This window comes from Centroberyx affinis, unplaced genomic scaffold (genome assembly GCF_046629955.1).
Source record: "Centroberyx affinis isolate AG114_WGS23_722 - 3 ecotype Tasmania unplaced genomic scaffold, CSIRO-AGI_Caff_v1 ptg000079l_1, whole genome shotgun sequence".
NCBI lineage: Eukaryota > Metazoa > Chordata > Actinopteri > Beryciformes > Berycidae > Centroberyx > Centroberyx affinis.
Window position 1 is genome coordinate 260,960 of NW_027278788.1, and position 72,089 is coordinate 333,048.

Below are 72,089 nucleotides of genomic sequence, written 5' to 3' on the forward strand. Positions count from 1 at the left end.
TTTGCATCAATTATTTTGAAACACCCTCCAGGGGATCAGTCTTGGAATTAATTAATTGTCGTCTGAGTTGCCTAAGGCACAAAGAAAAAGAGTAAAAAGCATGTTATGATTAGTCACCCTGCACCCCTCCTTTCTCTTTTTGATCTTTGGCAGAAAAGGCCAAGTGCTGTTGTGGAGTTTTGTTTCACCATGGCCTGTTTTAGAGGCATTTAGCTCCACCAATCACAATTAACTGTGTCAGCAGCATGCTCGCCGGTTGCCATGCAGAACGCGTCTGCGCTATAGTGTAGCCTATACTTGGAACGATAGCGATATCTTAAGCACTATATTTTCTTATATGAACATTTCAGTTGGAATTGCTAGGGAGATTATCTTGCAATGTGGGAAAATCTGTTTTGCCTTGTAAGAAAGAAAATCCCCTCTCTGTGTGCAGGAGATGAAATGATTTCATCAGACTGGTTAAGCCTTGAGATTGACACAGACTTTTGTGGTTGCGAGATGTGCAGAATTCTCATTCACAAAAGAGTCATTTTCAATGCATTACTTGGCAGTAGAAACAGGGTTTGGAACTGGGCCGCCAGTAGTGCATCTCAACCCAGGGCTTGTGCTAAATTGTCCACACACACCATAATTTGAATGGGACCTAAAGGAGATGGTATGGAGATAGCCAAATAAATAATACAAGGCTACAACACAAAATCATTTAAAAAACAACCTCTATTTAAGTCATCGCAGGGTGAAGATGAAGTAGTTGGTTCAACTGGATCAATGTGCCACATTTTGATTTAATAGCTCTTAACAGGAGACCTTGCCAAATGTCTCAGTGTCACATTCATTCTGAAGCAGAAGTTTTATAAAGCAGCTCTCTGCATTCCCAAAGGCTCCCGAGGCAGACGACTAAGTAGACGTGAGTGGCACCACAATGTGTCTCCCTGAGCTGAGGAACCAGGAGGGTGAACAACGGCTGGTAATAAAAACACGGCAACAGACAATCCATTATTAACAGGTTATCGTTTTGAACACAGCGCCACAGAGAGGCTCGTTTGTAGAGCCTGCCTTTATGGGTGCAGCAGCATGTGGTATAGGTAGGCAAATTCCAGATGTGCGTTGTAAATCTTAACACATGGTTCCGAGGTCAGCAGTCTTGATGCTTGTGCTGGGTAAAATAAGTATGATTCTTACACCTAAAATCTTTTCCTTGTACACATTATGAATTCATTTAGGAATAATCCTCCATACCACAATCAGATATTTTGAGGACGGGAGAGATGTGGCTGTTTATGAGTCTGGACTTGCAGCAGCCAGGCAGAGGCAGATGGGGTTAACATGAGGTTAAATGTGGCATGCAATGTAAGACTAAGCTGTGTTGACATGAAGACAATCTGCTCAACAGCTGACCCACAGCGGTAAAGGAGGATCATGCTGACTGATCCAGAGACGGTCTGATCAAAGGAGTGTGCAGGATTTTCATCAAATCACTCAAATCAGTTCTACTGTAGGTAACCGAACAGCTTGTTTGGGCTTGATTCATCTTAGTTTCTAAGATCCCTTGCAGATGTGCCACGTTTTGTAAACTCATTGTCATTGTGTGTATCAATTAATTAATTGTGAGCTTCTTATTATAAGGTTCTATCTGGGTGGAGTACAGTTCTGGGATATTGAACATAAAAGATTTGACACACCAGCTGGCAAAACTGTTATGCACTTTCTATGTTTTTATTTAACCCCAAAAGGTTATTTAGCTCACAAAATATCCTATCGCATATTACAATGAGACTCCCCTATCCCCTTGTCTTCTGAGAATCCTTTTGTATCTACGTTTTTACATCTCTGTATTATGATACCTCCATTCTCCAACTGCTAAAACACCCCCACCATTGCTCAGACCTTATTTATGTCTGCTGTATCAGGAGGAGTGTGAGCTGTGATCAGTAATGAGATATTTGTTCCCATACTGTGCATTTAAAGAGAGTTTAGTTCAAATAAACAGTTGAGATAGCTGTAACCTACAGTATGTTCAAATAACTCAAACAGCAGGCTCACCCCTTGGTTTATGTGTTTATACTGTGTAAGTTGGCCTTGTCAGCATTTTCCATTGACTTAAGCCATGATTTATTGTGCTCATTTATGTTTATGTAATTGCTCCAGATCAACTAATAGGCTTGAAGGTGGTTGCATAAAGGTTACCTTGGGCGTCATTTTTCAACATCCTCCATGAACCATCTATGAATCACTTCAATAACCATGGTATTCTACAGGGAAATGGCCAATTTGCGTTTGAGTCTAAGGCATGTGTACATTAGACTGAACCCTAAGAAAGAATAAGTGCATTGGATAAGCAGTTTAGAACATAAAAGAATAGTCCTGTCAAGGTCAAGATATTGTTTGAGATGATGAGGTTTGCCATATAACAGTAAATAAGTTCTGGTCACACACGTGAATATACAGCCTTCGAATTGGAGAGACTTATGCCTGGATTCCACCGGGGGCGGCTGTGCCACGTTCCGGCTGCGACGCAGTATTGTTCCGTCCTCTGCACGGCTTCATATCACACCGGGAGCGTTTCAGGAGCGGAGCGTTTTGTCTGGCCAACTTGCTGATTTGGTCATTTTTCCTTGATTTTTGTGCTTCTACCAGTAGGCTACGTAGTTAAATGGTTTCTTTTTTTGTCTGTTTTAATTGTGTTTATTGTTGTTATTTCCTACGTTGTTGTGCTGTAGCCTACAGACAAAGTTAATACAGTTAAGTCCAGTTATGAACGACATGGATCAAAGATTTGTGGCTGTGTTTTAGTTGTTAAAAATACATTCATCCTCATAATTATTTTGTATCTATATTTCACATACAGTGCCTGTTAGCATGAGGAGAACACTTGCATTTCTTCTCCTTTTCTCCTCGGTTATAACGTCAATGATGTGATATACGATCAGTAGTCTGCACAGGGTGTTTTATTTTGAAACTTCACCGGATGCTCTACCGTTCCTGTGTCTGACTTCCTGTCCAGCTCGATCTGCTCTGTGCAGCTTGACGCGGCTCGACGCGGCTTCCGTCAAAAATAGACTAGGCGTGTATTTTATAGCGGAGCAGAGCGGAGAGCCGCTTCTGGGATGCTTCTGAAACGCGCTGCGGTGGAATCACAAGCATTGTCTAGAGTGGCCGCGATCAGCTCCGGCGGCCGCGTCGCAGCCGGAACGCGACGCGGCCGCCTCCGGTGGAATCCGGGCGTTAGGGCATGTTCACGCCAAGCATGTTAGGACACTGGAGCGTTTACTCCTTTAGTTTGGTTTGTTCAGCCAGATGGGAACAATGCCATTTGAACTCAGGTGGCACCAAATAATGGCACGACGCCTGAAAATGCAAGTCAACAAGAGAACTGTGGTGCGGTTCATAGGAGTGAGAACATAATCTGAACAAACTACAAGAAACGACCCCAAAATGCTGTTTTATGGGTAAAAGGAGACAGACGATGACATCTGATTGCCAGCAGCTACTCACGCTTGGAAAGCCTAGCATAACAAAATGAAGCGATGGCAAACCTCAGTCTGGACTGATGCTTGTATTCAGCTGTTTCTTCATGTGTTCTTAACTAGTATGAACAACAGAGAAGGTCAATTACAGCAAAGGCAAGTCCATCATGCTTCGCTCAAGTTACTGGGACTGGAATCAGGTTTGTTTTGGTCCTCACATCAAGGTTCAGCCTGGTTATACCTTCTGGCACTTTACCGCCCATCAACCAAGAAAGACCACCCAGGGACCCACTCTTCCTCGGTGGAGGAGTACTTTCTTTCCATTTTACTACTGCCGGCATCCATGCTTTCACTGCAGTATGTCCTAATGTGGCGGCAGAGGCCAGGGTTGAGAAGCTCAGAGGTAGAGAGAGCAATTTACCATCTGGTTTCATGGCTCATAATGCGGTCAGGAGCAATATGTACTTCTGCTGCTGCCTCAAGGCTGTTTTGGTAACCACATTGTTTCAAACTGTGATCTTCTACCTTCGCTGTACATTCAAAATGAATGAATGCTATTCATTTCAGAAACTCTCCCTCTCTGCTTGATCAGAGAGGGAGAGTTTCTGAAATGAATAGCAGGAAGATATGAGGATGGTGTTATGATAGCCAGGTCCATAGCCAAGTAATACGGTATTTTCACTGTTGATGGTTCAGGAGCACAAGAAAATGCCCAGGATTAGCCTTAACCCTGGGCTAACCAAACTAAACAGACCAAGCCCAGGGGCCTCATGGGTAATCTGCAACATAGAAATGAAGCACACAGAAAAGACACAAAAGGGACAGAGAAACAGGGCTGGGGAAAGACAATTCAAACAGGTATGTCTCACTGTCACTTGAGGCTGCCAAAGTGAAAAGTTGCCTAGTGCAGCTTTAAAATACTTTTCCCCATGTCTATGCCTCCATGTCAGCCTACTACTACTTACCATATAGAATAACATTTCTCTCTTGTTTAAGCACCGCACAGCACTCTTTTGAATATGCTGCATGGTATGTAATCAACAAAACGCTTTATGCTGACTCATAAACCTTATGAACCCTCATGTATCAAAAAGATTCCTAGGAGACCAGTCACATTCAGCTCTACTAAGCGCCAGTCACTCTTTGAACCTGCCAGGCATTCAGCTTCAGTGATTTCAAAGAGCTTTTGATCTCTGGGGTAGAGACAGTGTGCAGTCAAGGAGCCAGGCCTTGTCCATGCCAGCATACATCAAGACCTCCTCACAGTGACCAGGGCCTCCTCAGTTAAAGCAGCAAGCCAGGTCAGGATCTAACGACGCTTCTATGAGTCTGTGACTGGCCATAGTTAAATTGGTAATCCACAAGATCCTGTTTTTAAAATTTTGTCTTTGGTGCTAAGAACTCATTGCTGTGGTGTTTCTGCACTGCACTTCCCAGAGATCACCTGTCAATCAAACATTTTTTGCATGGATTTTCTGTTGATGCAGTTCGAGTTTCTGCTCAACCTAGTGACTGATTCAAGTTTTTTACTACTAGGACTATAAATAATAATGAAATGTTATTGCTTTGTTGCATTCAGCATTTTATATGTTTAATGGAATATGCTGCAGTATTAGACTACCATACAGTGCATTGTACAGTATTGTGGCCCAAATATTGTGATGATGTCATATTGGACTTCCCTGTTTTATACAGTATATCTGTCTCTCAACTACATTATAAGTTGCTGTCTTTCTAGCAAATCTGGGTGCTTTGTTCCTTCTTTCTTTCTTTCTTTCTTTCTTACTTTTGCTGTTGATGCTCTAAGCGCCGCCTCCCCTTTTCCCTGTTTGCAAACCCCCTATTTTGTAAAGCACTTTGGTACAAACTGTTTTTATGTTTTAAAGTGCTATACAGTTAAAGCTGACATGACTTGATGTGTCTTGGCGATGAGTCGGAGGGATCTTCAAATACTTGGGAACCCCCTCTGGTCCTTGTTTACACACTCTCTCCATTCCCTGTCATTGAAGTACCGGACCGCCTGCTGGACGATGCGAAGTGCCGTGTCTGTGGTGCTGGTGATGGAATGGGGTCCTACCTGCTATGAAGGGAATCCCCACACAGTGACAGACTGCAGTCCCAGTGTACAGTTACCAAAGCCAGCTGCACTGTAATCATGCCAGATTCACAGCTCCCTGTCCATTTCCCTCTACACTGTACTTATATCTAGTTGTGATGGACTGTGTGCACATTTTTTTCTCTCCTCCCCAGTACGACCCGGTTCCACTTGGAGAGAGCTCCTGTCTTTCTGATGTGTAGTGAGTCCAATGGGAGTGTGGGGGGCCTCTCTCTCTCTCTCTGCCTCTCTCTCTCTCTCTCTCTCAGTGATCAAAGAGCTCTTGCGCTCACTCCTCCAGGAAGCTGGTAGCTCCCCAGCCAAGCCACATTGTGAGTCTTTGAGGCACGGAAATGAAAAGGAGTGACAGAGTATATGGCATAAATCCAGGCATCACAAAGAGTACGACAAATTGGCTTTCCTATGTTTTGGAGAGAGAGAAGCTCAAAGAGGAAAGTGGGCATTCAAAGACATAAGCCTAGGTGTGAGAATTAACGATAATATGCATAGCACGCATTTGAGTCCATTGGGTCAGCAGGTCAACAATCAGTAGGTCGGCAGGTTTAAGTAGGTCCTTAGAATTTCTATTGAGTCCAGTTATCCTGTTAGCATGATAGGATGAGCACAGCAGGAATCTCCATCGGGACGAAGCTCCATTGAAGGTTTGTAGAATGTGGAGAATTTAGTTCATGAGCTCGAGCCGCACTACATTTTATCGGGGCGTAGCCGGCTGGCCAATCGGATGAGCCACAGCGCTGCGGAGTCACAGAAGCACCTATCCAGTCCCCTTTCGACACCGCCGCTTGTTGCCAGGGTTGTTTGTGCCCGGCGGGGGAGAGGTGCAACTAGAGCAGAAAATGTAATGGAGAATACATGGGCTCTAGTTCCGCCACCTGAGTATTGCCAGCATCACACAGATACTTTGTTTTTGTTTTTTAGGGAATGATGGAAGACTAAATGGCAAAAGAAATCCATTCAAGAGCTGGCATGATGATAAAAAATGGGGGAATCCAAAATTGATGCAAAAAAGGACTGACAGTTATTTATGTAGAAGGCACAAAAATGACAAGTAAAGCTAAAAAGTGCACAACAGAAAGCATTTCAGAAAATGTTTTGGTCAGAACTGATGATAGTCTACTGGCCAAAACATTTTCTGTTGTGTACTTTTTGCACTTTTTTTTTGTCATTTTTGCACTTTATGTAAATAAGTGTCAGTCTGTGTTTGCATCAGTTGGCCTCTTTTGGAGTTCTTCCCTTTTTTTTTTATATCAGTGTGTATGCTCTTATTGGATTCTTTTTGTCTGATTTTTGAATCCACAAACCATGGAGTGCAGACACCCGTCACTTGAGTTATTTTCCCCTTTATTACTGTAAATTCAACAACAAACTAGTTCCAATGTTCAATTTCCAATTCACCGTTAAAAACGTATTTTACTCAGTTTCTCCAATCTTATTCCTCATTTCCCATTGTTTTGATTGCCCCTCTCTCTCTTTCTCCGTGTCTCTGAGTGAGTGTTCAGAAGAGAGAGATGCCAACCGTGTTGTTTTGCTTTGTCTGAGGAGCAAACACCCAGGAGTAACAACCGCTAACTTTCACTCTCTATGACCTACATTTCATAACTGCTGTACAAGACAAGAACGTGAGTGAATCATTTTGTGTGAGAATGAAGTGAAGCTGGATAGTGTACATGAGATAAACAGATATGCTAGCAAAAGTGAATAAAAAAAGCAAATTGCCTCCCATGGGGGCTATTAAAATCTATTTGTATAAACAATGTCTACAGATTTAATGTGTATGTGGTTTGTGGTTTGTATGCAGAATAAATGGTTACCAAACATGCCATAACTTTCACAGTGACTCTGTTTATTTATCTCAGAATAAAGCAGCGCTAATGAATAGTTAAGATAAAAATGTTAAATTGACAAAAATGATGAGCTGTGGGTTTAGAGAGCCTCTGCTTCTAATAACCAATCTCTGATTACTTCAGTTATTTTGGAGACGGTTGACATGGAGCTGCTAGCTAACTTGCTTTGTATTATTGTGTATTATATTTATGGGTTATCATTCCAGGAAATCTGTCAGACATTAAAACTTAGAAAACCTCCCTCCACCTCAACATTTCCTGTCAAAACCGTGTTCATACACAGTCATGGCAGAAAAGATCTCTGGCTACTCATTAAGTTTTTTTTTTTAAAAAGTAGATGTTCCACAGTAACACAAGTCATTCACAATCTCTAAATTGGTGTATCCTTTGTTTTTATAGGATTGTGGGTAATTCTCCACTGGAATCCACACAGTACACAGAGTACATTATCAAAGCTTACCAGCAAGCATTTGACAGACGGTAACATGGAGGCCAAATCCAACCGCTTTGGTTTACATGACTTGCAGGTTCAATGCCAATCCAAACAAGAACGACATTTTCACAATATATTATGACACGGTAAAAACTGATATTAAAACAGCTTTGGAAACAGTTCTGAACTCATATCAGAAAGATAGGTCCTGATTTCACAAAATGATGCAGGTAGCAGCTATGGACGACTACAGTCATCTCAACTTTGATATTGGCGCTATATTTATACGGGTTCTCAGCATTGGTTCAGGCCATCACATCAATCTATTCAATGTTAAAATGTTTGCTGGCTTAAGACATTTTTTAAATACTTATATACTGGAACTTCCATGTGACACATCTCCCCGTGACAGAGATGCTTTCCTCTCCTTGGTAGCACATGCCAAATTAAGAATGATAACCTGCTGTTACAAGTTTAGCTTAAGGCGTTCACAAAGTTGAGGAAGTTTAAGTGCATGACTAAGTTTTTTGACCCGGGTTCAGTCAGGAGATGGCATGTACAGAGGTGTCTTGAAGTTCCTCCAGCCCAGCAGGTGGTGGTTTATAATTGGCGGGTCCCGCTGGTTTTGATGGGCAGGCTACCATTCAGTATAGAACCTACTTACTGGTTGACAGCTTTTTGTCTGGTGGCATTGAAGCTCAGTGCTTAAAGTCTGCCATACTATTGTACATACATAGACTACAGCAAGAAAGTAGTCTGGTCTTGACTCTTAATTTGCCTGGTGTCCAGCCCCCATGAATCGCAGTCTTTAGCAATTTTTGAATTTGCATGAGGCTTCATAGGGGTCGATGGTCGATGTCTGAGGTCCGATGCCAGATTACGTCAATCTGCTTTGCTACTGTGATTGGTCAAAGATTTTGATAACTGACTAACACCAACCAGTCGGGTGGGCCAATAAATATGTCAGTGAATCAATCATAGCTAGGCTTGCGTCCAGACTGCTATGAATCGCCATGCAAATTCAAAAAATACTAAAGACTGCGATTCATTGGGGCTGGACACCAGGAAATCTCTCAAACATAACATGATGTTGATGATGTCCGGTTTTATTTTTCATACAATTTGACTGTATTCTCTGTACACTTCATCAGCACATCTGGTCTTTGCTAAGAGTGGTACAAACATATGACTGTCATCAATCTTTTTAGAGTGAACCTTACTCCTTACCTTACACACCAGCATTACAGCTGTCAAGTACAACCAGACGGCCATACCTCCTAAGGACAGGTTCAAGGCGTTTGAAGCCCAACATAAGTCCACTTCAGATACTTGTGTTCTTGACGTCTTGGCCTCCAAACTCATTGATCAGTTTGTTTGACAGCCTCCTCTCTTACACAATCTAACAAGCTGCAACCTGACGACTAGCCTCTCACATTAGTTATGTGCTTGACAGTTGGGTTATATAAACTGTGTTTTTGTTTCATCTGAGCCATGTCTGAATACTTGTGTGGATCTTTTCTTTACAGTCAATGAACCATGCCCTTATACATTCAACCTTAACAGTTTCAATCTGGGTTAGGGTTAGGGTTGGTAGCATGTAAGATTTCATTGGCTTGTGTTCAGGACTAGGTGGGGTCACAGTGGCTAATGTTTCAACACTGACTGTGTCTTCATCAGAGTCAGTTACTCTGATGGAGAAAGTGATATTTGTAAGGCCTGTTTGCGTATCCTGTTATCCACTTATTTCAGGCTTTTTATGCCGTAGCTCTCAGTGGCCAAACCAAAATTATAATCTTTTTTTCCCCTCACACCGTCCTCTAGCTTTGAACTGCTTCAGAGGCGGTGATTAGCTTTAGTTCCACTTCCATTACCTGTCACTTCCCATTGAGGTCCTGTGACTTTGAGGAGGGAGCTGTTTTTTGTTCCTCTCTCTCTTTTTGTAGGTGGGAGGGTTAAGGACTGGGCAAAATCCTTACAAATTAATGAAGATCAGATGATGGTAGATTCCTCAGGAATAGCTTACCTTTAATGGCAACAAATTAGGAACAGAGGAGCTGTCAGGTGAGTCGTTTAGAGGTAATGGCTTTTGAGGGCGGGCATGCTGCCATTTTGACCAAATATTTCCAACCTACGAACAGTGGAATGGAACAGTCTGTGGTGGCATTCTAGAAACAAATCCAATATTTAAAGTGGTAATCTGTGTGATCCTCTTTTTCTTTTTTTTCTTTTTTTAACTTTGTCTCCATCTTTGGTGCTCAGCGCTCATTGCTGTGGTGTTTCTGCACTCCACTTCCCAGAGATCACCTGTCAATCAAACAGTGTGGGGGGAGCTTGGATTTTTCTGTTGATGAAGTTGGAGTTTCTGTAGGTGGCGCTCTTTTCTTTGTCTGTTCAGCCATGGTGGATATCGCTGCTTATGTATTTATTAAGCTATTTATTCCAAACAAACAGGAAACATAAAACGTATTACTTTCTATGTGTCAGCTGATTTTTTCCAGGAAAGAGCTACTAGACACTGGGTGTTTACAACAGCAAATGGAAAAGATTTCATGAACTGGCTGTGGGATGAAACACTATTGTGTCATAGCAATCAGCAGTAGAGAGTAGCAACATTTATTTATATGAAAAGTTCATAGATTGCTACTTTAAATCTGTCTTATACAATCAGACAGGCACTGTCCTGTGTAGTCAAACTCTTCATGGGTCTTTGATAATGACAATAAAACAACAACAAAGCTTATATAGTTTATATATAGATTATAAAGTATTTCATTTCAAAATGGACTCCCTTTCTTTGCTGAGGAAGACAAGGTCAGAGACAGCTGTGCCATTCCCTCAGAGGGATGTCAGCTCTCATTTGAGGGTGAGGTGATGGAGGGAGTGTGTGTGTGTGTGTGTGTGTGTGTGTGTGTGTGTGTGTGTGTGTGCGCACCCCTCCCCCTGGAGACTCCCCCCGGCATGAATAAAACACACTGATTCTCAGCCAGGCCGTCAGACTGGCACAGCGTCCCCGCTCCCTCGACTCTTCCTAAGCTCTTCGCCTTCTCTTCCCCAATGAAATAGGAATGCTAAGTTTACACTGTTCACGGGTCACAACATGTTTGGCCTTGTAGTTGTTACCGGAAGAGAGGGGTGGTGAAGGGAGGCTGATGACTAAGGTTATCTGGTGGGACGTGTGGGGGAGGGCATGACTGTGTTTTTATTAATTATTGTAACTTCCTGTTTGTCAGCCTTACAGCCTTAAGGAGTAATACTATCCCAAGTGTTCACAATCATGCAAGGGATGGTGGTATTTGACCCAGTTTATTGACTGTACAAAAATACACTCCATTTAGTCACTGAAACGGGTCCAATCAGATACAGCACCTTCGGCCCAGATGTAACTCTTCTTCATCTACTGTACTGTATGTTGTTGAGTGATAACATGTGCCTTTGGTTAGCTGGATTTACTTTAAAGCCCTTGAAATATTTTGACTGTTATCGAATGAGGATGAGAAAACCATTTTACAGCATTGTTCAGAAAACATTCTGGACCTCTGCAGATATTGGGGAAAAACATCAAAGGAAATGCTAAATCATTCTATGGTCTACATACTTTTTGCTGTGGTCTACATCAGCCTGGGACATGCAATTACTCTTATATCTCAGAAACCTGAGACTGAAAGTACCATGGTTAAAATTAAATAGTAGCCAATTACTTTGATTCTGCCTCCTTTGACATTTTAACCACATCACAGCTATGGAACCCTGCAACTTGAAGAGTTTCAGCCAACGTCCTGTACCTCCATACCAACTGTGGTTACCCATCTTTTGCTATCTCAAATGTATAGTTTATGCAATTGTTCAAGGCAGATATCACTGTTGGGTTAAGCTCCTAAATAAGCAAGTGTGACTGTGTGTATGGAGTCACTGTGACATATACCTTGAAGGCATGTATGACAAATGGCTGTGTAATTCTGTGGTGACTGATAAAGAGCAGTGTTGGTTCCAGAGGCCAAGGGCATCACATGGTGTTGACATACAGCACGCATGGCGTCTGTTTGGTTTTAAATCAGACTGGCTATGTTTCAACATGTTCAGTAGTTAAGGGTGGAATGAGTTTTGTACAGCCTTTAAAATAAAAGAAAAGAAAAAGAAAAGAAACTGTCCTGTGTGCCTGTCTTCCCAAAATCCTACCACACTGCCAAGTCGAGCAGATTGAAGAGCAGACAGGAAATCCTCTTCTCTTGGGTCATGTTGATATTTCTAAGCTTTGAATAATGTAACCATGAAAACAGGCTAAAACAAAGCAATGGTAACATCTGGAATGTTAATTTGACTGATAAATGATTATGCAACCATTTAAATGTAAAACATTAAACCATATAGGCTCAAACAGACCTACAAACATACCTCTTGTTCACTGCAAGAAGAACCCAGAAGACAAATGATACGCAAACGGACATTGTGAAAAGGATGATTTGGATTTGGATTCTTGCTTTAAAAAGTTATGAGTTTTGATTTTCCGATTTATCCGATAGCATATGAATGCACCATTCTCTCTGTGGAGAAATGCTTTCCATGCAGACAGCCACACAACAGAATGTACGTCTCTGCCAGAAAATAGTTCCAGAAGAAAAGATTGTTTTACAAACGAACAAAATTCAAATGTCCATGACTTCTAAACCTGGGCATGAATGTTAGCCGGAGCAGCAGATAATTTTCAGGTATATCACTTGAGTGCTTTAATTAAAAAAAAAAGTGGGGAATTTGAATCCTATTCAAAAATCTAAAATGTATGGTATACTTTGGAAAATGGTCGGTAGTAATGTAAAGTATGCGTGCCGTGTAGTAAATGGGCTAAAACATGCAAAACACCAGAATGGTCCTTTAACCACTCATCTAGTTGCCTCAGTGCACTGAAATTTGCATGCACGTGCTCAGCCAAACAGGATGAGCCTACACGACCCAATGGCGTTTCACCCTATATATCAGACGAGCGTACGTTCACCTCCACTTTTCTTTAGGGCCTAAAGATGACAACACTGCTGAGGATGGCTTCATCTGACACTCCGCTAGCTAAGTACTACCCAACATGCCCCGGACTGGTCACCATTGAGTTGTGCTTCCAATGTCTCGGTGCCGAGCATGCATCTCTGGGTATAGCGGAAACACTGGAATGATCCGACTGCTGTAGTCTTTCATCTGCGAGGCACCGGCATCGCTGGATCCATTTCCACCACTCCCTGGAGCTGCGGGTGCAATGTGATGACAGCGAGGCAGAGTGTGGTGACGGCCCTCCTGAGCCCTTCTGCTACGGTCATGGATCTCCTGCTCCGGCTCTCCCACCTCTACCGGATGAGGATGACCTGATGACGCCTTTGGATGACGACAGTGATGATGGCTTTCCACCTGTCTCTGCCTAGCCCCAAAGGGATGCTAGATGGCTTTGATTTTTACGTGCCGTTACTAGCGTTCCAATGGTTGCTCTAAAAAAACACCTACCGAGAACTTAATTTAGTATTGCCGTCCAAACACCTCCTCCTTGGTTGGCTCAAACTTTCATTTTGTGTCCTTGGCCTTAGTATCATGTTCACGCCACTGCCACCCTTTCTCTCTCACAGGTTTTGGTATATTGCCGAGGAACCTTTAGTCTGAAGGGTCGGCATCATCAGCGTGGTAGCATTAGCTGTAGCTCCCAGCTCCCAAAAGCTGCGGTTTGTGAAAACGGAAGACTTTATTGGAACTTTTGTGGTGGCATGAACATGGTACTAAGGCCAAGGACACAAAATTAAAGTTTGAGCCACAAGGGAAGGCGACACTAAATGAAGTTTCTGGTTGGTGCTTTTTTAGAGCAACCATTGGGATGCTAGTAATGGCACATAAAAATCAAAGCCATCTCTTCCCTGTTATTAATTCTATCAGGAATGGCGGAGCCAATGGCCCTCATTTATCAATCTACCGTAGAAACCAGCGCAGATCCAAGCGCAGAAATCATCTTACGACAGGGTTCACATGTGATTCATGAAACGTTCGTATCTCGTCAATCACAGCGTAAGAATGATCGGGCGTTGATAAATGTGGCGACTGAAAACAATCGTCATTTAAATATCACGCCCCTAAATATTCTCGATTTAGAGGCCTCGCCCCCAGAGTTTACGACATGGAGAGGCGTAATACGTCCAAGAAGAGAAACTTCTCTGGCCTCGAAATAGAAACTCTAACGTCTAAAGTCCAATTGACCCAATTAGTTCTATTTGGCAGCCTGAAAAGTCATCAAAGGAAGTCGGAAAAATGCTGTATGGAAAGAAATCACTGCTGCGGTCAACAGCGATCAACAATCGAACTCCAGCTGAGGTTTGAATATTTAATTTATACATCCGTGATATTTATAGCCTATATATATAATAGTAGCCTAATATAAAGCTTGTATCGCAATTCTTTACATTTAGGTGAAGAAAAAATGGTCAGACCTCAAACAAGTAGGCTATCTCAAAATGAAAGAGAAATTAATCTTAATTAATCACCAGAAAACTGTTAACACCGTTAATTGCAAACAATATGAAAATACCTATTTATGTTAGGGATAGGCTGTATGACACATAGTCGATGTAGGCCTTTACAAAATAGAATATTTTGCTATAGGCCACATATTTTTAAGTGATGAATATGTGGCTGCATATGCTTAGATGCCAGTCAGAATATAGGGTCTAATAACAATTCTCCGACTCAGCCAGATTTACTATGCTGCACCGCAAGTCCATGATGACTGCAAAACTTGCGTACACGAGTTGAGACTTGACGTGAGATTTGATCGTAGCCTCCGCTCACGTCCAAATTGATAAATGCCGAGCTTTGCGTGGAAATGACCGTACGCCCAGTTTTCTGTCTGCGTTCGTTTCATAAATGAGGGCCAATGTGTTCTGACAGAATGAATTGACAGAATGCTTTGACCGGGTTATGCACTTCAGTTTCAGTGTGGTCTACCTCCATTCAACGGAGTGAGAAAGTCACTGATGACCTCGCGAGAGAGCATAACTGCTCTCAGTAGGTGGCGTGTGGCCTCCAGTCACATCAACCCACTGGAACTGACAGCAGTCTTGTTAGTCCTTCAACACTTTGCCCCACTGATACAGCAAGGGGTGAATAATCGGGCTTTGCCCCGTAAGCCAATATGGGGCTATGCCTGTGATCATAGAACTAAAGTTAGCATACGTAACTATTGTTCTATTTCACACAGAGGCTTCACTCTCCAAGGCTGGAAACATACTTAAATTTTACTACCCTAGTACGCAAAGTGGTTGCGTTGCGAACGGCATTGTTCACATATGCTTTAATTTTTGAGGACATGCATAAAGAATGCTCCGAAGACCGCAGGATACGCATGACAGCCATCTTGCGAACACGTACGCGTAATTAAAGTAGACTATATTTCTGCCCTAATTTGTCACCCTATTGCACCAGTTGCTGAAGACTTACTGGATGTAGAGTGGAGGTATGCTCATTTTATATGGCAAAGTGCCATAGGGTTGTGCAGGCTCATCCTGATTGAAGACATGTAAAGTCTTATTGTAGCCTCCTAATTTAGCTTAGTGACTAGTTATTAGTAATTTAGCCAAATTAGCTAGCCTGCTATTATTGAGACACATTGCAACACATTACAGTGATCCACCTGATGGTGGCGGGGCAGCAGCACCAGCAGCACTTGGGTCTTCAAATGAATATGGGCTAATGACTGCCACCGAACAATCACTGTCACGTGACTGTGGAGGAGAGTAATCCTCTACTTCAAAACTCTGTTCAGGGACGTGCTCACTATGCACGCTTTCACTCTCCATCTTTAGCTACCTCTCAATTTGCAGGTAAAATGAGCTACAAGCCACTTGTGCGGTATTAGTTGTGGCCATAGCGTTGGGATGTAAAGCGAAAACTTGGAGAAGTAAAGTTGAGTGGAGGACGGCTTTAATTTGGCTTCTATTCTTTTAAATATGGTGACTCTATATCAGGGGTACTCAAATACAAATCTTAAAGGTCCACAAAGAAAATTTTCAATTAGACAAAGGTCCGTTTATTAAGGTCAGTCAAGATTTTAACGAATTATAATTAAATTATTAAATTAATAATATAAAATTAAATATAAAATATATATAATATAAAATTAAATTATATAAAATATATAAAATTAAATTAAATAAAACATAAAATTACATGTAAAATTAAATTAAAGCTACAAATCACCATTTCCCCATTATCCCCATCCCCCAAACCCGGTTCACACACGCAGCCACCAAAGGTGAATCAAACCATCCTAAGAATCAAAGTCCAAATAAGTCCAGAACTATTGTACATTGTGTCAAACACTGTTGCTTAATGAGAGAAGTGGCACCTTTGGTCTGTTGACTTTGAACTTTGGCACAAAAGGTGTGATGACCAGGCAGAGACACTGATGCAAGTGTTCATTGGTGAGTCGGCTGCGGTACTTGTTCTTCACCGTGTTCATTGTTGAGAATGCAGACTCACTGCTGTAGGCTGGCCACCTTTGAACACGCCATTTTAGATTGATTCACGTTCCAAATCTAGGCTAGTAGCTAACAGCTGACGAAACGAGCTGCGCTGTCAACTTGATTACACCGGTCTTTGTTCTCTTCTCTTGTAAAAATAAAGTTTAAAAAAAAAAGTGCGGCTCTACAGTATGACGTCGCGTCCGCGACTCACCGCTGTCATGGAGATGACGGGACGCTGAATGTGATTGGACCAAACCAAAGCAGAGTAGACGTCCTCACACAGACAGTGGAGCAGTCGGACATTCAGAGCGCTGCTTGCAGTGGAGAAAGCGGATAATTTTGACTCGTTGCGTTGCGGCGAAGTCTCGCAGATAATACAAATAATACATATGAAAAGTATAATTTGCTCAGAGTCCGGAGACAGTTGTGGTTCGGTCCGGATCTGGACCGGAGTCCGGACTTTGAGGATGACTGCTCTATATGGTCGCAGTTAGTGAAGATGGGGTGTGCATCTCTGTTGCAGCCCCACTTTGTGATTTAGACTTATAAGACGGGTATATTTCTACATAAAAATTTTACCTAGTGCAACTTTAACTTTGTGGAGATACCAGGTTTTCATCCAACAGCAGCGATAACAAAATATCAGTATCATTCATCATGTTACTCTTGTCTAGCCAGCTCCACCATGACTCCCAGCCATTCTAACAGGACTCTCCCATCAGGTGTGTGTGAGCTGGGCAGAAACAGTTCGGCTCTGCCTGCTGTGTCTTCTGCCCATTAAACAGAGCCGGAGGCAAAAGAGCTTCTTGCAATTACAGTGGCAGCAGGAGTCACACAGGCAGACACAGGAATGTGTAACAGCAGCTCCAGACATGTTGGGTTAAACACAACCACACAGGCCAGGAGGAGGTGTGTGTGTGTTTGTGCATACTATATGTTATGCTAGTGCTTGGGCATATATTTTTTTTCTATCAGTGTGGTTAACAGTTTAAGTTTTGACCATTACAGTGTATCAGAAGTGACTAAATGCTATTGCTGATATGCACACAAGAGTGAGTTTATGGCTATGAATAGGGATTTGGCTAGTTCAAATGCTGTTGTTTATTGCCACTTAAAGATTTTGGTCTCAAAGAGGCTGCAGTGTATCAACAAACATACCAAAATAGGCTATATGACTGTATGACATTGGTCCATTAAAATCAGAAATTTGCATACTTTAATTCAGCATTTTAAAATGTGGATGCCAAAGAAAGTCTAACAATCCGAAACCCTCTTTTTTCTCATTTTGTGTCAAGCCAGGACACCTCATGAAATCTTCCTGCACAGGAAGTTGGGAAACCTGGAGCTGCTGCCCACTACCACCTTGTTCAGACTTGAGGTAAATGTAGTGTAGACAGGGGTGTGTGTTTTTCTGTGGAACGTGACACTCTCTCATATGGGAGACACCCTGTTCTAGATGTGTCACTGAAAACAAGCCTCAAGTAAACAAATGTGTGGATTTCATGTTAGCGTGTGATGTATGTGCAGAGTGAAAGAGAGACCTCTAGTGGCAGAGAGGTTGGTTGTTTTTAGGTTGGTTTTTAAGTTGCTACTGCCATCCTGTGATAAGAATAAGACTTGCAGTTAGGCCACCAGGCTGAGGCAGTGGTTCAATAGACTGAATCAGGGCAACTGTAAAGAAAATAAACAAATACATGCTGGATCTCACTGGAATGTGAGGAAAAAAACATATTTAATTGGCAATTCTTATGATCTATGAGTAAAACTCACACAAATTCAATCTCAATCTCTCTACACATCCTAATTTTAGTGCATTTTGTGCACAGTTCACAGTGATTGGGTTACCTTATACAGTCAATTCAACAATTTTACTTTATGATTCAATTTCTTCACAAAAAAAATATTTTTTTGGTCATTTATTATGCAGTTGAAAGTAGAGAGAGACAGGAAAGACTGGGAGAAAGAGAGAGGGATGACATGCGACATAGGTCATGTGGCAGATTCAGCCCCTATTATTTCATTTCTATTGCATTTCAAATAACAACTAAACAAAGATACAGCAAAAAGTATTATCTGTCTTTCAAATACCATTTGCTGCAGGTATCAATCAGGACATTGCAAGAAAGACACACAATGTAGAAACTATATTTTCAGACTGCGGCACTGTTGGCTCTTAACGCCTCTTTGGTAAGGTGGTTAGTTTGGATAAAATTAGGTTCTACTTTACATTAAAGGGTAAATAAACACTATATCACATATTTTATGTATGTATGTAGATTGTTGGATAAGTGTGAATGGTGATGTATTCTTTGCATTGCCATACAATATGTGTATGTATATGTGCATATAGATATATATATATATATGTATACGTATATGAGATTATGTGTGATTGTGCATGTGCAGATGTATGTGTATATATGTATCTACAGATCATGTCAAAATGTACCTCATCTCAAAATCTGTAAAAAAAAAAAATTGCTGTAAAAACAAAGTGCTATATGTCCTCCAAAGCGGGGGGGTGGTGGAGGGGTTAAATAAAAAAATAAAAAAAACACTATATCACATAGGGCATTAAATTGCTGCTGCACTGCTTTCTATGGGTTGAAATTTTCAAGCATGTTGCACTTCTGGCCACACCCCGATCAGTGATGTCAAAGCAGGTGTTTTCCATCAGCTGTCAAAGGCAAAATACCTGTTTTGACAGTAATCTTGATTTGGGTGTGGCCAGAAGTGCAACATGTTTGAACGTTTCAACCCAGAGAGCAGTGCTGCAGTAATTTTAGTCTGTATGAAATTTAGTGTTGAAGTACTCTTTAACAGCCTGTGGACTTGACTGTAGAATTAGCCATATTCAAATTTCCTTCATTCTTCTTCATTAAAAGGTTTACTACTCAGCTGAAGAAGCTTCTGTGCTGCCTTAATCAGTCTATCCCTGTATTCTAGCCGCTTGTGGTTACACTCTGGGACTCCTCTGAAGCCATATATGGCCCCCCACCAAGCGGCTGCAATTGCAGCAGTTGAATCGCTGTCCCCACCATGGAAGAACCAGTGATTGGCCAGCTTTTCCCATGAGTCCCCGGCACTCAGGAGAGCGTCATAAGCTATCATAGGGGCATCATGTCCACTGGCGCCCCCGCAATTACGGAAAGCAATGAGGGAGTAGAATTCCTCTCTTTCTTTCACACCATAGCACTCTGGAAAGCAGGCTTTGCTTTTCCCATCAAGGATGCCCCTCTGTGTCAGGTATGTCCTCCATGCTTCTCAAAGTAGTCCCTGTGAAATACAACTTTTAAAAACGGGTTCTAACAAGATTACAGGCAGAACTCACTTTCTCTGTTTTGGAACAAAAACTCCCCACCCATTGGCATTTCCAGACATTCCCAATTTCTGCACTGATTTGTTAGCTTATTTATTTCTATTGGGAAAATTTGACTATATTATTTATGTCAATTACAGGCACCGTAATCCAGAGACCTATGTTGATGTTGATGCAATTCCTTGGACGCCAATAGAGATTGATAAAAGTCATAGATTACTTAATGCCTCTTTAAGTCTTCTGTCACATGTGCTATTCCATTGCTGGATGCTGATACAGTGCCATTCAAACAAAAAAAAACAACTGTCTGCTAAGTATGGGATAATGTACAGTGAGTCGGTCATTATTGCAAAATAAGCCCCAGCTGGGTGGATCAAGACCGTAATGTGATGCGGAGTCTCGCTGTTGATTAGTAATCAACAAAATCCACTAGACTTCTTGACTGCAGAGCGATATGATTAGATTGCAGAACAGACCTCAGAATGCCTTCACTGGCCAATCAGAATTGAGTATTCAGCAAAGCTGTGTAACAGTCATTATACATAAAACACTGTTTTATAACTTGCTGTGACACATACCAAAACATCTGAGCTCATCTAGAGTATATACAAAATACATGAAAGCCCTCCCCACTCACCAATTGTGGAGGTTCTGGTCAACACAGTGGCCTGACTCTCTAATATACTGCTTGGTCTTCTCCAAGACTTCCATCAAGCCGTGACCCCATGCCTCCACAGGCAGGGTCCCCATGACTGCATAGGCTGTGAACAGGGCTGCAGCCACGGCCCCCAGGTATCCGGTGGGATGGTGATGGGTCAGGCGGCCGCTCTCCACGCTCGCTGCAATCAGGTGGTGCTCCTGCTCTGGCTTGGGAAAACGCAGGCCGATGCACATGGCCCGCATGGCCGCGCCACAACCTCCGCCAACCCTGTTGAAGGGGATCTTATAGTCTCCGTCAGTTCTCCTTTCAAGTAGGTTGATGCTGGATATGCAAGTCAAGCCTGCAGAGGAAAGAGAACCAAGAGTGTGGTGTATGTTTCAGCATTTCCTCCACTGTTTGGGCATAAGCTTAAAGGGAAAAACTCACACAAACACAAAAACATCAATCACAAAACATGTTATGCTTTGGACAATTCCACTGAGATTTGTGACCATGAACAAGTCTCTCCAAAAGCCAAACAAGAGAGCAAATTGTGCATTCATGTGCTATCGGATATATCGCAAAAACAAATTTCCTACTTGGAAATTTCACATGAACGTCCTACAAAGTTGGATGATTAAATTGGAAACAAAAATTTTGCTACTTGAGTTTCCGAGTTATAATGCAATGGTGACCTTTAACCTTCTCAGCAAGGGAAAAAATAAAGTTTTGTGTAAGTCAACAGTCAGAAAACACATAATCATGCACGTTGCCATTAGCCAGAATAACCTAACATTTGTCTGACTAAAGTTCCTCAAATTGACTTTCCCACCAGCACATGATCGCAAGGAAAGACTCTAACCTGTGATGTCATCAAGAGACCAAGATTACATTTAATCCGTCAACTTTGAAGTGGATACTGATTTAGGAGACCAAGCTTGTGGACCCACAAACTGTTGTTTGTCATTACACACCGCAATAATCACATCACAGCCCTGCTAAATCAGCCTGGGACAGAGTCCATAAAGTTTGTCTCTCAATGTTAGAGGAGACTTTGATCTTGATGACATTATAGGTGCTCAAGGAAACATTCCCCAGACCCCAAACCATGGGATCATGCAGTAACTGTTTAAGTGTAAAGAAAAGATTTCAGTTGAGGTTATCTGTAGACGAATGTTGCTCGAAATGGTATGAACGAGGATCTCAGTTTGAGCTGTTTTCTATAAAGGTTATATCCACTGATTCTTTGTTTTTATTGCTTTACAAGTGAACTCAGAATGCTTTGCGATTTTCATTGTAAGGGTGTGGGACTGTAATCACCGACTGATCTTCACCTCTGGTTAATGAGCTAGGTTGATCGTATCAGCCTAGGTTGATTGTTGATTGTATTATGAAGTATGAGGATATTTAAGGATGTTGGAGTGATTCACCTTTTGTGAATTTTCTCTCCAATTATAAAGTCTTATCTTAATGGGTAATGTGTTTTCTCTCTATAGAGCACTGATGAAAGCATGAGCTGAAACATCTGCTCATCTAGCGTTTTTTCTTCCTTTTCTTTTATTGTTGCACTTGATACTATGCATTTGTGTTAATAAATTATTTATTTTGGCTAGATTTTTGTCCAGCTAATTTTTGGCAATTTGTGGTATACATCTTTGACTGTTGACTTTTTACTTCACTTGAGCTTATCTAAAACTTACCTGCTGCACGTCCACTCATGTCTCTCATACATTCTATGTACTTTTTCACCAATTCCCGACACAGGTCTGGTAAGGTTGACTTTGCCTTCTTCCCAACCTCAATCAGTGCGTCTGCAGTGGCCAAGTGCATAACCGTGTCATCACTGATTGGGAAGTCCTTGACGTTCAACTTGGCCAAACCCCCACGCTCTTTTACCTGGCGATGAATAGCCTCTCCATCTCCCTCAAACTCCCAATTGCCGTGGTTGTACCCAAGGGCATCGCCTACACCACTGAGGACCATGCTAGCTTCATATCTCTCCTTCAGAGGAATTTGATCAGACATGATATCTGGCTGTAGAGAGGGCAAAAGGCAGATCTGTGAATAAAAGAAAAAAAATGTAAATACCTTATAAAAGTTCACTGTGTAATATTTCTCCCTTACTGAAGCATAATATGACTAGTAAAATCAGCAGGGGTTGCTCCATGGTAATGAGTGAAAAAGCCACGGCGCAGAGCTTTCTGCATTCAAAAACACAGGTGTGGGCCGAGGCTGTTTTTGTTTGAAGGCACCCTCCTACCACAGTGTTGTGGTAGGAGAGTGCTCTACAGTGGGTAATGTGCTCATTACATACAGTATACTATATACGTAGACCCTTTCACACATGCAGCCTGCCGTAAATGTAATGGCACACCGTCATGTGTGAAAAGTCATAATAATAATAATAATAATAACTTTATTTATATAGCATCTTTAAAAACAGAGTTTACAAAGTGCTTTGACAGACAAAATAAAAGCAGAATACTCAAATTATGAATTCAAAAGGCAATAAAACAATAATAAACAGGGATCGTAGGATGAAAACCAAAATAAACAGTAAATGGACTGCATTTATATAGCGCTTTTATCCAAAGCGCTTTACAACATGCCTACATTCACACACACATTCTTACACTGATGGCGGCAAGCTACTCCAATGGCACTCTACCTCTTGAGCCACAGCCTCAAAACAGTAAAATAGAATAAACAGTAAAATAGAATAAAAGTAAGGTAGAATTAAAAGTAAGATAGAATTAAGACAGAGTTAAGATAAAAGACGTAAAAAGACAATAGAAATATGATAAAAAGACGATAAAAAGACGATAAAGAGACAATAAAAAGCCGATAAAATATAAAAAGACGATAAAAAGATGACATCACATAAAAGCAAGTCTATAAAAATGGGTGTTAAGAAGTGATTTAAAAGAAGTCACTGATTCTGCTAGCCTCATCTCCTCAGGCAGGTCGTTCCAAAGCCGAGGGGCCCTGATGGAAAAAGCGTGGTTACCTTTAGTTTTAAGTCTAGACTTTGGAACAGCCAGAAGGGCCCGCCTGAGGATCTAAGGCTGCGCACTGGCTCATACGGGGTCAACATATCTGTTATGTAGCTTGGGGCCAGACCCAAATGTGCTTTAAAGTGATCAGTAAAATCTTAAAATCGATTCTAAAACGAACAGGGAGCCAATGGAGAGAAGCCAGGATTGGGGTGATGTGATGTCGTCTGTTAGAACCAGCAAGAAGCCGAGCTGCTGCATTCTGAACTAGTCGGAGGCGGGAGAGTGACTTTTGGTTGATGCCAGAAAGGAGGGAGTTACAGTAGTCGAGTCGTGAGAAGATTAGGGTGTGGATTATTTTTTCCAGGTCGCTGTGTGATAGTATTGGTTTGATTCTGGAGATGGATCTCAATTGAAGGAAGCAGGACTGGACAATTTTTTTAATCTGTGGTTCGAAGTTTAGGTCAGTGTCAAATAGTACTAGTTTCTGGCAATGGGCTTCACATTTGTGGACAGAGGACCAAGGCCATTCTCAATATGACTGATAGAATTTTTGGGACTGAACAATATGATTTCTGATTTTGAGTTATTGAGCTGAAGAAAATGTTGTGCCATCCCACAGTTTATGTCATTGAGGCAATCTACAACAGCAGCTAGGCTGTTTGGGTCACCAGGTCTCAGGGGAAGGTATATCTGTGTGTCGTCTACGTAGCAATGAAAAGAGACATTGTGTCTTTGGATAACTTGGCCAAGTGGCAGTATATAGATTGAGAATAAAATTGGACCTAAAATAGAACCTTGTGGTACACCACAGGTAATGTGAGTTGTAGAAGATGAGTAGACCTATGGTGACCGCGAAGGTTCTTTCTAAAAGGTAGGAATAAAACCAACCAAGTGCAGCATCCTTGATGCCAACCTAGGTGTTCAGGCGGTAGATTAAAATGGCGTGATCTACAGTGTCAAAGGCTGCACTTAGGTCTAAAAGAATTAAAATTGCACTTTCCCCCATCAGCTGCTAAAAGGAGGTCATTGGTTACCTTGAGGAGGGCAGTTTCTGTACTATGTAAAGCTCTAAAACCAGACTGAAATTTCTCAAAGATGTTATGATGACACATAAAAGCTAAAAGCTGGGTTGATACCACTTTCTCTAAAACCTTTGATAAAAATGGAAGTTTAGAAATGGGCCTAAAGTTGTTAAGAAAAGAGGGATCAAGGTTAGGTTTCTTCAAAAGAGGTTGGACCACAGCATGTTTAAAAACAGAAGGAAAAATGCCTTTCTCCAACGAGCTATTAATAATTGATAAAATACTGGGCCCAACTGTGTCAATAACCTCTTTAAGAAATGTGGTGGGGATAATATCAAGGCTGCACATGGTTGATTTCATGTGGGATATAGTTTCAGATAAAAATGACAGTGACACAGGATCAAAATTGCTAAAATAACTACTGATGTCCCTATTGGCATGTATAACTCAGTCAGGGGGAGTAATTTGCTGTCTTATATTTTCAACTTTATTCTTAAAAATTTTTAAAAATTCCTCACACATCTCTGGCGAGGCATTGGTAAAATGACAGGGGGAGGGGGCGATGACGGAGTCTATTACCTTAAATAAAATTCTGGTGTTAAAATGGTTTGCTACAATCAGGTTAGAGAAGAAAGTTGCTCTTGCTTCTTTAACTGCCTTTTGATATTGTGCATTGCGTCTTTCCAGAGCTCATAAAATGCGTGTAAACCACTCTTCTTCCAATTTCCGTTCCTTTCTCCTACAGTCTCTCTTTAATTCCTGGGTGGCTTCATTTAGCCAGGGCTGCGATGTTTTATTTGCCTTTTTGTCTTTGTATGGGGCGACAGAGTCCAGGACAGTCAGACAGGTGTCATTAAAATGTTAAAATCTGGATCAAAGGCAGTTAAAGGCAAAGCAGCAGCATTAAAAAGCTCAGAAAACTTGCTAGCAGACATAGAGTTAAAAACACGGCAGCGGACAGAATGTGATTAATAGGAAGTTGGGATAAAACCACACTGAATAAAACCGCTTTGTGATCGGACACACAGATCCTTTGTCTCAATGTTGTCAGGGCTGAGACCACTGTACAGTACTAAGTCAAGGGTGTGGCCCTTAGAATGTGTAGGTTCTTGTACTGTTTGAGTGAGGTTAACAGATATTCAGGTATCTTTAAAGGTATTCATAAAATCAGTAACAAAATCAGTAACAAAACTCTGGGTGGTGCAGCAGACATGTATATTAAAATAAGAAAATTTATATTATTTACAAATAAGAATTTTGCCATATTTTGACATGAAATGAGATAACAACTCAGCAAACTCTTGGATAAAAGCATTGTTTGGTCTAGGCGGTCTGTATATTATTAAAATTATCACCGGATACTAGAATTTAACATTCTAAGGAAGTAGCCGGTGTCGAAATGCCAGTAAATCAGTTCCGCCAATTTCACTGCTCAAGACAAGTAGGAAAGGTAACAGTAATGCCAACACTATCAACCCCCACTGACACATATTATGGTCAATTTGTGATATTGTAGGCTACAGTAGAAGTCTTACTCACTTCCCTTTTAATCAAGAAACCTGTCACACCTCTCTCCCTTCATTCAGGGAACCATGGTATTCTTTATCTATCGAGACAAAATGTGCCCTAAATCTGATGAGGAGCTCATATGTTTCTGTTCGTGAGAAAAGAGTGAAGAGCGGCTCATAATAACTTCAATTTAACTAACCTCGTTTCCCCAGTCGTCCCGTGTTGTTGTCCCGTATGAAGCCGAACATCCGCGTTTTAACTCTGTGGGAGTGCATAAGATGACGAGGCGACCTGTGAACCGCACGTGACGCTAAGCAGGAAACGGCCATATCAAAATGCATATAGACAACTGCTGCCAACGGAATCACCTGAAGCTGATACTTAATTAAATTACACGTGTCTGTTTTTATTGTAGGCCTATGTTTGGAATGTGATCTGAATCTGAAATATGATCTTCAGTGCCACTGTTGTACTATAAACAGGCCCGGATTAACACAGTGTGGTGCCCTAGGGTGACGTCACTTGACACGCAAAAAAGTGAAATTTACTGTGCCAATAAAGATCATAGATTTGCATTAACTTAAAACAGTACAGGCTCAACACACATACTGCAGACAAATGTAAGACAATGTAGTAACCAACAAATTACTCTACACCACTGATTGACTTGAGCCTACAAATGCTATTTTAGGCTTTACACACAGAGCTATACTGTATCAAATTTGAATGCAACTCACATCAAAGACATCATGCTAAAAATCTTTGTTTCCACCATAAACTGTCAAAGGCCTGAATGACGACTAAATGCCAAACCATTACAGAGCATGACTAAAAAATCGTAATACAAAAAATTAAAAAAAAATCATTAAACAGACATCTAATGCAACTTCAGCACCACAGACAAGGCCCCACATACCACCAAATAAAGCAAGCTCAATAACTGTAGCAAACGATCACTTCAGCTGAGTTGATGTGACAGTGGGAAGTGCAGAAGGAGAAGCACATTGAGACACTAGGCTTGTTTGAGTTGACTACCTGATTGATAAACAACTTAAAAGGTGCATTATCACCACCCACACACACTGCTCAAACGACCCAGACCTTCACGTTACTTGTTTTTATTTTGATGTATAGGCATTACAGGTGGCATTTACGGAAAATAATACATGTTTGTAGCGTTCTAATAAAATGGTATATGGACTGCTCATGGAGACACCGTGGAATAGATATAAAAAACTTTAAGTCTCTTCATTTCACAGTGGGTATGTGATACACCTGTGATGAACCAATCAACGCTCAGCTCGAGGCGTTTCCCACCTCATTCCTCATCATCCTCGGAGCTGTGCAGTCGGCGGAGAGCAGCTGCAGCGCCTCGAGAGAGAGAGAGAGAGAGAGAGGATTATTCTGAATGGTTTTTCTATTCAATTTAGCTTTAGTTCTATAGCATTTTTCACAAGCCACTAGGTTTTGGAGCTTTATTCCAAAATGTTGCACTTTAAAAAGAGAGGGTGAAATAAGGGGAGAGGCGACTGTTAAAGGGATAAACATTGTTGCTGTTGATGTTTTGCACTGATTAACTTCCCTCAATTTGTTGTTATTGCTAATCGAAAGACTATTTACCATTATAGCAGTAAGCCAATATACCAATAAGCAGGTCAAACTATAAATCTGGGTATATTTTATTTGCAATCAGTATTCTACTTAGATTGGCATACAGTACCATTATACATGCTCCTATGTGCCTTGGAAGCAGCACCATTTGTCATCCATGAAGAGGCATATTAGGTTTGATTTAATCCCATAGCATGTTGAGCAGCAGAACATGGAGGCCCTAAACTGCTAATACTGTACAGGAGACCACTGGGGATAAACTTGAAGATTTGGATAGATCTATCTCTCAGATGTCACCAGAAGCAGTTTTTCAAACAATCTCTTCCAGTGTGTTCCGGTGGCAACCCCTGTGGCACTTTGTCTGTCTTTGTCTCCATTTTCAGACAGATGTGAAAAAAACAGTGCAGCTTTGTACAGTACAAATACCCCATTGTCTCCGTAAGCAACCAAGGAAAACGGCTACACTGTTTTGTCTTAAGTGTCTTGCTGCTGTAACAACTTGAATTTCCCTCTGGGATTAATAAAGTTCTTATCTTATTTTACATTATAATATGTGACTGTCACTGTGGAAACAGTGTAAGCAGCCCCAGGTAGTTAAAGACAGTACTATTAAACTATGTAGTGTTATTTTTGTATCATAGTTACCATCTCCTACACATATCATTTAAGATTACTTACCATTTTGGTTTAGAGCTGCTACAAGTTCTCATTTTCTCACTTCTAAGATTATGCTAGTGGCCTGCTATCACTGAAAATAGTGTATGCTAAAGTGTTAGCATGGAACATCAGAGCCAATAATCTACCAGGGACACAATGGATGATTTTGGTGTCTATGTTCTCATTAGGCGACCAATGGGTCAACCTCCCAAAAACTGGGTGTATTCCTTAAGTCAATGTACCCTGCAACATCATTTTATTTTTCATTTTCAGTTTTTTTTTTATGGACAGGTCAAGCCTGTCTCATTGAGCTGTGAACGCAACCACCAGGCCATAGGCTAGAGCAGTCATCCTCAAAGTCCGGACTCCGGTCCGGATCCGGACCGAACCACAACTGTCTCCGGACTCTGAGCAAATTATACTTTTCATATGTATTATTTGTATTATCTGCGAGACTTCGCCGCAACGCAACGAGTCAAATTATCCGCTTTCTCCACTGCAAGCAGCGCTCTGAATGTCCGACTGCTCCACTGTCTGTGTGAGGACGTCTACTCTGCTTTGGTTTGGTCCAATCACATTCAGCGTCCAAGGAGTTCAGCGTCCCGTCATCAAGCGGTGAGTCGCGGACGCGACGTCATACTGTAGAGCCGCACTTTTTTTTTCAAACTTTATTTTTACAAGAGAAGAGAACAAAGACCGGTGTAATCAAGTTGACAGCGCAGCTCGTTTCGTCAGCTGTTAGCTACTAGCCTAGATTTGGAACGTGAATCAATCTAAAATGGCGTGTTCAAAGGTGGCCAGCCTACAGCAGTGAGTCTGCATTCTCAACAATGAACACGGTGAAGAACGAGTACCGCAGCCGACTCACCAATGAACACTTGCATCAGTGTCTCTGCCTGGTCATCACACCTTTGTGCCAAAGTTCAAAGTCTTGGCAGCAGACCAAAGGTGCCACTTCTCTCATTAAGCAACAGTGTTTGACACAATGTACAATAGTTCTGGACTTATTTGGACTTTGATTCTTAGGATGGTTTGATTCACCTTTGGTGGCTGGGTGTGTGAACCGGGTTTGGGGGATGGGGATAATGGGGAAATGGTGATTTGTAGCTTTAATTTAATTTAATTTTATATGTAATTTTATGTTTTATTTAATTTAATTTTATATAATTTAAATGTATATTATATATATTTTATATTTAATTTTATATTATTAATTTAATAATTTAATTATAATTCGTTAAAAGCTTGACTGACCTTAATAAACGGACCTTTGTCTAATTGAAAATTTTCTTTGTGGACCTTTAAGATTTGTATTTGAGTACCCCTGGGCTAGAGAAACAAATGGCCTGCATAATGGGCTAAAATTTAAAGGGTTAAAAAAAAATGTTTGCTTTTTCTTTGACATTATAAGAAAGTGTTTCTGTGGTAGCATTGTGTAATTTTGCAATTCCCTACACTGGAATTCATTATTTTCAAAACACCCAACCAGCTTGACCAGAAGATTATGTAAAAAATATGTAATTTATTTCACAGTGAAGATACAAACGGCAACAAAAGAGAACTGGTACAACAATACAAAAAACAAGAGAATCACATAACATTAGGTAGTCTATGCTGTCTGCTTTATAATCCAGGTGATGACTTGTGAGTTCACCTCCTCCAATACAGAATCCTCAGACCTTCCCTTTACTGTAAGACCATGGCTGCCTCCTTTTAGCCAGAAAACCTCAACTGGAGCTTTCATTTCCTTTACCACACCGTCAAAAAGGACCTAGAACACAAGACGATTGTTATAGCAAACATTAATGTTGAAATGAAAGCGTGCAACCGTCAATTTCAATACTAGAACATGTAGAGTGCATGAATTAAAAGTATGGATTACAGCATTGTGTGCAAAATAACACAAGCAGAACTTCCTGAAACAAAGAAAGAATTAATATAGAATATGTATGATAGAAAAATATACCAAAAATCGTAAATATAAGCAGTGGAAAAATATAGAAATATCAATATATATGCAATATATAACAATTGATTATATTAGAAAATGAAGAAAACAAATGTGAATTTACAGCAAATGTGTGTGTAAATAACTGTATTCAAGACCATTTAAGACGATGAATTTTAATACTACAATTTAAGACATTTTAAGACTTCTTTCTGGTATAAAAAAAGCCCCAAAACAGTGTTCCATTCTCACCCTATCACACATGTTGTCCTCTGTGCCCGACACAAACAGCACGGGCATCTGTCTGGGCAGCCCCCTGAGGTCCTCGCTCCGCTGCTGATGGGCGTGCGTCTGTCCTGGGGGGTGCAGGGGGAAAGACAGGCAGACGACGCCCTGCACTGCGTCCTCCGTTTCATCACTCAGCTGCCTGGCCAAGGCGGCGGCAGCACGACTTCCCATTGACCTGCCTGCGGACGGGTCGCACAGTGATGACGGGATGATGATGATGATGATGGCAGTGAAAATGAAATGAAAAATATGTTGGAAACCAAATATAATGGTTACAGGAACTTTTTGATGTCACATGTTCATTTTGATTAAGCAGTTATTTAGGATAGAGACAGATAATCCTGCTCAGGATGTGCTACTGTATTTTATGGTTTGATCTTCGTAATAAACTATATTTGGAATAAAGGGATTGGCTTTCTCGTTCAGCATTGTGAGCCTATTTATTCACAGATCTTAAAGGGAATAGCAACATCTTATTTTTTGTTTTCTTACTTTATGGGTTTACAATTACTGTTGCAGAATGAGTACCTATAGGTCAGATCCAGTGGCTTTCCCTTTTAATAAAATTTACTGGTTTGAGTTGAGAAAGAGAGTATATCAACTGCAGTCAACTAAGATGATTTTTATACAGGTGCTGATGTGGCGGAGAGACTACAGGATTTTCATGAGGTCCTTGCTGATTTGCACATCTAAAATGCCTGTGGAGGGAACCTTTATCGGCCAGCTGATGACCCGTACGTTTTTCACTGCAGTTGCATTGTAAGCGTACTTTTCTATTTTCCATTCTGTACAATTGAAATTATTTGTGGAAACATTTGACTTACTAGTAGAAGATTCATTTCAAGTGTCATGGTTTCCTGATAAGGTAAGTCATCTCATTTTACAATTCTATCGTTTCATTTAGGTTTTGCATATTGTTCTATGGACTTCTTCTTTATAAATGGGCTTAATCTGGCACTAAACTGGTTTTCACTATTTAAGAAGTAAGCAACTTTGTGTAGTTAGGTCATGCAAATTCTTCACCCATTAATATTAGTAGCTGTATTAATACATGGCCTACATGACACTTGTGTGTACCCATATACCTGTGTGTCTATTGTTGCTTACCTCCAAGGTATATGTGCCTAATGGTGAACTTCTCTAGTGATTTCAAGTAGTCCTGGCAAAAAGAAAGAGCGTATAGCAAGTTATTGACAGAAAAATAGTGTTAGTAATATAGTCATCCTATGATACATTTTATATGGATCCTGTCTAAATATCACTGCAAAACTATTATAGGAATACTGCAGTGATACCAAAAATACATTAAGGTTACAGGTTAGGGTGAGTCACTATAGGAACACTATGTAAGAGTGATTTTTCTCACTAAGCCTACTACAGTTTATTTCCTTGCTTATGACTGAATAGCCTAGTACTGAGAGAGCTTAAAGAAGATACCTATTTCACCTCAAACAAACACACTATCCTTAAAATGTGGGCACATAAAGGGTTAACTATATTTAGACAAGTAGATGTATAATATCAAAAGGTACACATGCATATTTGTTTTTCATTCTTGTTTTCATGTTTCCTTTACTTTTTTTTGTCTCACTCTTTATCACAGAAAAAAAACATATTGTTTCCATTACATTTTGCATAATGCTTACCCACACAGCGCGGTAAGCCTTCACCCTATAAACGAGGTTTAAACCTTTGCATGTGAAACGGACACAAATGAACCCATTTGAAGCCAAAGCATGTGCCAGAGAAACCAGGTGCTTGAAGTTCATGTCCCCACCGGCACCGTGTGTGAGGATGACAGCAGTGTGAGCGTCATTCACTGAGGCGGGGACACACACAGCAGCATCCAGATGCTTTGTCCCAAATGGCACCTTCACTCTGTCCTGAAAAGAAATAATAACTTATACAGATAACTTATTGACTCCCAGCTAACCCCGATACGTGCCATCCTCCACCCGATGAGAGAACGTCACGCCAAACTCCTTTTTAAAAAAAGCTGTCAGTTTAATATGGCCTTGATTCTCCATAAAAAAATATATCATGAAACATAACACCAGACCATTTCTAGATTGAAAGGATCCACTCTCGTATTCGGCATACATACAGTCCAAGAAGAGGCACTTATTTCAATAAAATGTCAACTTTTAGCGTAGTTCCCAAGTTATTCCCACCATCTTCCTTTACCAAATAACAACGCGATGGGCGGCAGCAATTGAAACAATAGTTGAGACTATACTGAAATAAAGTGGTGCTTAGTGAATCAGCTGTGTGCCGAATTTAACCATACAATAGACCCTATGTATTGATAAAAAAAATTAAGCGATGTTCTGAGGTAGCGTATGTACGTTTGGCTATCCAGATTTTTGAATACAGCTTGGCGTTACTCTCCGTATAAAAGAAAACGGAACGATATCGGGTCTAGGATAGGCCTACTTTTGGCTGTCATTGCCAACGGCCCCGACTGGTTTATTGTAATAACAACACTGTAGATGTTAACTTGCTTATTAGTATTTACCTCGTCAAACTTATCCATTGCCGGATGTTTCTTATCTGGATATAAAAAAAAATGTTTACAGGCAGGCTGACTTTATAAATTACTGACATCTAGCGTACAGGAGTGGTCATTACAACTGTACAAACTCCCTACCTGGCTTTTGGCTTGACAAAATAACGATAGAAAACATACTTTGATGATACCCACAGGAGAATTTCTCTTTTCTTTGTAGGGTCAGCTATAGGTCTTCCCTACTCACTATCCTGCTGCCTGAATATGAATATTGAGTTTTGTAAAGCATATATTCTATCTTAGGCTGTGGCATGTGTGTATGTGTGCGTGTTTGTGTCTGCGTGCGTGCGTGTATGTGTGTCAGACCAAAGGAGAAGATCATAACCACTTTTAACATACAAACATAGAAAAATATTTATTATAAAAATGAGTTAAGTAACATGTAACATTCATGTCAGAGCAGGACAGATGATATCAGATGATAAGTATTATTTCATAATGGGATTATGAGTTCGGAGTTCAGAGTTCATCCTTGGCCTGTAAAACAAACAAAAGATTGCTGTTACAAACGTTATATAGGACAGGAAGGATTAGTGTCGCATTAGTTGGCTTTGTCTCAGCATATGGGGGGAAATGTGTGCCACCAGAAAAAATTCTCTTGTATTGAATTTGTAACATTTTGATAGTGATGTTTGTAATTAAAAATAATAAAGCTGTGGGACAATCGGAACAGCAAATCAGCTTGTACTTTCGCTCACTGAAACTTGAGTTTTTGAATATTCAATTTACTTATTAAATGTACAGTTTCAGTGTCTGCCAGCCACTCTGATGAGAGGGAAACTCCACGGCGTTCCTTACCCTTGTCCTGTGGCAGGAACATGGGAACAGGTCATCACTGGGTTGTTCTACAAGCGCCATGTCCTCATGAACCTTGGGCTCTGTGACCTGGAGTTTGGCATACTCCTACAAGGAGAAAACTGAAGTTACAGCACTGTATGTGATCTCACTTACCAATGTTATGTCATATCAAGTCAAGTCAAGTCGATTTAGTAACTAGATTTATATAGCACATTTCATACACAAGCAGCTCAATATGCTTCGCAGAAAAGTATTAAAAATAATAGTAATAAGAGAAAGTAATAAAATAGCAATAGAAGAAATACAAATGTTATAGATCGAAGAATTCAAACTTATTCTACTGTTGCACTCATTGTAAATCACTGTCAGCTAAATGCTAAGAGAGTAAATGTAAATGTAGTATTGATTACTAGCACTAATTTCAGACCGCTTTCTTTGTCACATCACCCCACCCCCCCTCTGCGTATCTCATTTTTATTTTGAGTTTTTTAATGTATGAATTCATGTACTTTAGTAGAAACGTTACCTGGAAAAGTTTGTAGTAGTAACAAAATATTCTGTCTCCCATGAGGTGATTGCGGGCAAACTGCTGACCTGCTGCTGCAATTTTCCTCACCTGAAAGACAGCAAGAATCATAGCAGGGGTTTTATATACGTTATCAATATCACAGCCACTCAGGCATAATGACGAAAATTCAAACAATTTCAGTCATTCTCTAACTTATGTGTCTAACCCATGGAACGTATTGCTGGCTTGATTTGGGTTAGGTTTCCACATAGCAAGAGCTGATTATGTTTTAATAAGATGAGAAGAAGTTAAAAAAAAACTTGAAATAAATTAACATCATTATCGTCACCCATTATAATCACCCATAATAACACACCCCATCAGGAAGTGGTATTTTTGGAAATCGGTTCCAGTACTTCTAATTTGATAACAGTTCTAAAAGGAAACATGAACTAGTAAAAAAAAACTTCCCATAGTAAGAATCCAACATTTCAAGGCTTTTTGATACATCTCGCATGCCTTAGATATTGATGGCAAAAACTGGTACAGAACCAATAGGTCCAGCCATAATCATCATCATCATCATCATCATAATCATCATCATCATCACCTCTTCATCATGGTCGCGGGCCCACTGGATCTTTTCCAGCAGGTCTCCCAGGTCGGCCCTGATGGGGATGTAGTGCTCCCAGGGCCTGAGCTGGTTGTAAAAATGTTCATAATAGCTGGAGTCCTGCTTTAAGACGACGCCGTCTCCTGCCAACAGGTAAGGCAGTCGATACGCCGCCACGGTGCCATCGATGTTGATTTGGTACTTGTACTGGCAGGGTGGAACGGAAGATGACATGTTAAGTAACAAGTTTAAGACTTCGGATCTTTTTATTGCTGGGGCCGTCTCACCTTGAAGAAGTCAAAGAAAGAGACGTGCTTGACCAGTGGCCCGTAGAGACTCTCGTCGTGTTTAAAGAAGAAGAAGTTGGTGAAGGCGGCGTCCACCATGTCGGGGCGAGCCCTTGCCAGCTTGACCAGCTCCAGACGCTCCTTACGGCTGTCCCGGCCCCTCCAGAAGGCTGTGGTGTTCTTCTCTGACCAAGGCGGCCCCGTATTGGCCTGCACCGACATCATGTCCAGGCTTACTCTGCTCATGGGACAGATGATGTGTTAGTCAAATTGTTTTGTGCAATTTGTAAATGAATTTCTGCATCTGTTGGTTCGATCAGTCGAAGACACTGACTTATATCAGGTACTAAGATGTAGAATCAGAGGGTGGCATAATGACACGATATCTGTTTTCAGTTTCATCCCAGATTCACTATAGGTTTGCACAGGAAAGAGCTATATCACCAAAATGACCAAATCAGATGCCATGTTTTTCACTAACTGTGTCTAATGGCAAATATATCATTCTAATTATTTTACTCACGTTATAGTTATTTGTAAACAAGACCATGCAAATTGAGATTGCACCCAATTCACTAACATTTCGCAACACCAACTCCCCCAAATTACTGTACTGCATACTGGATCCTTTGAAAGGTGCGGCCAAGACTTTGCGTATATGTGAAGACGCAGGCATCATCACCAGCAAGTCAAGCAAGCAAAGGAGAAGGTTTTGGCACTCAAGCAACTGAGGCGCAAAAAAAAATGCATAGATCGCCCTCGCAATGCAATCATAGTGAGCCTAGACCAGAGTTTGCAGATCTTATTTAGCTTAATTATATAACCAGAAAAGCTGAACATGTTTGTGTTATGGAAAGGGAAAGGGATGCATAGCCTTGCCTTCCCATGGTCTCGAGGACAGACTCAGTCAGGTCATAGGTGGGCATGACGATGTCTCGGGTATTGTTGGAACCACACCAGGAGAAAATAGGGTGGAGCTTCTCCGTGGGCCTCCTCTTCTCTAGCGGCCAGTCACCCAGGTTAACAAAAAACTCTAAATCGGGGAGACGAACCTGGACAAACACAACACCACAGGGGAGGATATGGAGGATGCATCCCTCAATCAACATAAAGGGAAACACTGTTTATTTAAAAATGTTTAATATTATTCAGAAGGTAATAGAACATAACAGGAGAGACACTGTGCTTATGCTTGCACATTCATCAAGAATGCACAGCAAAACCGCTTGGTGGCCTCATCATCACTGTATAAAGTCATAACCTTCCAATGGGAGAATGAATAGAGTGTAGAATTGCAACAAAATGTGCAATCTAAATATCTGTAATGTCTATATCTACTCATTCAAATGGAAATAATTAATAAAACTTAATCAAATTCTGGGCAAAGAATTCAGGAATTCAGTCAGGACGGGGTTACACACTTGAATGGGAAACCTTTCTGCTGGTGCTTACCTTTCTAGTGAGTGACAGGAGGAGGGCATCCATGAAGATTCTAAAACCTACATGCTCTCCCAATGTCCTAATGTAGACCTAAAGACAATATAAACATCATATAAACTTCACAAGAATGATTTAAAAATACATTTACCCACAGTGGTGGTGATGATTAGGGCAATCTTATACTGTGGCTTTAGTTTACAGGGTAGTAAAGCATTGTGAAAGATGACAGAGAGGCCCATCTCAGCTTCACAACCACTACTCATCACACCAGTTTTGGAATTAAAAGGCCACGGATAGATTATTAGTTGAGATTCAAGGTCTCTCAGATTTTCAAGCTCTCCTCAATGACCATTCTTCCTGCCATTTTCAAAAACATAATTTGATAAACATCATTATGTAGAAATTCAATACGCAGCCTTGAAATCGAAATAATTGCATCATTGTATTAATAAAATATTGCAAACAAAGTTTCACAATATTATAACGTGTCAATTTCCACTCTCCACATCAGTTGCAAGCTGTATAATAAAAAAAACAATAGCCTACAGCAGGAGCCATTGAAACAGGCTCCATGTATTACAATTACTTCTAAACTGCACAGAAAATAGTACATATAATCACATTTTGTCTGATAAAGACAAGGTTTTGTGCAGGATAACATGGGCAAAAAATGAAAAGTCTGTTTTTTCACATGGATGACATATGTTCGCAGCAAATTCCATTTACTTCTAAACTGCACAGAAAATTTTAACTATAATCACATTTTATCTGATAGACACATTTTATGGGAAGAAGATGAAAATGAATCCTTTATGCTCACAGCTAACAAATGGCACATTTTGGTTGTACTACCAGCTCTGCCGCTGTTTTTTGTCTTGAGCCCTGTTCACATGGGGATTTTATGTAATTGAGAATTACCACCCAACCTTTGTATTTCCCAGTGGTGCATGTAAAGAATTATTTTTTTACCAATGTGTCTCAAGAATGAAAACGGCAAATTTGACCATTATGATGTGACCTAAACCTAGGAAGCCACAAATGTAATCCGCCCTGTCTTGAAGGGCTGGATTTCATAATATAGAATTCTATGCCAGAAACAAACTCATACTGCCATGTCAGTTTAGCAAGTCAAAAATAATGGATGATTGTGGAATTACTACGTGTTGAAAAAAATCATCAAGCAAGAATCAAGACAATTTTTTTGGATCAAAATGTAGCCTACACCAATGTGCCCGAAAATTAGTGAATTTGGGATTTGCACTGAACTAGTATTATAAGGGGAGCTTGGCCGTCCTGGAAACACAATATCTAATTTGCAAAGGAACAAATTCCCATGGGACTGGAAATCACAGACAACTGACAAATTACTGGAGCTCCCCAGGTAATACTAGTGGCGTGCGAATACGGCTTTAGACATATCACTATAACAGCAACCTGGAATGACCTCTACCGTGGTATTTTGAGAAGGCTTTACCCTTCAATACCTGGCTGCTGCATTGGTCTAACAGGTGTGTCATATAGGCCTATAGCTCCAGGCACTCCCTTCTGCTTACTTTCTGCTATTATATGGCCCTGACTAGTTACCAGCCTAAGGAAATAAATACTAACCTTTGAAGAAGCTATGTGGAAAAACTGAGGAATTTCTGGTGAAACTGCACATTACGTTATGTTACATTATGTAGTCATATCACACTACAGTCCATAATAAGAGCATTGGTACAGAGAGCTAAAGTTTGACCCCATCACTGTTATTTTAACTAACGTTGGATCAATATATCAGTTTAGTGTTACATAAGGCTGATATTGGTCTTTATTATTGTAAAGCCTGCAATGAAACCTGCCTCACCCTGCCTTAAGGAGCTGCTAACCCACCTAAAATAGTTTTATTAGTAGGCTTTTAATGGAGAGTTTTAGTGTCCCATGATGGTGTAAATGCTGCTTCAGAGGCTTTTCCATCCTGACAAGAATAAAACTCTGGGGGAAACACTTAATCCTTGTAATTTTTTGACATAAAAATGGTCAAAATTAAAGTATCAGCTCAAAATATTGGCAGCTTCAATGTAAAAATATCGGTATCAGCCTTCAAAAACTAACTATCGTTCTAACCCTAGTTTTAACATGGTTTTGGTAAACAATTTACACAAGTCTTCAGAAGTTGTGTGTGTTCTTTTGCCTGATATTCACAGTTTCATTTCACTCCCTATACTGCTACTTTATGTCTGGCAGATCTGGCGGAAGACTCAGCCCACTCTTGTGGTACCTTGTTGTCTTTGACGGTGTAGTGGCAGAGGCTCTGTCGCTGTCCAAAGCGTTGTGGGATCTCCTGGGCGTTGCGCTCCGGGTCGACTCTGGGGTAGAGGGCCAGGTCGCTGTCTATCTGGGGGAAGGAGGCAGGACAGTGCATGTTGTCCTGCCATACTGAACCACTCGGCTGGGGACAGTCACAGCCCTCATGGTAGACTGGGCCTTCAGAAGAAAAAGAGAGGGAGATAGAATGACCCCCTTTCCACCTGGCATTAACATGTGTCCTGGGTCATCAGATTGTATTTGGATACAGCATAAAATTTTGATTAATTGTTCAGCCCTACTATCATGTTACCTGGAACGATCTTGAGATGGTGGTACATTATCTTGCTAGAAGTATATATTTGAAAAATGCACCTGGGATGCATTTCCCACACCATTTCAACCCCCAACCTGTACCGTTGACACCAAGCAGGATGGATTCATGGATTCATCCTGTTAACACCAAACTCTGACCCTGCTATCAGCGTGTCACAACAGAAACCAGGATCCCTCAGACCAGGCGTAATTTTTCCACTTTTCAATTGTCCCTGCTTTGGTGATCATGTGCCCACTGTAGCCTAATGTTTTTGTTCATGGCTGGCAGGAGTGGAAGTCGATATAGTCTTCTGCTGCTGTAGTGCATCTGCTTCAAGGTTCGAGTTGTGGGTTGAGACGCCCTTCCGCACATTAGTGTTGTACTAAGCTGTTATTTGCATGCTTGTGGCCCACCTGTTAGCTTGAACAAGTCTTGCCATTTTACCCCGACCTCTCACGTCAACAAGATGTTCTCACCCTCAGGCCTGTGGCTGACTGGATGTTTATGGCATTTCTGAGATGCTGGAACAGGAGCATCTAGCACTAATGATCAAACCACGTTCAAAGTCGCTTAGATCAGATGTCTTTCCCATTCAAATGTTTAGTCGAAAAGTAGCTGAACCTTTCCACACTGCATGCTTTATATACTGAGTCACAGCCAAACGACCCTGTCTGGTTTGTGTAAATGGGGAGGTGTGCCTAATAAAGTTTGCCTGGCAGACGTGGCAGCTCCGTGTGGGACACACTTTGATCTAAGCCGGCAAACCCGCTATAATGAGCGGACTTTGTCATCATAGAATTTATGATGATTGGATATCCAAGTTTTCAATTCAACAAATCTTGACCCTTGGCCTTGCCCCTGAGTGGGGCGCAATCACATGTCAAAACACAACTTGCTCTTTATGACAATCTGCTGCTAGCTGGGCTGCTTGTTTTCTATCTCATATCTCATATAACTGTTTTATACCCCTTCTATTACTGTCTATTTTACTCAAGCTGATGCTACTCTGCAGCACATTGAATTCTATTATTTTCAATACAGAACAAAATGTGGTCTATAAATAAAGACAGATTAATGAAAGTTAAGGTTAGGCATTTTGTGTGTTCGGGTTAATGAACGACGAACAAAACACAAATGAATGTCACTTGTGATAATGTTTACTATATAAGACAGATTTGTAAGTGTATGTGAATATTTACTTGCCTCCTTCGGTTTTTGCGGTATGTCTGCCTTTGATAATATCTTCTTATATCTTATTTCCCTCATCTCAAATTATATTTCCTAGGCACCGTGGATTATGCTCTACCTTTGAGAATGAATGGAGACTTGGCGACATCCTTGTCGTTGAGCAGAACGTGGATGTGAAGGTCAGTGTAGCTGGCGTACATCCTGTAACGAACCAGGAAGGAACCGTCCTGGCGGTCCAGGACCTGGACCCAGATTCTGGTGAACTGCTCCACTGGAGACACAATCTTCACTTCAAAAGTCTTCTCACCAGGTGATGCTGTAAAACTGTGGAGGAGGGAATATGGACAATGAATCCCCTCTTGATAAGCTTTAGGCTGAGGGGCCACCACCTGAGAAGATTTTTGTTGTTGGATATGACTTAGTACAAAAGTGGACAATTGTTTCTAATGTAGGTGAATAACAGGATACATGGTCCATTGCTGACACAATTTCATAGCTTCATAGTATTGGCATGCTGTTGTTGTGTCTTCCCTCAGTAGTAGTAGACACCAATTTATGTTTTTTTTGTGTGTAGCAGGCATGAATGGAGCCGAGTAACAGATAGGTGCCTTGGAACCCCAAACATGAGTGAATATGACACCCACTGAGCAACTAGACACAGGGGGAGGGACACCTTCATTGGGCCCAAGGGAGACGTTCAGTGAAAAGAGTCAATAGAGGCTGTCTCCAAATAACATCTTCTTCCCTGGGGCACCGTCTTTCATGTCTACTCTCTCACTGTTATCTTGTAATTTCAACTTTAATGTAGCGCTACACATGTTAAGCACTTACTATACTTTCCTTTCATTGTACATTGGCATTACTTTGAACTGATCTAACAGAGGGGTAAGAATGTTATTAACTGTAAGCTTACCTTTCACTATCATACTGAAGATTTGAATTTCAAGCACTTGCCAATGTGTTGTGAGTGCATTCTGCACTCTGTTTATTTTGAGACCAGACATGATCTACATCTGTGATCTTACTAATTTACTGTATATCAGTGGTAACTAAATAAATCAGAGGTTGATGTATTCTTTAGATAGGTTAACAGTAGATTGTGTACTCAGTGATGATTTCTATACAATAAGAGTAAGGACATCACCAGAAGAGGTTAGGGTTAGGGCACATTTTTAAGCATGTAACTTCAAAATAATCTAAGTTGCTTTGAATAAAGACTAACTTAAGTAAAGCAACTAGTTAGGCCTAGCCTACTATTTAGGGCAAGTAACGTGGCTTCCAGTGTTATTGTATGGCATTCTTAAAAAATAATTAGTATTGTAGCATATTTATATTTTCACTCTTTTGGTTATCATACATTTTATTGTTTTTAATAAATAACACAAACCACATGCCTGGTGCACATTTTCTCGTCTTCCTTCTGCCAAGTAGCTCTGTGCCACATGATTTCTAAAATACTTTTGTCCATTTTGTTATTATTTCCGACCGCTAGCACTTGAAAGAACAAGTCATTTACTCGGAGGCAAGATGTTACGAGGAACACTGAAAGCAGCACTGCTTGCCACATCACTTGGCCACTTTTTACAGGTTATTGAGGCTGGACTCAGTGCTGCAAAACCGACGCCACAGCAGGCCTACTTACTCTCTCCCTGAGCTGTCCACCGCCTGTATGAAGAAAAAGCGAGCTGGAAGGACGATGTTTGGCTCCAGTCCGGGTCCCCATACCAAAGTTTTTGCAGCACTGGGTACCGACCCGGCCAGAGCCCCCAGTTCATGTCTGAACAGTCCCAGACAATATAGTAGCAGCAACCACGAAAACGGCCTCGGGGACATTGTTTTCCGTCGACTCCCTTTTTACCGTTATTCTTTTACTATTCCGTCCCTTCCTACAGATTTTCACTCCCCAAAATTGCCATTCCCGGTGTGATGTCCACATAACCGGAGGAGGAATAGACGTCTGGTGGTATACATTTTATTTCGTTCTTTAGCAGTTTACATTTAGAAAAACGCCATGGCGCAATGCCAATATTTTCTTTTTGGCAAACGTTACATTGGTTTTGTTAGTATCCCTCCAGTGAAGTCGCTGTCTCCTTCTCGTTATTTCCAAAAACGTTCATTTTACTGACTATCGGCTCAATAAACGGTGAACTGCCACTGGGTGGGACAGGTCAGACAGGCATGCGGGGTGTAGAGATCTGATTGGTCGCTCCTCCACTGCATCTGGAACCGATTGGGTGAATGAGCGTCGAGCGAGAATATGATTGGACGAAAACCCGGAAATAAAAGTCTATACGTTTTTTGTGACGAGGAATGTTTTTTTGTTGTTTTTTTAGCCAGGATCAGAATTTGTTTTATAGGCCAAGTAAGTGTGCACATGTAAGGAATTCGACTCGGTTTCTCACGTTAGTCACGTTAAATATAACAACACAGTATAATAGGCTGTAAGTGGTATAAAAAATAAAATAAATGTATGGAATAGGTCTCTATGATGTCTCTAGGAGTTGCAGACCTATATAAAAATTGTATATCAGTTGAATAAAAAGTATATGTAGTAAAAATTAAAAATCGAAATTTAGGGCATATGTCTCTTTTCTGTACAGTATGCACATGGTTCTCTGTAGAAGCCTGACTGATGCACTGATGTGAAGCCATGGAAGTCAGTAATAGATAAGAAAAAAAGAAACAGAAATATATACAGATCTAGATAATATACTGCAATGGATTCCAGAGTATAAATAATTATAAATATGGAAATGCATATAGACAGAGAAGTGGCTCTATAGGCAGCCAGTTCACAGGAAATGTATTTTTGTAAAGAAAAGTTTTTAAAATGTAAAGTAATGGTGTAAAAGAGATGCTATAAAGATTAGATTGTAGTTATGGTTCATGGTATGAAATTGATTATTTGTGTCTTTTTCATGGCATGTTGCATAGGCCTACATGTTGTTGGGTTTTTTTTTTTTTGGGGGGGGGGGGGCAATTGCATTTTAATTCATTTAGAATTCATTTAGAAAGACAAAATTACAAGCATTGTCTACATAACAGAAAAACAGCCTTGTCCTATATGGCAATTTTCTTTTGTTTGCAAAACACTGTGTCATGGAATCTCAAGCGGGATGGGCCATTAATTTGGCATGACACGGAAATAAGATTTCATTCATCCATTCATTCATTCATTCATTCATTCATTCATATAAATTCAGTTTGCTTTATTGGCATGAAAGTTTACAAACAATGTTGCCAAAGCATGAAGGTACAGAGTGTGTGTGTGTGTGTGTGTGTGTGTGTGCGTCTGTGTGTGTGTGTGTGTGTGTGTGTGCGTGTGTGTGTGTGTGAGTGTGCTGGGTTAGCACTCCATCATATAATGACTATCAATAGTCATAACAGTTCAACAATAAAAAATACATTCAATAAAACAAGAATCAAAAACACAACATATTGGTCAACGTGTGTGTGATATAACATGTTATTATATGAATTGGAATTACATTAAAATGTTGCTGCTTCAGTGTTCTGTTTTGCCTGTGAGGTCACAATGCAGCATTTGTGATGCCATGTGCTTCTGGTGCCTTAAATTCAGAGACAAGTTTCACAGAGGGACAGAAGCTGAGTGATGGATAGCAAGAACAGAAGTAACTTGGTAAGTAAGAAGATACAACAGACAAGTTTAATGAGGGATTAACACGAAAGGTAAGTGACATTTTCCTCATTTTACAGGAGAGCAAAACAAAACCTTTGATTGCATTTTATTTAATTAAATTTAGACAATAAAAGTCAGCCTCTCACTAAAGCTTCCTCCTTTGAGACAAATTTGAACCAGTAACCTAGGATTACAGCGTATTTCCTCTACAGTCCTGCTCCACTCTAAACTACCAAAGGGAATAATAAGCAGCACAGTGAGCTGTCACAGCCTTTAACCACTGGATGGCCCTGTTTCAGAGTTTATAAAATTATAAATTGGTGCATGTTGTTTATTAGGCCAGGTTGATTGACATTTTATGATTGAAAACAGATGAGCAGATTATGTAAGGTTCCATCTCCTTACTCACAGTGGTGTTTTTGAAAAAAAAACAACAACCAAAAAACAACCTTTTACTATTTACTCCCACTCTTCATTTAAGTTTGATAACCTGTCTATGTGTGTGTGTGTGTGTGTGTGTGTGTGTGTGTGTGTGTGTGTGTGTCTAGGTCACTCACTGTCCCTCAGGTTGTGGCATGTTGATATATATTGGGCAGCAAGATATGCCCTGTCTCCTTCTCCTAGGAGTATTTTTAATTTTGAGAGGTCATTAAGATCTTTGAAATTTGAAATTACAGAGTTGAACTTGTTAAAGTAAATGTTCCTTATTTCATCAAATGTTTTACATTGTAGGAGGAAGTGCATCTCTGTCTCAGCCTCACCAGTCGAAAAGTGACCACATATTCTGTTTTCTTTTGGTTGCCATGATTTTTTGTGTCGTTCTCTTTCGATTACCAATTTGTGGTCACTGAGCCTATACTTGGTGAGGATCTGTCTCTGCTTTCTATCTCTGACAGTAGAGAGATATTCTGCCAATTCATAATCTCTTTTTAGGGCCAGATAACATTCTAATCTACTTTGGTTTTAGTTTCTTCTTTCCAATATTCCAAATAGGTTTCTTTATATTGCGTTATAACTTGGTTTACTCTGATAGGTGTTTGGAAAGCAGTGTTGGTGTGAGCCTGGTCAGAGTGTGTCTGAGGAGGGCCAGTTAGTCACAGCACCAGCTGACATAGGGGACTCTTTTCTGGGCTCAGCTCTGGGTTTGGAGGGCTTTGGAATGGAAGGTGTCTAGAGGGCTGGATTTAAGGTGATTAAAAAATTTGAGTGCTCTCTTTTGGATGTTAATTATCAGTGGGTATCTGCCTAATTCTGCTCTACATGCATTGTTGGTGTTTTTCTGTGTACGTGTAAAATGTATCTGCAGAATTCTGCATGTAAAGATTCTGTTGGATGTTTGTCCCAACGGGTATAGCTGTGATGACTGAGTGGATCTCATACTTCACTACCATACAGCGCAATGGGCTGGATGACACTATCAAATATTTTAAGCCAGATTTTAATTGGAATTTGGAAATTATAACATTTTCTCTTAATTGCATTTAGAGCTCTTCAGGCTTTTTCTTTTAGTGCATTCACTGCCATGCTGAAACTCCCTGATGCTGTTATGGTTATACCAAGGTAGGTATAGCTCATACTATGTTCAATGATATGATTATTTATGGTAAACTGGTATATGGTTTTTGAAAAATCATATCTTCATATTTACTGCCATTCATTCATTCATTCATTCATATAACATGTTATTATATGAATTGGAATTACATTCAAATGTTGCTGCTTCAGTGTTCTGTTTCCATTTTGCCTGTGAGGTCACAATGCAGCATTTGTGATTCCATCTGCTTCTGGTGCATTAAATTCAGAGACAAAGTTTCACAGAGGGACAGAAGCTGGGTGATGAATAGCAAGGAAAGAAGTAACTTGGTAAGTAAGAAGATAACACAGGAAAGTTTGAGGGATTAACATGAAAGGTACGTGACATCTTCCTAATTTTACAGGAGAACAAAACTTTTAATGATTGCATCTTTTTTCTCAGAACAGGACCCATTCATACAGAGCGTAAGATTACAATTCAAGTCAGTAGGTGTCTAAAAACTCACTTGCATCTCTTTTTGCATTGCATGTCTATGAGTTTCAGGCGTAAGCAACATGTTGTATTTTCATTGTAAACAGCCAAAACAATAGGTGTGTTAATTATATTGATCCTGAATTCAACTATAACAAATCCTCAAGGTGGACCAAACCTAAAAGGGTCAGAACAACACTGCCCTACAAAGACAAACAGCATCTGTTTTTGGTGTGTTTTCAACATCAAAGGTGAGTAGGGTTTTCATATCAGCAAAAACTGTTACCTATGACTGCTACTAAGCAATACACAGTTCACATCTGTACCAACAATACTTTAGTTGGGACAGGAGTTTCTCTGTTTCACTACTCATGCAGTTACTGTTCTTTGGCTTTGTAGGGCTACACACTATCCAGAATTTCTTATCAAATGCCTTGCAAACCACAGTCAAAATTCACCCACATTTGTCTCGGCTTGTGTTAATTTAACACCCGGGTGTTAAATTAACACCCGGGTGCACTGATCCCTGGAGGGCTCTCATACGCTTTGGATGGAGGAGAGTCAGTCATCCGTCACTAAACTCCCTTAAACCAAGGACAAGGAACCTGTGTCACGGTGCAGTATGTTTATATCATCTCTTTAATGTTCAGCAGTGTTTCTGTTGTTATATTGTGTAGGCTATTAAAAGTGTACTGAAAATGCCCCCATGGTGTATTATACCATGTTACTGCAGTTATCACTCAGCTGGCCACTTGGTGCCAGTTTGGGCTATTATATTTAGAGAAAAAACAACTACATTTTGTTTGCAAGTTTTGTTTTATGTTTAGTGACTTTGTGACCAACAGAGGAAGAATGGGATCTCAGGAACAAGTGTGAGACTGAACTGATCAATACTGATATCGATTAAGTTTTTGTTACCATTGTCAGTCACACAAGTGGCTTGCGAGAGATTCTCAACCTTGAAATTAATCAAAAACTGATTGAGGAGTTCTACTTCACTGGAACGTCTCCAAGCATTCCTGCTGATGGCAAGTTGGAAAAAGAACACAGATGTAGTTATCAACAGGGTATCAGAAGAGAGCACACTTCTGACACGTCTTCTGACTACATTCTATTCTGTTCTATTATATTCTATTCTTTGCTGCTTGGTTTTAGGCTGCCATGCCATTATCCTTGTGTTGGCAGGTGTGTATGTGTCTGTGCATGTGGGCGTGCACGTGTGTGTGTGTCAGAGAAGTGACAAAAACAATGTTTTAAGTTCACTTTGTATGTGTTGATTTTGTCTCACCCGCCGTAGTGTTGTTTACAATGCATGTTTACATGTGTAGCGCAGTCTACACACAGTAAATGTGGTTGTTTATCTGTGTAGCACCGTCTAAATACAGTAAATGTGGTTGTTTATCTGTGTAGCACCGTCTACATACAGTAAATGTGGCTGTTTATCTGTGTAGCACCGTCTACATACAGTAAATGTGGTTGTTTATCTGTGTAGCACCGTCTACATACAGTAAATGAGGTTGTTTATCTGTGTACACACATTAAATGTAGTTGTTTATCTGTGTAGCGCCATCTACATACAGTAAATGTGGCTGTTTATCTGTCTAGTGCCATACAGTAAATGCGGTTGTTTATATGTAGCGCTGTCTACATACAATAAATGTGGTTGTTTATCTGTGTAGCGCCATCTACATACAGTAAATGTGGCTGTTTATCTGTGTAGCACCGTCCACACACAGTAAATGTAGTTGTTTATCTGTGTAGCGCCGACTACATACAGTGTGGTTGTTTATCTGTGTATCGCCGTCTACATACAGTAAATGTGGCTGTTTATCTGTATAGCGCCGTCTACACACATTAAATGTAGTTGTTTATCTGTGTAGCGCCGTCTACACACAATAAATGTGGTTGTTTATCTGTGTAGCGCCATCTACATACAGTAAATGTGGCTGTTTATCTGTGTAGCACCGTCCACACACAGTAAATGTAGTTGTTTATCTGTGTAGCGCCGACTACATACAGTGTGGTTGTTTATCTGTGTATCGCCGTCTACATACAGTAAATGTGGCTGTTTATCTGTATAGCGCCGTCTACACACATTAAATGTAGTTGTTTATCTGTGTAGCGCCGTCTACATACAATAAATGTGGTTGTTTATATGTGTAGCGCCATCTACATACAGTAAGTGTGGCTGTTTATCTGTGTAGCGCCGTCTACATACAATAAATGTGGTTGTTTATTTCTGTAGCGCCGTCTACATACAATAAATGTGGTTGTTTATCTGTGTAGCGCCGTCTACATACAGTAAATGTGGTTGTTTATCTGTGTAGCGCCGTCTACATACAATAAGTATGGTTGTTTATCTGTGTAGCACCGTCTACATATAGTGTGGCTGTTTATCTGTGTAGCGCCGTCTACACACATTAAATGTGGTTATCTGTGTAGCGCCGTCTACATACAGTAAATGTGGCTGTTTATCTGTCTAGTGCCATACAGTAAATGCAGTTGTTTATCTGTGTAGCGCCAACTACATACAGTGTGGCTGTTTATCTGTGTAGAACCATCTACACACAGTAAATGTGTTTGTATATCTGTGTAGCGCCGTCTACACACAATAAATGTGTAACGCCGTCTACACACAGTAAATGTGTTTGTATATCTGTGTAGCGCCGTCTACACACAATAAATGTGTAACGCCGTCTACACACAGTAAATGTGGCTGTTTATCTGTGCAGCGCCGTCTACACACAGTAAATGAGGTTGTTTATCTGTGTACACACATTAAATGTAGTTGTTTATCTGTGTAGCGCCGACTACATACAGTGTGGTTGTTTATCTGTGTAGCGCTGTCTACATACAGTAAATGTGGCTGTTTATCTGTATAGCGCCGTCTACACACATTAAATGTAGTTGTTTATCTGTGTAGCGCCGTCTACATACAGTAAGTGTGGCTGTTTATCTGTGTAGCGCCGTCTACATACAATAAATGTGGTTGTTTATTTCTGTAGCGCCGTCTACATACAATAAATATGGTTGTTTATCTGTGTAGCAGCGTCTACACACAATAAATGTGTTTGTATATCTGTGTAGCGCCGTCTACATACAGCAAATGTGGTTGTTTATCTGTGTAGCGCCGTCTACATACAATAAGTATGGTTGTTTATCTGTGTAGCGCCGTCTACATACAGTGTGGCTGTTTATCTGTGTAGCGCCGTCTACATACAGTAAATGTAGTTGTTTATCTGTGTAGCGCCGACTACATACAGTGTGGTTGTTTATCTGTGTAGCAGCGTCTACATACAGTAAATGTGGCTGTTTATCTGTATAGCGCCGTCTACACACATTAAATGTAGTTGCTTATCTGTGTAGCGCCGTCTACATACAGTAAGTGTGGCTGTTTATCTGTGTAGCGCCGTCTACATACAATAAATGTGGTTGTTTATTTCTGTAGCGCCGTCTACATACAATAAATATGGTTGTTTATCTATGTAGCAGCGTCTACACACAATAAATGTGTTTGTATATCTGTGTAGCGCCGTCTACATACAGCAAATGTGGTTGTTTATCTGTGTAGCGCCGTCTACATACAATAAGTATGGTTGTTTATCTGTGTAGCGCCGTCTACATACAGTGTGGCTGTTTATCTGTGTAGCGCCGTCTACATACAGTAAATGTTGCTGTTTATCTGTGTAGCGCCGTCTACATACAGTAAATGTGGCTGTTTATCTGTGTAGCGCCGTCTACACACATTAAATGTGGTTGTTTATCTGTGTAGCGCGGTCTACATACAGTGTGGCTGTTTATCTGTGTAGCGCCGTCTACATACAGTAAATGTGGCTGTTTATCTGTGTAGCGCCATCTACACACATTAAATGTGGTGGTTTATCTGTGTAGCGCCGTCTACATACAGTAAATGTGGCTGTTTATCTGTCTAGTGCCATACAGTAAATGCGGTTGTTTATATGTAGCGCCATGTACATACAATAAATGTGGTTGTTTATCTGTGTAGCGCCGTCTACATACAATAAATGTGGCTGTTTATCTGTGTAGCGGCATCTACATACAGTAAGTGTGGCTGTTTATCTGTGTAGCGCCATCTACATACAGTAAATGTGGATCTGTGTAGCACTGTCTACACACATTAAATGTAGTTGTTTATCTGTGTAGCGCCAACTACATACAGTGTGGCTGTTTATCTGTGTAGCACCATCTACATACAGTAAATGTGGCTGTTTATCTGTATAGCGCTGTCTACACACATTAAATGTAGTTGTTCATCTGTGTAGCGCCGTCTACACACATTAAATGTGTTTGTATATCTGTGTAGCGCCGTCTACACACAGTAAATGTGTTTGTATATCTGTGTACCGCCGTCTACACACAATAAATGTGTAACGGCGTCTACACACAGTAAATGTGTTTGTATATCTGTGTAGCGCCGTCTACATACAGCAAATGTGGTTGTTTATCTGTGTAGCGCCGTCTACATACAATAAGTATGGTTGTTTATCTGTGTAGCGCCGTCTACATACAGTGTGGCTGTTTATCTGTGTAGCGCCGTCTACATACAGTAAATGTTGCTGTTTATCTGTGTAGCGCCGTCTACACACATTAAATGTAGTTGTTTATCTGTGTAGCGCCGTCTACACACAATAAATGTGGTTGTTTATCTGTGTAGCGCCATCTACATACAGTAAATGTGGCTGTTTATCTGTGTAGCACCGTCCACACACAGTAAATGTAGTTGTTTATCTGTGTAGCGCCGACTACATACAGTGTGGTTGTTTATCTGTGTATCGCCGTCTACATACAGTAAATGTGGCTGTTTATCTGTATAGCGCCGTCTACACACATTAAATGTAGTTGTTTATCTGTGTAGCGCCGTCTACATACAATAAATGTGGTTGTTTATATGTGTAGCGCCATCTACATACAGTAAGTGTGGCTGTTTATCTGTGTAGCGCCGTCTACATACAATAAATGTGGTTGTTTATTTCTGTAGCGCCGTCTACATACAATAAATGTGGTTGTTTATCTGTGTAGCGCCGTCTACATACAGTAAATGTGGTTGTTTATCTGTGTAGCGCCGTCTACATACAATAAGTATGGTTGTTTATCTGTGTAGCACCGTCTACATATAGTGTGGCTGTTTATCTGTGTAGCGCCGTCTACACACATTAAATGTGGTTATCTGTGTAGCGCCGTCTACATACAGTAAATGTGGCTGTTTATCTGTCTAGTGCCATACAGTAAATGCAGTTGTTTATCTGTGTAGCGCCAACTACATACAGTGTGGCTGTTTATCTGTGTAGAACCATCTACACACAGTAAATGTGTTTGTATATCTGTGTAGCGCCGTCTACACACAATAAATGTGTAACGCCGTCTACACACAGTAAATGTGTTTGTATATCTGTGTAGCGCCGTCTACACACAATAAATGTGTAACGCCGTCTACACACAGTAAATGAGGTTGTTTATCTGTGTACACACATTAAATGTAGTTGTTTATCTGTGTAGCGCCGACTACATACAGTGTGGTTGTTTATCTGTGTAGCGCTGTCTACATACAGTAAATGTGGCTGTTTATCTGTATAGCGCCGTCTACACACATTAAATGTAGTTGTTTATCTGTGTAGCGCCGTCTACATACAGTAAGTGTGGCTGTTTATCTGTGTAGCGCCGTCTACATACAATAAATGTGGTTGTTTATTTCTGTAGCGCCGTCTACATACAATAAATATGGTTGTTTATCTGTGTAGCAGCGTCTACACACAATAAATGTGTTTGTATATCTGTGTAGCGCCGTCTACATACAGCAAATGTGGTTGTTTATCTGTGTAGCGCCGTCTACATACAATAAGTATGGTTGTTTATCTGTGTAGCGCCGTCTACATACAGTGTGGCTGTTTATCTGTGTAGCGCCGTCTACATACAGTAAATGCAGTTGTTTATCTGTGTAGCGCCAACTACATACAGTGTGGCTGTTTATCTGTGTAGAACCATCTACACACAGTAAATGTGTTTGTATATCTGTGTAGCGCCGTCTACACACAATAAATGTGTAACGCCGTCTACACACAGTAAATGTGTTTGTATATCTGTGTAGCGCCGTCTACACACAATAAATGTGTAACGCCGTCTACACACAGTAAATGAGGTTGTTTATCTGTGTACACACATTAAATGTAGTTGTTTATCTGTGTAGCGCCGACTACATACAGTGTGGTTGTTTATCTGTGTAGCGCTGTCTACATACAGTAAATGTGGCTGTTTATCTGTATAGCGCCGTCTACACACATTAAATGTAGTTGTTTATCTGTGTAGCGCCGTCTACATACAGTAAGTGTGGCTGTTTATCTGTGTAGCGCCGTCTACATACAATAAATGTGGTTGTTTATTTCTGTAGCGCCGTCTACATACAATAAATATGGTTGTTTATCTGTGTAGCAGCGTCTACACACAATAAATGTGTTTGTATATCTGTGTAGCGCCGTCTACATACAGCAAATGTGGTTGTTTATCTGTGTAGCGCCGTCTACATACAATAAGTATGGTTGTTTATCTGTGTAGCGCCGTCTACATACAGTGTGGCTGTTTATCTGTGTAGCGCCGTCTACATACAGTAAATGTAGTTGTTTATCTGTGTAGCGCCGACTACATACAGTGTGGTTGTTTATCTGTGTAGCAGCGTCTACATACAGTAAATGTGGCTGTTTATCTGTATAGCGCCGTCTACACACATTAAATGTAGTTGATTATCTGTGTAGCGCCGTCTACATACAGTAAGTGTGGCTGTTTATCTGTGTAGCGCCGTCTACATACAATAAATGTGGTTGTTTATTTCTGTAGCGCCGTCTACATACAATAAATATGGTTGTTTATCTGTGTAGCAGCGTCTACACACAATAAATGTGTTTGTATATCTGTGTAGCGCCGTCTACATACAGCAAATGTGGTTGTTTATCTGTGTAGCGCCGTCTACATACAATAAGTATGGTTGTTTATCTGTGTAGCGCCGTCTACATACAGTGTGGCTGTTTATCTGTGTAGCGCCGTCTACATACAGTAAATGTTGCTGTTTATCTGTGTAGCGCCGTCTACATACAGTAAATGTGGCTGTTTATCTGTGTAGCGCCGTCTACACACATTAAATGTGGTTGTTTATCTGTGTAGCGCGGTCTACATACAGTGTGGCTGTTTATCTGTGTAGCGCCGTCTACATACAGTAAATGTGGCTGTTTATCTGTGTAGCGCCATCTACACACATTAAATGTGGTGGTTTATCTGTGTAGCGCCGTCTACATACAGTAAATGTGGCTGTTTATCTGTCTAGTGCCATACAGTAAATGCGGTTGTTTATATGTAGCGCCATGTACATACAATAAATGTGGTTGTTTATCTGTGTAGCGCCGTCTACATACAATAAATGTGGCTGTTTATCTGTGTAGCGGCATCTACATACAGTAAGTGTGGCTGTTTATCTGTGTAGCGCCATCTACATACAGTAAATGTGGATCTGTGTAGCACTGTCTACACACATTAAATGTAGTTGTTTATCTGTGTAGCGCCAACTACATACAGTGTGGCTGTTTATCTGTGTAGCACCATCTACATACAGTAAATGTGGCTGTTTATCTGTATAGCGCTGTCTACACACATTAAATGTAGTTGTTCATCTGTGTAGCGCCGTCTACACACATTAAATGTGTTTGTATATCTGTGTAGCGCCGTCTACACACAGTAAATGTGTTTGTATATCTGTGTACCGCCGTCTACACACAATAAATGTGTAACGCCGTCTACACACAGTAAATGTGTTTGTATATCTGTGTAGCGCCGTCTACATACAGCAAATGTGGTTGTTTATCTGTGTAGCGCCGTCTACATACAATAAGTATGGTTGTTTATCTGTGTAGCGCCGTCTACATACAGTGTGGCTGTTTATCTGTGTAGCGCCGTCTACATACAGTAAATGTAGTTGTTTATCTGTGTAGCGCCGACTACATACAGTGTGGTTGTTTATCTGTGTAGCAGCGTCTACATACAGTAAATGTGGCTGTTTATCTGTATAGCGCCGTCTACACACATTAAATGTAGTTGCTTATCTGTGTAGCGCCGTCTACATACAGTAAGTGTGGCTGTTTATCTGTGTAGCGCCGTCTACATACAATAAATGTGGTTGTTTATTTCTGTAGCGCCGTCTACATACAATAAATATGGTTGTTTATCTGTGTAGCAGCGTCTACACACAATAAATGTGTTTGTATATCTGTGTAGCGCCGTCTACATACAGCAAATGTGGTTGTTTATCTGTGTAGCGCCGTCTACATACAATAAGTATGGTTGTTTATCTGTGTAGCGCCGTCTACATACAGTGTGGCTGTTTATCTGTGTAGCGCCGTCTACATACAGTAAATGTTGCTGTTTATCTGTGTAGCGCCGTCTACATACAGTAAATGTGGCTGTTTATCTGTGTAGCGCCGTCTACACACATTAAATGTGGTTGTTTATCTGTGTAGCGCGGTCTACATACAGTGTGGCTGTTTATCTGTGTAGCGCCGTCTACATACAGTAAATGTGGCTGTTTATCTGTGTAGCGCCATCTACACACATTAAATGTGGTGGTTTATCTGTGTAGCGCCGTCTACATACAGTAAATGTGGCTGTTTATCTGTCTAGTGCCATACAGTAAATGCGGTTGTTTATATGTAGCGCCATGTACATACAATAAATGTGGTTGTTTATCTGTGTAGCGCCGTCTACATACAATAAATGTGGCTGTTTATCTGTGTAGCGGCATCTACATACAGTAAGTGTGGCTGTTTATCTGTGTAGCGCCATCTACATACAGTAAATGTGGATCTGTGTAGCACTGTCTACACACATTAAATGTAGTTGTTTATCTGTGTAGCGCCAACTACATACAGTGTGGCTGTTTATCTGTGTAGCACCATCTACATACAGTAAATGTGGCTGTTTATCTGTATAGCGCTGTCTACACACATTAAATGTAGTTGTTCATCTGTGTAGCGCCGTCTACACACATTAAATGTGTTTGTATATCTGTGTAGCGCCGTCTACACACAGTAAATGTGTTTGTATATCTGTGTACCGCCGTCTACACACAATAAATGTGTAACGCCGTCTACACACAGTAAATGTGTTTGTATATCTGTGTAGCGCCGTCTACACACCGTAAATGTGTTTGTATATCTGTGTAGCGCCGTCTACACACAATAAATGTGTAACGCCATCTACACACAGTAAATGTGTTTGTATATCTGTGTAGCGCCGTCTACACACAGTAAATGTGTTTGTATATCTGTGTAGCGCCGTCTACACACAATAAATGTGTAACGCCGTCTACACACAGTAAATGTAGTTGTTTATCTGTGTAGCGCCGTCTACATACAATAAATGTGGTTGTTTAGCGCCGTCTACATACAGTAAGTGTGGCTGTTTATCTGTGTAGCGCTGTCTACATACAATAAATGTGGTTGTTTATTTCTGTAGCGCCGTCTACATACAATAAATGTGGTTGTTTATCTGTGTAGCGCCGTCTACACACAATAAATGTGGTTGTTTATCTGTGTAGTGCCGTCTACATACAGTAAATGTGGTTGTTTATCTGTGTAGCGCCGTCTACATACAGTAAATGTGGCTGTTTATCTGTGTAGCGCGGTCTACATACAGTGTGGCTGTTTATCCGTGTAGCGCCGTCTACATACAGTAAATGTGGCTGTTTATCTGTGTAGCGCGGTCTACATACAGTAAATGTGGCTGTTTATCTGTCTAGTGCCATACAGTAAATGCGGTTGTAAATATGTAGCGCCGTCTACATACAATAAATGTGGTTGTTTATCTGTGTAGCGCCATCTACATACAGTAAATGTGGCTGTTTATCTGTGTAGCGCCATCTACATACAGTAAATGTGGATCTGTGTAGCACTGTATACCCACATTTATCTGTGTAGTGCCAACTACATACAGTGTGGCTGTTTATCTGTGTAGCACCATCTACATACAGTAAATGTGGCTGTTTATCTGTATAGCGCCGTCTACACACATTAAATGTAGTTGTTCATCTGTGTAGCGCCGTCTACACACAGTAAATGTGTTTGTATATCTGTGTAGCGCCGTCTACACACAGTAAATGTGTTTGTATATCTGTGTAGCGCCGTCTACACACAATAAATGTGTAACGCCGTCTACACACAGTAAATGTGTTTGTATATCTGTATAGCGCCGTCTACACACAGTAAATGTAGTTGTTTATCTGTGTAGCGCCGTCTACATACAATAAATGTGGTTGTTTATATGTGTAGCGCCGTCTACATACAGTAAGTGTGGCTGTTTATCTGTGTAGCGCCGTCTACATACAATAAATGTGGTTGTTTATTTCTGTAGCGCCGTCTACATACAATAAATGTGGCTGTTTATCTGTGTAGCGCCGTCTACACACAATAAATGTGGTTGTTTATCTGTGTAGCGCCGTCTACATACAGTAAATGTGGTTGTTTATCTGTGTAGCGCCGTCTACATACAGTAAATGTGGCTGTTTATCTGTGTAGCGCGGTCTACATACAGTGTGGCTGTTTATCTGTGTAGCGCGGTCTACATACAGTAAATGTGGCTGTTTATCTGTCTAGTGCCATACAGTAAATGCGGTTGTAAATATGTAGCGCCGTCTACATACAATAAATGTGGTTGTTTATCTGTGTAGCGCCATCTACATACAGTAAATGTGGATCTGTGTAGCACTGTATACCCACATTTATCTGTGTAGTGCCAACTACATACAGTGTGGCTGTTTATCTGTGTAGCGCCGTCTACACACATTAAATGTAGTTGTTCATCTGTGTAGCGCCGTCTACACACAGTAAATGTGTTTGTATATCTGTGTCGCGCCGTCTACACACAATAAATGTGTAACGGCGTCTACACACAGTAAATGTGTTTGTATATCTGTGTAGCGCCGTCTACACACAGTAAATGTGTTTGTATATCTGTGTAGCGCCGTCTACACACAATAAATGTGTAACGCCGTCTACACACAGTAAATGTAGTTGTTTATCTGTGTAGCGCCGTCTACATACAATAAATGTGGTTGTTTAGCGCCGTCTACATACAGTAAGTGTGGCTGTTTATCTGTGTAGCGCTGTCTACATACAGTAAATGTGGCTGTTTATCTGTATAGCGCCGTCTACACACAGTAAATGTAGTTGTTTATCTGTGTAGCACCGTCTACATACAATAAATGTGGTTGTTTAGCGCCGTCTACATACAGTAAGTGTGGCTGTTTATCTGTGTAGCGCCGTCTACACACAATAAATGTGGTTGTTTTTTTCTGTAGCGCCGTCTACATACAATAAATGTGGCTGTTTATCTGTGTAGCGCCGTCTACACACAATAAATGTGGTTGTTTATTTCTGTAGCGCCGTCTACATACAATAAATGTGGTTGTATATCTGTGTAGCGCCGTCTACACACAATAAATGTGGTTGTTTATCGGTGTAGCGCCGTCTACATACAGTAAATGTGGTTGTTTATCTGTGTAGCGCCGTCTACATACAGTAAATGTGGCTGTTTATCTGTGTAGCGCGGTCTACATACAGTAAATGTGGCTGTTTATCTGTCTAGTGCCATACAGTAAATGCGGTTGTTTATATGTAGCGCCGTCTACATACAATAAATGTGGTTGTTTATCTGTGTAGCGCCATCTACATACAGTAAATGTGGCTGTTTATCTGTGTAGCGCCATCTACATACAGTAAATGTGGATCTGTGTAGCACTGTATACCCACATTTATCTGTGTAGCGCCAACTACATACAGTAAATGTGGCTGTTTATCTGTATAGCGCCGTCTACACACAGTAAATGTGTTTGTATATCTGTGTCGCGCCGTCTACACACAATAAATGTGTAACGGCGTCTACACACAGTAAATGTGTTTGTATATCTGTGTAGCGCCGTCTACACACAGTAAATGTGTTTGTATATCTGTGTAGCGCCGTCTACACACAATAAATGTGTAACGCCGTCTACACACAGTAAATGTAGTTGTTTATCTGTGTAGCGCCGTCTACATACAATAAATGTGGTTGTTTAGCGCCGTCTACATACAGTAAGTGTGGCTGTTTATCTGTGTAGCGCTGTCTACATACAATAAATGTGGTTGTTTATTTCTGTAGCGCCGTCTACATACAATAAATGTGGTTGTTTATCTGTGTAGCGCCGTCTACACACAATAAATGTGGTTGTTTATCTGTGTAGCGCCGTCTACATACAGTAAATGTGGTTGTTTATCTGTGTAGCGCCGTCTACATACAGTAAATGTGGCTGTTTATCTGTGTAGCGCGGTCTACATACAGTGTGGCTGTTTATCCGTGTAGCGCCGTCTACATACAGTAAATGTGGCTGTTTATCTGTGTAGCGCGGTCTACATACAGTAAATGTGGCTGTTTATCTGTCTAGTGCCATACAGTAAATGCGGTTGTAAATATGTAGCGCCGTCTACATACAATAAATGTGGTTGTTTATCTGTGTAGCGCCGTCTACATACAATAAATGTGGTTGTTTAGCGCCGTCTACATACAGTAAGTGTGGCTGTTTATCTGTGTAGCGCCGTCTACACACAATAAATGTGGTTGTTTATTTCTGTAGCGCCGTCTACATACAATAAATGTGGCTGTTTATCTGTGTAGCGCCGTCTACACACAATAAATGTGGTTGTTTATTTCTGTAGCGCCGTCTACATACAATAAATGTGGTTGTATATCTGTGTAGCGCCGTCTACACACAATAAATGTGGTTGTTTATCTGTGTAGCGCCGTCTACATACAGTAAATGTGTAACGCCGTCTACACACAGTAAATGTGTTAGTATATCTGTGTAGCGCCGTCTACACACAGTAAATGTGTTTGTATATCTGTGTAGCGCCGTCTACACACAGTAAATGTGTTTGTATATCTGTGTAGCGCCGTCTACATACAGTAAATGTGGTTGTTTAACTGTGTAGCGCCGTCTACACACAGTAAATGTGTTTGTATATCTGTGTAGCTCCGTCTACACACAGTAAATGTGGTTGTTTATCTGTGTAGCGCCGTCTACATACAGTAAATGTGGTTGTTTATCTGTGTAGCGCCGTCTACATACAGTAAATGTGGCTGTTTATCTGTGTAGCGCGGTCTACATACAGTAAATGTGGCTGTTTATCTGTCTAGTGCCATACAGTAAATGCGGTTGTTTATATGTAGCGCCGTCTACATACAATAAATGTGGTTGTTTATCTGTGTAGCGCCATCTACATACAGTAAATGTGGCTGTTTATCTGTGTAGCGCCATCTACATACAGTAAATGTGGATCTGTGTAGCACTTTATACCCACATTTATCTGTGTAGCGCCAGCTACATACAGTGTGGCTGTTTATCTGTGTAGCACCATCTACATACAGTAAATGTGGCTGTTTATCTGTATAGCGCCGTCTACACACATTAAATGTAGTTGTTCATCTGTGTAGCGCCGTCTACACACATTAAATGTAGTTGTTCATCTGTGTAGTGCCGTCTACACACAGTAAATGTGGTTGTTTATATGTGTAGCGCCGTCTACATACAGTAAGTGTGGCTGTTTATCTGTGTAGCGCCGTCTACATACAATAAATGTGGTTGTTTATTTCTGTAGCGCCGTCTACATACAATAAATGTGGTTGTTTATCTGTGTAGCGCCGTCTACACACAATAAATGTGGTTGTTTATCTGTGTAGCGCCGTCTACATACAGTAAATGTGGTTGATTATCTGTGTAGCGCCGTCTACATACAGTAAATGTGGCTGTTTATCTGTGTAGCGCGGTCTACATACAGCGTGGCTGTTTATCCGTGTAGCGCCGTCTACACACAATAAATGTGGTTGTTTATCTGTGTAGCGCCGTCTACATACAGTAAATGTGGTTGATTATCTGTGTAGCGCCGTCTACATACAATAAATGTGGTTGTTTATCTGTGTAGCGCCATCTGCATACAGTAAATGTGGATCTGTGTAGCACTGTATACCCACATTTATCTGTGTAGTGCCAACTACATACAGTGTGGCTGTTTATCTGTGTAGCGCCGTCTACACACAGTAAATGTATTTGTATATCTGTGTAGCGCCGTCTACACACAGTAAATGTGTTTGTATATCTGTGTAGCGCCGTCTACCCACACTAAATGTTTAACGCCGTCTACACACAGTAAATGTGGCTGTTTATCTGTGCAGCGCCGTCTACACACAGTAAATGAGGTTGTTTATCTGTGTACACACATTAAATGTAGTTGTTTATCTGTGTAGCGCCGACTACATACAGTGTGGTTGTTTATCTGTGTAGCGCTGTCTACATACAGTAAATGTGGCTGTTTATCTGTATAGCGCCGTCTACACACAGTAAATGTAGTTGTTTATCTGTGTAGCGCCGTCTACATACAATAAATGTGGTTGTTTAGCGCCGTCTACATACAGTAAGTGTGGCTGTTTATCTGTGTAGCGCCGTCTACACACAATAAATGTGGTTGTTTATTTCTGTAGCGCCGTCTACATACAATAAATGTGGTTGTATATCTGTGTAGCGCCGTCTACACACAATAAATGTGGTTGTTTATCTGTGTAGCGCCGTCTACATACAGTAAATGTGGTTGTTTATCTGTGTAGCGCGGTCTACATACAGTAAATGTGGCTGTTTATCTGTCTAGTGCCATACAGTAAATGCGGTTGTTTATATGTAGCGCCGTCTACATACAATAAATGTGGTTGTTTATCTGTGTAGCGCCATCTATATACAGTAAATGTGGCTGTTTATCTGTGTAGCGCCATCTACATACAGTAAATGTGGATCTGTGTAGCACTGTATACCCACATTTATCTGTGTAGCGCCAACTACATACAGTAAATGTGGCTGTTTATCTGTATAGCGCCGTCTACACACATTAAATGTAGTTGTTCATCTGTGTAGCGCCGTCTACACACAGTAAATGTGTTTGTATATCTGTGTCGCGCCGTCTACACACAATAAATGTGTTTGTATGTGTAGCGCCGTCTACACACAATAAATGTGTAACGCCGTCTACACACAGTAAATGTGTTTGTATGTGTAGCGCCGTCTACACACAATAAATGTGTAACGCCGTCTACACACAGTAAATGTGTTTGTATATCTGTGTAGCGCCGTCTACACACAATAAATGTGTAACACCGTCTACACACAGTAAATGTGTTTGTATATCTGTGTAGCGCCGTCTACACACAGTAAATGTGTTTGTATATCTGTGTAGCGCCGTCTACATACAGTAAATGTGGTTGTTTATCTGTGTAGCGCCGTCTACACACAGTAAATGTGTTTGTATATCTGTGTAGCGCCGTCTACACACAGTAAATGTGGTTGTTTATCTGTGTAGCGCCGTCTACATACAGTAAATGTGGTTGTTTATTTGTGTAGCGCCGTCTACATACAGTAAATGTGGCTGTTTATCTGTGTAGCGCAGTCTACATACAGTAAATGTGGCTGTTTATCTGTCTAGTGCCATACAGTAAATGCGGTTGTTTATATGTAGCGCCGTCTACATACAATAAATGTGGTTGTTTATCTGTGTAGCGCCATCTACATACAGTAAATGTGGCTGTTTATCTGTGTAGCGCCATCTACATACAGTAAATGTGGATCTGTGTAGCACTGTATACCCACATTTATCTGTGTAGCGCCAACTACATACAGTGTGGCTGTTTATCTGTGTAGCACCATCTACATACAGTAAATGTGGCTGTTTATCTGTATAGCGCCGTCTACACACATTAAATGTAGTTGTTCATCTGTGTAGCGCCGTCTACACACAGTAAATGTGTTTGTATATCTGTGTAGCGCCGTCTACACACAGTAAATGTGTTTGTATATCTGTGTAGCGCCGTCTACACACAGTAAATGTGTTTGTATATCTGTGTAGCGCCGTCTACACACAATAAATGTGTAACGCCGTCTACACACAGTAAATGTGTTTGTATATCTGTGTAGCGCCGTCTACACACAGTAAATGTGTTTGTATATCTGTGTAGCGCCATCTACAAACAGTAAATATGGCTATTTATATGTGTAGCACCGTCTACATACAATAAAGTCCTTTTGGTGCACCATTAATCCCAAGTCTTTCCACATTCAAGGTAAGTGGGAGCCAAGGTGCATTTTCTTGTTACAGTCAATCATGTTACTGTCAGTTTTTCATGTCAGTACGTCAAAGTCGCTACTTGGTGGAAGGATGAGGAAGACAGGAAGATGATGCCAGGTGATTTAGCGCTTAGCAGAGGATGAGAGCATGAGCATATCTGATGCAAACACCAACTACGAGATGAAGGTTCATGATGTCATCCTGGATACAATCATAGAGCACTGACCAACGTTTGGAAAGGAACGGGAAGGTGTACAAAACTTTTGTCCTTCTTGAACCCCCAAACTTCCCTGAACAAAATAAAGGCATCCCTGCATGAGCTGAGTAAATAGCTGCTCAGATATGACAGCAGAGATACCACTGAGGCCTTGAGGATGGAGCTACAGAGTCTGGCTGCCCACTGGGATGAGTTAAACTTATTTTGGATGAATATTTGGTTAGAACCTGAACAAAGGACACAGAGGATGTAATTTTTTATTTTTTTCCTTTATTTATTCAGGGGGAGGTTCACTGAGAGCAATGCTCTCTTTTTCAGGAACGCCATGATCACATTCACACACACATTCACACCTGGAAGCTGACCAGTACAACCACAATCTGATCTGCTGGCCACTGAGCAGCTCCACTGGAGCGGTTGGGGTTAAGGGCCTTGCTCAAGGGCACCTCAGTGGTGGTACTGAGGGAGGGAATAGCACTGCTTTTCACTTTCCCCACCCAGATTTATCCTGCCGGTCCGGGGGATTGAACCGACGACCTTCCGGTCACAAGCTCGCTTCTTTAACCTTTAGGCCACCACTGCCCACTGACCAATTTGTTGCTATCAGGTCCTTTGTCGATACTGACATGGATGAAGTTTTTGTTAACATTCTCAGTCACACAAGTGGCTTGTGAGAGAAGATTCTCAACACTCAAATACATCAAAAACTGATTGAGGAGTTCAACTTCACTTTACTTCATTTTGATGGTTTTGAAACCAGATGGAGTTATCGACAGGGTGGCAGAGAAGAGCACACTTCTGAGGTCTCTTCCTACATTGGTAGGACATGCATCTATTCTATTCTATTCTATTCTATTCTATTCTATTCTATTCTATTCCGTTTTATTCTAGTCTTTGCTTCTTAGTTTTAGGCGGCCATGCCATTAACTGGTGTGTGTGTTTTTCTGTGTGTGTGCATGTGTGCATGCACATGTGTGTGTCAGACACCCGCCGTGGTGTTATTTGCAAAACATCTTTATACGTGTGTCGCCGTCTACACACAGTACATGTGGTTGTTTATATGTATGGCGGCGTCTACATACAGTAAATGTGGCTGTTTATATGTGTAGTACTGTCTACATACAGCAAATGTGACTGTTTATACAGTATGTGTAGTGCCATACAATAAGTGTGATTGTTTATCTGTGTAGCACCGTCTACACACAGTAAATGTGGTTGTTAATATGTGTAGCGCCGTCTACATGCAAGAAATGTGGATGTTTAAGGATGACAGCTAAATAAACTAAGTTTGTTACTATTTTTTTCACAGGAAAGATAGGTAAGGATAATACTCATTTTATTTTCACAGGTGTATAAGGTAAGTATATCACATTATTATATTATATATAATATAATATATTATATTAGGTATACGTATATATTTAAAATTTTGTTTTCACAGCTAAATCAGCTGGGCATATCAGGTGAGTATATTACTGATTTTCTTTTCACAGGTAAATCAAGTAATTCTGTCAGCATGTAGCAAGTATGTCAGTTAAGTGTATACCCGTTTTGTTTTCACAACTATATCAGGTAAGTATGTCAGGTAAGCGTATACCCCTTTTGTTTCCATAGCTATATCAGGTAAGTATATCAGGTAAGTATAAGTGTATAACCATTTTGTTTCCACAGGTATATCAGGTAAGTTTATCAGGTAAGTGGATAACAGTTTTGTTTCCACAGCTATATCAGATAAATATGTCAGGTAAGTGTATAACTGTTTTGTTTCCGTTGGTATATAAGGTAAGTAAGTCAGGAAAGTGTATAACTGTTTCCACAGCTACATTATATCAGATAAGAATGTCAATTAAGTGTAAATAAACGTTTTATTTTTACCACAGCTATATGAGGTAAGTATGTCAGGTAAGTTTATACCTGTTTTGTTTCCAAAGCTATATCAGGTAAGTATGTCAGGTAAGTGTATAACTGTTTTGTTTTCACAGGTATATCAGGTAAGTTTATCAGTTAAGTGTATACTCATTTATGTTTCCACAGGTATATAAGGTAAGTTCATCAGTTAAGTGTATAATCGTTTGTTTCCACCAGCATATCATGTAAGTTTGTCAGGTAAGTGTATAACTGTTTTGTTTCCACAGCTATATCAGGTATGTCAGTTAAGTGTAAATGTATTAACGGGTCATTCTACTGTTATGTGAGAAATCCATGTGAAGCAACAGCCTGTTGCTGACCTCTGCTAAGTTGTAAGTCAGATTTACCTGTTTTGTTTCCAAAGCTATATCAGGTAAGTATGGCAGGTAAATGTAAATGTATAAATGTTTTTACCACAGCTATATCAAGTAAGTATGTCAGGTAATTTATAACTGTTTTGTTTCCACAGGTATATCAGGTTAGTTTATCATGTAAGTGTATAATCATTTGTTTCCAAAGGTATATAAGGTAAGTATGTCAGGTAAGTGTATAACCGTTTTGTTTCCACAGGTATAACAGGTAAGTATGGCAGGTAAGTGTAAATGTAAACGTTTTTACCACATCAATATCCGGTAACTGTCAGATAAGTATATAACTGTTTTCTTTCCACAGGTTTATCAGGTAAGCTTGTCAGGTAAGTGTATAACTCTTTTGTTTCCACAGCTATATCAGGTGAGTATGTCAGGTAAGAGTATATCTGTTTTGTTTCCATTGGTATATAAGGTAAGTAAGTCAGGTAAGTGTGTAACTGTTGTGTTTCCACAGGTATATCAGGAAAGTATGTCAGGTAAGTGTATAACTGTTTTATTTCCTCAGGTATATCAGGTAAGTTTGTCAGGTAAGTATATAAGGTGAGTATGTCAGGTACGTGTATAACTGTTTTGTTTCCACAGGTATATAAGGTGAGTATGTCAGGTACGTGTATAACTGTTTTGTTTCCACAGGTATAACAGGTAAGTATGTCAGGTAAGTGTAAATGTATAAATGTTTTTTTAAAACAGCTATGACAGGTTCATATGTCAGGTAATTGTATACCCATTTTGTTTCCACAGCTATATCAGGTAAATATGGCTTAAGTGTAAATGCATCAACGTTTTTTTCCTACAGCTATATCAGGTAGGTAGGTATGTCAGGTAAGTGTATAACCATGTTGTTTCCACAGGTATATAAGGTAAGTATGCCAGGTAAGTGTATAACCGTTTTGTTTCCACAGGCATATAAGGTAACTATGTAAGGTAAGTGTATATCTGTTTTGTTTTCTACAGGTATATCAGATAAGTGTGGTAGTCAAGTGTAAGTGTATAAACGTTTTTTACCACAGCTATATCAGGTAAGTGTGTCAGGTAAGTGTATAACTGTTTTGTTTACACAGGTATAACAGGTAGGTGTGTCAGGTAAGTGTGAGCGTTTTTTTTACCACAGCTATGGCAGGTAAGTGTATAACCGTTTTGTTTTCTCAGGTATATCAGGTAAGTTTATCAGGTAAGTGTATAACTGTTTTATTTCCACAGCTATATCTGATAAGTATGTCAGGTAAGTGTATAACCGTTTTGTTTCCATTGGTATATAAGGTAAGTAAGTCAGGTAAGTGAGTAACTGTATTTTTTCCACAGATGTATCAGGTATGTCAGTTAAGTGTAAATGTATAAACGTTTCTTTTACCACAACTATATGAGGTAAGTATGTCAGGTAAGTGTATAGCTGTTTTGTTTCCACAGCTATATCAGGTAAGTGTATGAACAAGCTTGGATCTAGGACATAGGAAACAGCAATCGGTCAGTAAGTGTTTAGAATCTTTGTTTCTGGGTTAGATTTGGACTTAGTCTATTGTCAGGCTTTGTTGTGGCTGAGCACTTCCTGGTTTCACTCTGAGTTTCGATAGGTGGGTCAGATGACGCGGGTCATGCCCTCTATCTGTTGCTTTGTTGTGGAAATCTGAAAGGGGCGGGATTTTCACTAAACTCTTAAAAAGAGAGATTGAACTGAGCACCAAAGCAGAACAAGCTCGGATCTAGGACATAGGAAACAGCAGTCGGTCAGGTCAGTAAGTGTTTAGAATCTTTGTTTCTGGGTTAGATTTGGACTTAGGCTGTCAGGCTTTGTTGTGGCTGAGCACTTCCTGGTTTCACTCTCTGAGTTTCGATAGGTGGGTCAGCTGACGCGGGTCACGCCCTCTATCTGTTGCTTTGTTGTGGAAATCTGAAAGGGGCGGGTTCAGCCCTGCTAACGAGCCGTGAATGGGCACAGCTGTGGCATTTCCTGGTATTTAAACAAGTAAGCTGCGCTGTAGCGTCAGCAGAAGCGTCAGCCCTTGTATGGCAGCCCTTCTTGGGTGAAGACCTAATTGGGTAAAGACCTCCGAGTCTACCTGAAGACCTAATTGGGTAAAGACCTCCGAGTCTACCTGAAGACCTAATTGGGTAAAGACCTCTGAGTCTACCTGAAGACCTAATTGGGTAAAGACCTCTGAGTCTACCTGTGCAAGTCCACTGAGCAAGGACACAGATAAACTACTCTTATTTTACTCTCTTGGCCTCCCTTCGCACTCACCATGTGCTATCAATATATCGCTGTCATCCACGGCAACTGAAAAAAACGCATCAGTCATAAAAGACAGTGCAATCCTGAGAACCACTACTCTCTCAGAAAAGCCTCAGCTACTTCCTCCGCTTTTTCCTTTGGCTTATGGAATTGTCAGTCTGCTGTAAATAAAACAGAATTTATCCAAGCACTTGCAAACCTATCTGACATTCAGGTACTAGCCCTGACCGAAACCTGGATCCGTCCAGAGAACACAGCCACACCAGCTGCGCTTTCAGCTGACTCCACTTTCTCCCACACACCCCGTTCCGTTGGGCGTGGAGGTGGCACAGGTGCCCTCATTTCCAAAGACTGGAAATTCACTAAGCTTTCTCCTCTAAGCAATAAAGCAATAACTCATCCTTTGAATACCATGCAATCATGGTTACCGCTCCTGTCAAACTATTTGTGGTTATCATATATCGCCCACCAGAGCTACTGGGGAACTTTGTTGTTGAACTGGACATGCTACTCTCAGCCATTCCTGAAGATGGCACCCCACTGATTGTCATGGGGGACATGAATATCTATCTTGACAAACCCCAAGCAGCTGACTTCCTTTCACTACTGTCCCACCCACCCTCAAGTTTGCTCACGGCTGACCTCTTTGCATCCTTCTTTACTGATAAGGTTTCTACCATCAGTAATCAGTTCTCTGAGCCTGACCGACTCAGTATGCTGCCACCAGCTAACAGGACCTCACTCCTGTCTTTTTCCCATCTCACTGAGGAGCAAGTCTCCAAACTTCTGCTTGACTCTCGTCCCACTACCTGTCCATTGGACCCCATACCCTCCAACCTGCTGCATGCCATCTCACCCACTATTATCCCTGCAGTCACGCACATCATCAACTCCTCACTTACAAAGGGTGTGTTCCCCACTGCTTTTAAGCAAGCGCGGGTTAGCCCGCTGCTAAAGAAACCTACACTCAGCCCATCTCAGGTTGATAATTACAGACCAGTTTCACTACTCACCTTCCTTTCCAAGACACTTGAGCGTGCGGTCTTTAATCAAGTCTCTGAATTCCTTTCTGAGAACCGCCTGTATGATCCTAACCAGTCTGGCTTCAAATGCGGACACTCTACCGAGACTGCGCTCTTGTCTGTAGTGGAAACACTGCGATCAGCTAGAGCTGCCGGTCAGTCCTCTGTCCTACTGTTATTTGACCTATCGGCCGCCTTGGACACAGTTAACCACCAAATCCTCCTCTCCACACTCGCTGAGCTTGGCTTCTCAGGATCTGCTCTCTGCTGGTTTGAGTCCTACCTCTCAGGGAGATCCTTTAGAGTGTCTTGGAGAGGGGAAGTGTCTAAATCCCACTGCTTGTCCACAGGGGTACCTCAAGGGTCAGTGCTTGGACCCCTTCTCTTTTCAATATACACCACCTCACTGGGTGTAGTGATCCACTCACATGGCTTCTCATACCATTCATATTAGAGATGCACCGATCGGTCGGCCGGTGACCGGAATCGGCGGTTTTCAGCTGATCGGCCATGACCGGTGACCGGCCGATCAGTCTCATGTATCCGATTCTGTGCCGGTCAGATCTACACGCATGCGCCGCACGATGGTTCACGTAGCGCACAGAGCAGCAGATAGCAGACAGTACAGCCACACACACTGACATGTCGTCGGTGTGGAAGTTCTTCAGTGTGAGTTTAGAAGACACAAAGCTCGCAATTTGTAACACCTGTCAGTCCAATATAAGCCGTGGAGGAACAACGTTGAAAACATTCGGAACAACAAACTTAATCAGACACTTAAAAAACCATCACCCCGGTGATCATGCCCAATTTCAAGAAGCTAGCAAAGGCAAAGCGCCAAAAAGCGCAGAAAAAAAAAGCACAGAGCCAGCCACAAGCCAGCAACCTCTGCTATCTTTCATCGGCAATGAAAAGTCCAAAGCCATTACGCGGAAAATCATGGAATTCATGGCATTGGATGACCAGCCATTTTCCGTAGTTGAGGATAGAGGTTTCAGAAATTTGATGCAGTACCTGAGCCCAAGATACACAATACCAAGTAGGCGATACTTCTCAGACGTCGCGTTACCAGAATTGTTTGATCTCGTGTCAGGCCACATACGCAGCCTGCTAGCCGATTACAAAGCAGCACTCAGTTTTACAACTGACATTTGGACATCTAACGTAAGCTTGATGTCAATGTTGAGCCTGACTGCTCAGTGGGTGGACGAAGATTTCCAGCAACACCAAGTCCTTCTACACTGTCAAGAAATGCCAGGATCCCACACTGCTGTCAATCTAACTGCCAAATTTGACAAAATGTTGCAACAGTGGGACATAGACAAGACCAGGGTTCATGTGGTGTTGCGAGACAACGCCAGAAATATGACCAAAGCACTGGATGAGGGCAACTTGGCGAGTTTGCCCTGCATGGCACACACATTACAGTTGGCGGTGAACGAGGGTCTGCTGTCCCAGCGAAGCATCATTGACGCGGTGGCAACTGGAAGGAAGATTATCGGGCATTTTAAACACTCACCGCTCGCCTATTCGCGACTTCGCGACATCCAGGAACAGTTGGGTCAGCCTAAGAAACGATTGCAGCAAGATGTTCCTACTAGATGGAATAGCACCTACTATATGCTGCAATCGCTGATGGAGCAGAGACGTGCACTGGGGGCATACGCTGCAGAGCATGAGCTGCCAGCCACACTCAACACGCATCAGTGGGGGCTAATTGATAACGTGTTGAGCCTCCTCGCACCGTTTGAGGAACTCACGAAAGAAATCAGCTCCTCGATAGCAACAGCCGCTGACGTCATTCCAGCCATCACTGTGCTGAAGCGGCTTTTGGAGAGAAGAGCAGACACAGACCGTGGAGTGGGCACTGCAAAAACCACATTGTTGGAGGCGGTTCAGAGAAGGTTCGGCAACATCGAAAAGCAGCCGCTGTACACTTTGGCCACTTTTCTTGATCCCAGGCAAGTTATTAGCTTACTGCTACTGTAGTAATATAACTATCATCATTATTATTATTAGCCTATTATTATACATATAAAACGAATTTAATAAACATAGCTATAGGCTAATAATTAGGCTATGTGTTTGCCTGACTATATCTGAAACACATAATCATTTGAACTATCCTTCTTGTCTTTGTCTATTTATGCAAAAGGTACAAGAGTCGCTACTTCTCAGCAGACATTAAGGATCAAGTGAAACAGGTGCTTCTGACTATGCTGGAGGCCGAGGAGACCAGCCACGCACCTGAGGAACCTGTTGCAGGATCATCCACGGTACCTGGACCTGTCACAGACGCACCTGCAGCCAAAAAGCCATGTAGTCTACTGCTTTCAGTACATGACGAAATAATGAAGGAGAACTCTGAGGTGGAGCAACTGCTGGCCAGCCCTTCGTCTGTGCAGGTACAGAGTTACCTGTCCGAGTTGCCCATCAGCAGAAGCGAAAAAGCATTGACCTACTGGAGGATCAATAAAGATCGTTTCCCTGCACTTGCTCCACTTGCCCGAGCCTACCTCTCTGCCCCATGTACAAGCGTTGACAGTGAGCGCTTGTTTAGCTTGGCTGGACATGTGGTAGATGAGAGAAGAAACCGACTATCTGGTGACAAGACAGAGATGCTTCTGTTTGTGAAGAAAAACTTGCCATTAATGTCTCAAGTGAGGCCTTAGGCATTAGGCCTATACATATGTTGACAACAACCTAAAGATGCCTTGTTATATTCTTCTGTTCCTATTACCTGTTGCACCTGTTTTAATTTGGAAAAGTACAAATGCACTTCATTTTTAGTTGGAGCTTTGTAAAAAAAAAAGGTTTGTTCTGTAACCATGTGTAAAAAAAGAGAAAAAAGGTCAAGGTCCTGTAATCTGGTGCATTTTTAAAGGTAATGTTATTTTTTTTCACCACAAGATGGCACTATCACTTAATTCTTCATGGCTGGGCTCCATGGCTCCATTGTATTTTAATTTTCCATTAAAGAAAAGTAAAAAAAAATGTTGTGTATGCTGTCAATTATAGTTCTTAGAAAGAAAATCGGAATCGGCCAAAATCGGTATCGGCAGGTCAGACTTTAAAAAAATCGGAAATCGGAATCGGCCAAGAAAATTGCAATCGGTGCATCTCTAATTCATATGCTGACGATACCCAGCTCCTCCTATCGTTCCCGCCAGACGACCCCATAGTCTCGGTGCGGATATCGGCATGCCTCGCCGATATCTCGGCTTGGATGAAGGAACACCACCTTCAGCTTAACTTGTCAAAGACTGAGCTCCTTGTCATCCCAGCCAGTCCCTCTGTACAACAACAGATCAGTATCCAGCTCGAATCAACTCAGCTCATGCCCACAAAGTCTGCCAGAAACTTGGGTGTCATGATTGATGACCAACTAACCCTCAACAGCATGTGGCTTCTGTTGCTCGGTCATGCCGATTTGCTCTGTACAATATCAGGAAGATCAGACCCTACCTGTCTGAGCATGCAGCACAACTCCTGGTACAGGCGCTTGTAATATCACGCCTTGACTACTGCAACTCCTTACTGGCAGGGCTCCCGGCATGTACGCTCAAACCTCTGCAGATGATCCAGAACGCGGTGGCGCATCTGGTCTTCAACCAGCCCAAAAGAGCACATGTCACTCCGCTGTTCATATCCCTCCACTGGCTCCCAGTTGCTGCCCGCATCAAGTTCAAGTCCTTGATGCTCGCCTACAAAACAATAACCAAAACGGCTCCGACCTACCTGAACTCCCTCATTCAGGTCTATGCTCCCTCCTGCTCACTACGCTCTGCCAAGGAGTGGCGCCTGATGCTACCACCACAACAAGGCCCTAAGTCTCTAGCCAGACTGTTCTCTTCTGTGGTTCCCCGCTGGTGGAACGAGTTACCAAACTCCATTCGATCCGCAGAGTCCCTCTCAATCCTTAAAGTCCCACTGAAACGGAAGTTAGAGTGTCTTTAGCTTCTGTACTGTGACGTATTTCCCAGTGAAACGGAACATTTGAGTGGTGTACAGTTACAAGAGGGATTTAAATCAAATCCTTCGCATTTGATTGGACCGCTAAACAGTGGGCGGGGCTTAGAGTTCAGCATGATACGGAGCTACAGAGGACTGTTGGCTCCACACACACCAAGTTGAAGAATGATTGATGGGTGGCTGTCATGATATTATT

General features: G+C 41.1%; 3 protein-coding genes across 4 annotated transcripts; all 3 read right to left on the bottom strand.

Annotated features, from left to right (window-relative positions):
- Nucleotides 1-18,085: 18,085 nt before the first annotated feature.
- On the bottom strand, nt 18,086-26,067 carry LOC139645970 (ADP-ribosylhydrolase ARH1-like). Its single transcript, XM_071521860.1, is given in 5 exon segments — nt 18,086-19,606; nt 19,609-19,619; nt 20,300-20,663; nt 22,003-22,360; nt 26,029-26,067. Coding segments are annotated over 4 exon segments (1,098 nt in total). The 5' UTR covers nt 22,328-22,360; nt 26,029-26,067; the 3' UTR covers nt 18,086-19,208.
- Nucleotides 26,068-27,012: 945 nt separating this feature from the next.
- Nucleotides 27,013-32,877, bottom strand: tex30 (testis expressed 30). 2 transcript variants are annotated; one of them, XM_071521828.1, is made up of 5 exons: nt 32,849-32,877; nt 31,980-32,216; nt 31,441-31,492; nt 30,298-30,512; nt 27,013-27,200 (listed from the first exon to the last, which is right to left on the bottom strand). In XM_071521828.1, the coding sequence occupies exons 1-5, from the start codon at nt 32,864-32,866 to the stop codon at nt 27,126-27,128; spliced, it is 597 nt and encodes a 198-aa protein (XP_071377929.1). In that variant the 5' UTR covers nt 32,867-32,877; the 3' UTR covers nt 27,013-27,125. The 2 variants fall into 2 exon arrangements, with proteins under 2 accessions (XP_071377929.1, XP_071377921.1); XM_071521820.1 differs by lacking the exon at nt 27,013-27,200 and adding an exon at nt 29,620-29,868.
- A 388-nt stretch (nt 32,878-33,265) lies between these two features.
- On the bottom strand, nt 33,266-42,465 carry poglut2 (protein O-glucosyltransferase 2). The gene is made up of 10 exons (XM_071521808.1): nt 41,978-42,465; nt 40,454-40,659; nt 38,806-39,011; nt 36,558-36,635; nt 35,985-36,157; nt 35,106-35,343; nt 34,816-35,025; nt 34,224-34,313; nt 33,698-33,802; nt 33,266-33,376 (listed from the first exon to the last, which is right to left on the bottom strand). Exons 1-10 carry the CDS (start codon nt 42,166-42,168, stop codon nt 33,359-33,361), a joined length of 1,515 nt encoding a protein of 504 aa, XP_071377909.1. The 5' UTR covers nt 42,169-42,465; the 3' UTR covers nt 33,266-33,358.
- Between the last annotated feature and the right edge of the window lie 29,624 nt (nt 42,466-72,089).

Bases quoted from the DNA above. Each gene is read 5' to 3' on its own strand.
- tex30 (XM_071521820.1), bottom strand. The intron at 30,513-31,440 runs GTAAGCAACAAT...ACCCGTCCGCAG, and splicing joins TAGGCACATATACCTTGGAG to GCAGGTCAATGGGAAGTCGT. The intron at 29,869-30,297 runs GTGAGAATGGAA...CTTGTGTTCTAG, and splicing joins AGGACAACATGTGTGATAGG to GTCCTTTTTGACGGTGTGGT.
- poglut2 (XM_071521808.1), bottom strand. From the start codon at position 42,168: ATGTCCCCGAGGCCGTTTTCGTGGTTGCTGCTACTATATTGTCTGGGA. The intron at 36,636-38,805 runs GTACCACAAGAG...TATTGTCTTTAG, and splicing joins ACACCGTCAAAGACAACAAG to GTCTACATTAGGACATTGGG. The intron at 33,803-34,223 runs GTAACGTTTCTA...TTCTCCTTGTAG, and splicing joins ACTACTACAAACTTTTCCAG to GAGTATGCCAAACTCCAGGT.